The sequence below is a fragment of the Sphaerodactylus townsendi genome, linkage group LG10, assembly GCF_021028975.2.
Source record: "Sphaerodactylus townsendi isolate TG3544 linkage group LG10, MPM_Stown_v2.3, whole genome shotgun sequence".
Taxonomy (NCBI): domain Eukaryota; kingdom Metazoa; phylum Chordata; class Lepidosauria; order Squamata; family Sphaerodactylidae; genus Sphaerodactylus; species Sphaerodactylus townsendi.
In genome coordinates, this window is record NC_059434.1 from 35,535,401 (window position 1) to 35,596,348 (window position 60,948).

At 41.3% G+C, this 60,948-nt stretch overlaps 2 protein-coding genes across 4 annotated transcripts; one reads left to right on the forward strand and one right to left on the reverse strand.

Annotated features, from left to right (window-relative positions):
- Positions 1 to 8,769: 8,769 nt before the first annotated feature.
- On the reverse strand, positions 8,770 to 19,888 carry SPCS3 (signal peptidase complex subunit 3). Its single transcript, XM_048509883.1, has 5 exons — positions 19,525 to 19,888; positions 15,520 to 15,593; positions 14,420 to 14,496; positions 11,699 to 11,814; positions 8,770 to 9,190 (listed from the first exon to the last, which is right to left on the reverse strand). The coding sequence occupies exons 1-5, from the start codon at positions 19,665 to 19,667 to the stop codon at positions 9,058 to 9,060; spliced, it is 543 nt and encodes a 180-aa protein (XP_048365840.1). The 5' UTR covers positions 19,668 to 19,888; the 3' UTR covers positions 8,770 to 9,057.
- A 10,401-nt stretch (positions 19,889 to 30,289) lies between these two features.
- ASB5 (ankyrin repeat and SOCS box containing 5) lies at positions 30,290 to 60,640 on the forward strand. Of its 3 annotated transcripts, none has more exons than XM_048509633.1 (7): positions 30,290 to 30,495; positions 50,935 to 51,014; positions 54,145 to 54,252; positions 55,403 to 55,553; positions 55,651 to 55,785; positions 57,934 to 58,125; positions 59,980 to 60,640. In XM_048509633.1, exons 1-7 carry the CDS (start codon positions 30,300 to 30,302, stop codon positions 60,105 to 60,107), a joined length of 990 nt encoding a protein of 329 aa, XP_048365590.1. In that variant the 5' UTR covers positions 30,290 to 30,299; the 3' UTR covers positions 60,108 to 60,640. The 3 variants fall into 3 exon arrangements, with proteins under 3 accessions (XP_048365590.1, XP_048365591.1, XP_048365592.1); XM_048509634.1 differs by lacking the exon at positions 30,290 to 30,495 and adding an exon at positions 45,239 to 45,479; XM_048509635.1 differs by lacking the exon at positions 30,290 to 30,495 and adding an exon at positions 49,973 to 50,097.
- Positions 60,641 to 60,948: the final 308 nt, after the last annotated feature.

The following is a 60,948-nucleotide window of genomic DNA, read 5'->3' on the forward strand; positions in this document are numbered from 1 at the left end:
AGCTCACTTCCCAAAGGAAGCCATTCTGTCAGGGGATGTCAAAAGATGTTTACAGTACCTTGCCTCAGAATATAATGCAACAGTGTCATCTTGTGGTAAACATCAGCATGCACAGGGTTTTTTTTTAATTGACACTAAGAATGTGCAGGTTTTCCCCCCATTTTCAGTTGAAAACATTTATTACTCATCCCGCCCCCACAATTATTACACATACTTTTAAAAATTGGTTTGGGTTTTTCTTTCAACTTGTTCATGGCTGGAGCATTCTCTCTTGCCAGTTCAGTTAGGATGAAAAACTCTGAAACTTCATGCTTTGGACTCCCAAGGATTCTATGTAAAGTTTCTGATGGATAGAAAAAAGTGTCTCCATTTGACTGGCAAAAGTCGTTCTTGAGCTTAGCAGAGATAGCCATGCAACAATCCAAGAAATCAAGAAGAAAAAGAGTTTGTATATCTCTCCTTTCTCTCCTGTAAGGAAATTTAAGGCAGCTTACAAACTCCTTTCCCTTCCTCTCCCCACAACAGACACCTTGTGAGGTAGGTGAGATTGAAAGACTTTTGAGAAATCTGTGACTAGCCCAAGGTCACCCAGCAGGAATGTAGGAGCAGGGAAACAAATCTGGTTCACCAGATAAGACTCCACAGCTCATGTGGCAGAGTGGGGAATCAAACCTAATTCTCCAGATTAGAGTCCTCTTGCTCTTAACCACTACAGGATCCAGGAAGTGGACACAGTCTGGTAATACAAAACTTTTCTGTTTCGTCTTTATTTTAAGTGGGTTGTCTTACATCAAGGGCCATCTTCAATTGAGTAAATGAAATAGGTCCTTTCCACACAAACCTTTCAGAAAATTTTGAGGCAGGAAATAAAATGTTTCTTCCATGGAGTTCCACATTGTTCCCCCCACCCCCTGGCGTCCTGAAAATGGTTTATTTCCAGCCTCAAAACGTTTTAAATGAATCCCCCTTTAAAACAATTATTTGGTTTGAAACATTTTAAAAACATCTTCGCTTTCCATGCCTCTGTGCAGTCCCCAAACTTCCTCCTCAGTGCCATTTTATCCTGGCACTGAGCCCACTCCACCCCCAACCCCCACCCATTTATTTTCATTATTTCTGTTTATTATTTTTGGGAGTGTGTGAAATTTTCAAAGCATAAATTATACAAGGTAGAGGGAATCCGAGCAAGAAGGATTGAAGTATTGATTCAATAAGTCATTTTAAAGGGGGGGGGGGGGACACCTAATGGCAGCCATGATTGCGGACAAACATCATGGTAAAGGGGCAATTAAAAATGTTTTACCACCATTTTATGTGATTTGTGCTGAAAGGACCATAGACACCTCCTGAATTACTCAGTGATCTCCCCTCTCCTAGGTTCTTGAACTCTTTAGTCCAGGGGTCTTCAAACTATGGCCCTCCAGATGTTCAGGAACTACAATTCCCATCAGCCCTGCTACTTGGCCATGCTGGCAGAGGCTGATGGGAATTGTAGTTCCTGAACATCTGGAGGGCCATAGTTTGAAGACCTCTGCTTTAGTCAATCAGTCCAGCACCAGGGCTTTATATTCCTGACTTATATTCCTTGATTTATATTTGAATTCGTTATAACTGCATTCACAACTAAAGCATTTTAAAATTGGATTTTAGTTAATACCTAAATATATATCCTCTACATTACACTATAACATTCTGTCAATTTGAAGTAGCAGGAAAACAGATTTTAAAACTACTATACAGGTGGGCTAAATGCCTATTGCTTTAAATTCTAAGCCTTCTATCATTCACTTCTCAAAATCACATTTCCATGTTATGTGTGGCCATTCTGGATGAATTAACACAGATCTGTCCAGATCCTCAACAGGCTGACAATAACTCACAGAGTCATTAGCAAGGAAATGAAGTAGGAATATATTGTGCATCACACTTTTTCTTGTTGCTGAGGAATTGTTTCATGTAAATAGATATACTGTGAAGAAACAAAATGAGCTGATTTGAAGCTATTAATATCAGTCCTTATTTTCCAGGCTGCAAATCAACAGCCATCCTGAGTTTGTTGATACAGCATGCATTCTTAAGAATCGTCACGTTATCCAAGACAAATCACTCCTCTTTGTGAAGATTTGCTAAATGGAGTTAATCCAAGTTCAAGTTCAGGCTCATAGCTTGTCCAAACACAATTCTTCAGTTGCAGAATAACTGGATCTTAAAAGCCCCTTAAACTAGCCAGGAGTACCATCGAATACTTTATCCTGATAATCTGTACCCCATTTGAGCCCATCTTAGGCTGGGAAAAGCGGGGTATCAATATAATAAAGTAAGAAATAAAATGAAATAAATGTTGTTCTCACCTTGCTAAATTCTTCTCAGTGCCATGGTTGGTCATCATAGTGGACCAGCACTCGCAGACTTTCACTGCCACTAGCTTACTTGTTCAGATCTTGCAACAGAAGGACAATTTAAACATGTTGACCCATATGAAAAACTTTTACTTATCTTGGCGAGTCAAATCACGAGACTGATACTGGCTCATACATTTCCAAATTCTGCACGCCAGCATAGCTTTTACCTGAGCTGAACAAAGCTGACACGCTAAAACTCTGTTCATGAACCCCACAAAAGCTCATATTGAAATAAATGTTGTTAGTCTTTAATACATCCCTAGATTTTTGGTTTAAAGTGCTCTGGGCAAATAGCCCATTTACAGTCATAGCCATTTCATTTAATTAGCACTTACAAATAAAACCGTGAACAAACAGCTAACTTCAGCATAACCTCTTTGGTCTTTCTGCAGACATCTCATCCCTCAGTCCTTCTCCAACTCCAGCCTGACTTTTCAGATTTGAGGTGATACAAGTTTCTCTTTGCCACAGTATATGGAAGTCAAGTACAATGCAATTCTGACGGGAGCAGGGAACCCCTCAGGAGGCAGTGTGACCTTGGTGCTGCCATAAATGCCATTTGCACCTAGTAAGGGGCATTTACGCCAGTGCAGAGGCACTTATGTTGGTGCTAGGAAGCTAGGAACAGTGCTATGGCAAGGGCTCCAGCGCTACCACAGTGCCTCTGTTCTTCCGGTGCAGGAACTTGCACTGGTGTCAAAGGGGGAGTTCCTGGGGGCAGGGCTGGCTTTAGTCAGCTTCCTGAGCCCTGTCGGCTTAGGAACACCCCCATTTGCTGGCAAAAAAAATAGGTGCAACCCATGGAGCTGCATAGAGCAGTTCCACGGGGACTGTGGGAGCATCCCTATTGGCTTGCTGGCCACGGTACAGCAAGTTTTTTCTGGAGGCAGCCTGGCTGCACTGTCCCTGGTCACACCCTCTACTACCCCACACTCAGGATTGCACTGTAAATGATACTTCCAACCCTTGCAGCCCAAGTGACAACACTAAGAAAATTGAAGGGAGCCATGTTTGCCTATTGCAACAAAACAGAAATCCAGTGTTACCTTTAAGACTAGCAACATTTTTTTCATCATGAGACTTTGAGAGTCAGAGATCTCTTCAAATACGTTCATGGTATCTGAAGAAGTGAGCTCAAGCTGATGATGCTAGTCTTTAAGGCAGTGGTTCTCAACCTGGGGGTCGGGACCCCTTTGGGGGTCGAACAACCCTTTCACAGGGGTCGCCTAAGGCTCTCTGCATCAGTGTCCTCCATCTGTAAAATGGATAAATGTTAGGGTTGGGGGTCACCACAACATGAGGAGCTGTATTAAAGGTTTGCAGCATTAGGAAGGTTGAGAACCACTGCTTTAAGGGGCCACTGAACCTCTGTTTCTCAACAACAGAAGTCTTCATTAATGGAAGAAAGAAATACCTGTATTTCCTCATTTCTGGAATATATTATTTTCATTTATGCGTCCAGTGAGAAGCAGAAGTGGAGGATTTAAGGAGCATAACCAAACAGCAAAGAACCAAATCTGCATGATTTATGACAGCTATTATCAAAGGAGGCTTCAGCCTGCCAGAGGAGTGAGATAAACGGTACAATTATGAGGCTGAAATGAGTTTCTAGTCTCATTTAATCAGTGGGAGAGGCATGGGGGCTGCATCAGGAAAAGTGTTCATAGCTCCTTTCCTTGTAAATACAAGAATGTAACCAGGCTTCAGAGGTTGGTCTCGATTGTCAAAGAAGTAGAAAGGATCAAATTAAAATTGCAGTAGGAACTGGTCACCTATTTTCAAAGTTTATACTCAACAAGATACATCTTATTCTTATATATTCTTTTTTGAAAATCAGAACATGTAAGGGGCCAACAAAATTTTTAAAAATCAAAGGTCAAGTGCTATTTGCTGCCCAAATTAATTTTTCCTGTAAACTCCAATGTTTGTCTCAGGCTTGGACTATTCACTGTGAAAACCTGCCACTTTTTAACAGGACACTGCGACTCTGTCCCACCTGTTATCACTGTAGACCAATTAGGACTCCGGTACAGAACATCTAAAGGTGACAGGGATATTCCCTGCTCATAAACACCACCTATCTTCATACCTTTGATCGATGAAAGCAGGGAGCTTGGTGAATGAATAGCCCTGTGCAGAAATCACACATCTAAATACCTCATAAAGCATAGGTGTCAAACTCGCATCCCTCCAGATGTTAGAGACTACAGTTCCCATCATCCCCTGCCAGGATGCTGGCAGGTGATGATGGGAACTGTAGTCCATAATATCTGGAGGGATGCGAGTTTGACACCTGTGTCATAAAGCCAGTACCTAGCAAAGTCTTGTTCAGCAGTGTGACTAGACAGCTTTGATACCTTCAGCTGGATTTGTCTTCACATCTGACCAACTTTACTTGCCCGTAACCCAGCATTTAAATCTGTCATCAGTTGGTACAATTTGCATTTTCTGCTCTGCCAACATCTCTACTACTTCAGTGTAGCATTGTAGGTAACACAGCCTAACATAATGAAAGCACCCTCAGAAACAGTACATGACTACAGCCACATTAGCTGGTGCATACCCTTCAAAGCTGCTATGATCAACTTAAAACCCTGGCTGCCAACAGCCTAGAGGGGAAAAAAGCTTAATAGAAGCTTATTTGTAGAAACAGGCAGTTGGAGCTTTTCATGGCATAGGGAAAACATCATGTGATAAATAACATCCCTTTAAACTAAAAAAAGTGCAAGACAGTCTGTACAGACTATTGGCAACCTTACTTAAAACTTGTGACAGAACAGGGAGATTTTGCTATTTCCTGCTCCTGTTAGATACAAACAAGTTTCATTATTAAAATGACTTGAATCCCTGGACCTACTTCACTATCTGTTAAAGAATGAAAGCCTAGAAAATACAAAAAAAAAAGCAGGGTAGTTTTGCTAGTAATTGTGGGACTTTAAAATAGTTCTTGTGCTTGCAATTTTGCATGGCATGTGCTTCAGAATTGAGGCCCCTATTAAGATAATCCATGCTTAAAGATCTCGTCATAAACCATACCCTCTTAAAATGTATCAGCGATTCTCATTCTGCACTTGATGTACAAGTCATGCAGGAGAATACAAAACTTGGCCTATGCTGCTCAACCGATATTCATGTATGGTAATGTTAGCAAGTTATCATTAGGCTTGTTCATCACTCAGGGAGAAAGGATTGTAGAACTGGGGCATAGTCCAATAAATAAAAAGAAACCCCGACAATTCAACTTGAGCATTGGCAGTTTAACCTCCAATATTCTAATTTGCAATTTGGGCCTTTAAAAGATTTGAATGCATTCACTAGCTAGATAGTTCACACCTACAAGGGAAGTCCACATAAAAGTAATATACCATTTATTCAGAAACAAACTAGGTTATTTTCTGGATTTTTTTAACAAGTCAACATAGACTGTATGAACTATCAATTCTTCTCACATCGGGTTGGATCCAAAGGCCCCCTCCATCACCTTGATTGAAGTCGTTGAATGTAGGCCTTCTTTTCATCTTAGTTACCAAGTTCATTTTGGGCTATCACAGTCATCATCTCAACTTGTGATCTAGCCCTATCTGGAAGTTGTAACTAGGGTTGGGCACCATTTGCAAGGGGCGTCGGGTTTAAAAGTCCCAGAAATTTTAGAAAAATATGAAAAAGCAAAAACTCCATACCAGTACAGAGGTTTTCCCCAGCTTTAATTTTTCTGGTTTATTAAACCTGATTCCAAAAAATGTCAAGCCTCCAAAGTACATGTCAGACCTAGAGGCAGCAGGCAGCATAGGGCTTAAAGCTGGGCTCAAGCTTATCTGCCACCTCTGAAGCCCATGTGGACTTCAGAGGCATCAGGGAAGAACTGAATGCTGAGCTCAGCTCAGCCAGGCTCAGCATTCAATCCATGGGGACTGTGGCGGTGATCAGCAGGTGAGGGATTCTGACCCTTTTTAAAAAACACAATGGCAGTGGAAGTGCCACAGACCCAAACACTGAGCTTGGCCAACCTGAGCCCAGTATTTGGCTCTGCCTGAACACTACTGAATATACATGCACTTTGGAGGCAGCTGGGGGAAGAGAAACAGCGGGCCTGGGCAAGCCAAGCCTACTGTTTGGCTCTCTGCTACCTTAGTCCATGTTGACCATGGCAGTGGTCACCAGGAAAGTGAGAAAGAGGGAGGAGGGGGGATCCCCATCTTTTTTACATATATACACATACACACACACACCAGCAGGCCCAAAATGGCCTGAAAAATGTTGGAAAAATTTGACATTTCTCAGGATCCAATTTTTGGCTTCTTTACATTGCTGCTTTATAAGATGGACACCCCCCCAATACTATTTCCTGGGGGGGGGGGTTCCATTCATCCTAGTTGTGAGAGTACATTGTGTAATCTCCTTGTTAAAGGAGCTGAGCTGTGGAGGCTTATATGGGGAATTCAGATTGGCCTGTACACTCCAACACATGCCAGCTGGGTGACCTTGGGCTAGTCACAGTTCTTCTGAGCACTCTCAGCCCCACCTCCTTTACAGGGTGTTTCTTGTGAGGGGAGAAGGGTAAAGAGTTTGTGAGCCCCTTTGAGTCTCCTATAGGAGAGAAAGGGGGAATATAAATCCAACTCTTCTTCTTCTGGAGGATGACACTGCCAGTAAGTAATCCTGTGACACTGTGGGGTTTGTTCAGCAAACTATTTCTGAACCCTTCTTTAGGATTTATAAGTTTTTTTAAAAAGCCTTTTGAGGTCCAAACCACGAACACAACACTATCTCATCCACTTTTGGTGGGACACCAGCCCATTTTTTACATAGAAATACCATTTCTATGAACGGACATTTGGCCTCCTAATGGCTGTGGAAACTAAGCACACTTTGCACATCCCAACAAGCAACAATATTTCTAGGACCAACCAACTGTAAGGCTTTATTTTCACATCATAATCTGAGAACACTGAATGTGCCTAGACAATGGGGAGGATTATTTTAAACTCTGTAATAGCAAGCAAAATTGCTGCTGCCAGATTTGGAACATCTTCATACTGTAGCCAATGTCTGGTATTCAACCAGCTTTTCTCCTGTTGAGAAAAAAAGAATTTGGTCTCCTTTGACCACCAAGAAAGCTATGGAGGGATCATAGGGCCCACATGAAAAAAGTACCATGCGGGAGGAGGGCTGCAGTAAGAAGTGAATGAGATTCAGTGAAAAAATTGGCTTGGTCAATGGGCCAAGGACAGGAAGGAAAAAAGTACTGCAAGAAATTGGAAGTTTTATCAAGACGAGAAGTATCTGAATAAATTTAGGACTGCAGTTTCTTTTGCTGTAAAAGCTACTTGTGTAAGACTTACAACATCCGTTGCAGAATACGCTAGTCTTCATCCCTGACCAAAGCATAGGAATGTTTTGAGGAATAGTAAATAAGAATAGGAACGTCAATCGGGAGAACCAGGTGGAAGAAAATATTGTTAGAAAGGGGAATGGTGGGACAATTAATTATGGTCACTCTGTGAAAGAAAGAAGAAAAAGAATGAGCTACACATAAGATGTAATTTTGTTAAAAGTTTGGGCTAAGTTCTTTTTAAAAGGCACGAACCAAATAGCATTACAGTACTTTCACTGCGCTTTAGGAGCAGTAGAGATTGTAAAGCAAAATAAAATTATGTTTGGAATCAAAACACAATGAATAGCCCCATTCAAAGAGCTGAGGGAAATGGCATGCTGCCTCCAGAGGGTTTGCAAGAAGAGTTGGGAGGCAGTGAATGCCAAAAATTCCCTGGCCATCTCCAAGCCCACCATAGTCAAAAACACTTATGCCATCCAAAAGAGTGGTGTAAGTCCAAGAGTTACGCCGGGAAGCCGGCCAGTGGAAGTCGGCTAAAGTTGGCTCCATGCCCTGGGAACGTCCCCAGCCAACCAGTGTCTACCTGGACACAGCTCCACAGTGCTCACCCACCTGCCTGCCTTCCAGTTTGCCTTTCTGGCTGACCTAAGTGCCACAGCAGAAAGGGGAAATGCACCAGTGTGATCCCACACCTGATCCAATAGCCCATAATTCCTCCCCACAGGATTGGGCTACAACTCTCCATTGTTTAAATGTGCCTGTTAATTATATTTTTTTAACATTTCAATTGCAAATGCTCTTTTGAACATAAAAGATGCAGCACAGCTTTAGCAAGGTGTAGTTTGTGCTTAATTCTACCTTCATAATACCTTTTCATGCCAGATCTGAGTAGTACAAAATCATTGATGTTAAAAAGCTTATATTGGATTCCGCATTAGTTTTATAATCTGAAAACTGTGGTTTTCTACTCAACTCATTGGGAGAGGAAACTGAAAAAAATTAGGAACTTAACACACTTAAAATAAACAAAACTTTTCTGGTTTCAAAAAGTTTATTTATAAGAAAAGTATTTTCTAACCTGATATCCAACAAAAAAAAACCCCTCTTCCTTCCGAATCTGAACAATTGATAACCTTTCCTTGAGATTTCAGTTTTTGTTTCATTTAAAATTAAAAACGAGCCCAATTTTCTTTCTCTTTCGACTAAACCTAAAGAACTCGAGTACAGTACCTTTGAATTGCAATGGGCGGGAGACGGAACGTGATAAAATTTATAATGTACAAGTATAAAAATATGTTACTCAAGGTTCAGCATAATAATTTAATAGCTTTTTGCTGTTTTGTAAGCATCTGGGAATGGAATAGATACATGTCCTGCTCCTGTCACAAGAGGTAGGATGCCTGCATTTGGTACGACATTCCACGAGAGAGTCAAAGTGACGTTTCTGTTGCCCCTGAAATTTGAACAAAGCGTTAGCAGAAACACTCTCATATTCTCAGCGGTACACAAAACAAGAAGCAATACTTTATATGTTAGAAGGTTTATGCATATTAACATTATATTTCATTAATAGGATTCATGGTACACTCTATGTACAAGGTAAGTGCCGTCCCCTGTGCAAGCACGGGGTCATTACTGAACCACGGGATGATGCCACATTGTGACATTTACTAGGCAAACTATGTTTATAGGATCGTTGCTTTCCCCAGTCACCTACACTTTGCCCCCAGCAAGCTGGATACTCATTTTACTGTCCTTGGAAAGATGGAGGGCTGAGTCAACCTGGATCCAGCAACATGAAACTGACTTCCATCAGGATCAAATTCAGGTTGTAAACAGAGCTTTGACTGCAGTACTGCAGCTTACCACATCGTGCCACAGGACCCTATGCTCCATGAGACCCGTGTAAATGCCCCGTGTTATCAGTAAGCCATTACAATGTGCATGTTACTCTGCATCTTTTCTTAAAAAGAGATTTCAAAGTCTAGTGGGTAATCTGTAGAGAATGGTGTGCTCACTTTCTATTAAAAAGGGAGTAATTCTAGGCAATATCAAGTGATGTTGATTGGATTCCAGCACACTACTTTCTGTAGATTATACTGCTTCAGCTTCCAGATTTATGGTGCAAAAAGATGAAAATTCATCTCCCTTAAATACTTTGTTCCCTGTATTACAGTCTTAAGAAATGCATAATGCTCCCAAACTTTTATTGCTCAGAAACAAATTTAAATGTTGTTCTCCTATTCCTCTTCTGACAGCTTATGTCACATGAGGAACATATCTCCAGACCCCACCCCCACCCCCCCGCACCAGACAGCTGCTAGGGCTCTTTCTTGGGTAGAAAGCCACAACACTTCAGCAGTTTACATCTGTAGTCCAGAGATGGCCAAGAACTACTGAGCTGAAATGCCCCAGCAATTTTTGAAGCAGCATGATGTGAAAATTGCACCACTATTCAGAATACCATTTGCACAATATGAAGTAGTAAGTTTATCAAGCTTAGCAGTGATATCTGTCAGGTAATAAGACTTTACCTGTGAAGGAATGAAGCTAGTGCAAATTAGTTGCTATTTTAGGCAATAATTATTTGTTATATGAACTGGTCCTAAGTTGTGGATCTTCACCATATCTCATCTCTGTGCTGTGCACATGAAGGAGGATGGAGCATGAAACTGTATCCTTTCTACCTTTTAATATCAAGCACAAATTCACAGCAAGTATCCAAAACAACTGCTTAAAGCTATAATGCCTCCAATTTTACATTACAAACCAGTCTCAGTTGCTTGGGTACATGCATAATTAACTCTTTGTGAAAAAGTACGTTCTAAGACATGACACAGGACTTTCTGGCAGTGAGATGCAATGATAAACCAAGGCACACATGCACTGTGACTGGAACTTGTTGCCAGCCTTCTCCGGTACTGCAAACTGCTTGGCTTTGCCTCTGCCTCTTTCACATCAGATGCACCCTCTCTCTACAGAAGAACATGACGTGACTTCCTAAGGCAGCCACTCGGAAAGGCAATTTCTGCACTGGAACACAGCAAGAAGGCACACAGCTAACCAAAGGAAATGGGATAAGAAGTTATTCCTTACCCCTTTGCCACTGCCAATTTACTTACATTATTTGTTTTACGAAAATGTGGCAGTTGCAGTGCACTTGCTTAATATGTACGTTTCTTATGTACAGAACAATTTATGATCAGTAACCACTGAGGGAGGCAATTTTGCCAAGATGTTTTTAATGGTTATTGTTACAGCGGAATGTGCCTGTTTGTATATTTGTATACAGCTATTATCCATATTGCTGTATCAATTGCCTACTTAGTGGTATTATTATGATTTTTGAAATGTTTAGTGAGATTCAATATGTTTTTTCATTTCGCATTTACATTTTTAGAGTCATAATTTTTTTAAATTCTTTGTTTCAACCTCCCGATTTATCTCATCTGTTTTACGCGGGGGGGGGGGGGGCTTTGCCCTCTGATGCCATTAGAACAAAGGTAGAAGTTGAGCAGTGATCACACCAGCCACCAACAGCACTTGGTAAATCAAGGCTTCAGCAATTCTTTCCCATATCTAAGTGCCCCCCTACAGTTTCTCTCCCACATTAGAATCACATTGCTCTTCTCTTTCCACCGTTTTCTTTCTGTCTGCACACCTGATCACACTATAACCATTCCCAAGTGTGAAGGCCCCCCTCCATTACCCTTCTCTTGGGCTATTGGTAATCTTCTTTCATGGACATCCTGATGACTGCCAAGATAAAACCCCTCAATAACTCTACTTTTGTACATACTAAGTGTATACTTTTGCTGGATCTGTGTTAATGACAGCAGGTTTGTAATATTTGTTATCACCCTTTAACACGTTGTTCCAACACTCACTTTCCCTGGTTTGGAATTACTGCAGGGAATGTCAAAGGCACAACAGTAAAAAAATAAGAGGGCTATTTACTCACTTAAGACCGTTTCCATCATCAAAGAAAAAGTATTTTGATTTCATATCTTTCAACAGTAGCTTTGGATTATCGCCTCTCAAAATGATTTTGTCCCAAAGGACAACCTGGTTCAAAGCCTACAATTAAAATTAATCAGCAAGTTACTTCAAGAAGATAAACAAAAATACAGAAATTCCAACTCTTGATAAATTGAAAATGTGAACAGTCAATTATTGTAGACTTGCAAGAGTGAACTTTTGTTTGTGTGACAGAAGATTAGTTAATAAAACTCAAGAACTTTATCATAAAGACTGCCAGCGAAAATCTCCATACAAAAAATAATGAAGATCCTTCCTGGAGAAAAAACCCTGGAAAACCCAATTCTTTAAAAACTCTCAGCAGCACAACTATTTTATCTGAATACGGAGACAACATAAATGCTTGAAGCAACTATTAGAAAGTGTTTTGCTTTCCTGCAGCTGAGGATTCAATAGAGAATTTTAGAAAACGCTAAAAATCCAATTGCTTTCCTTTCTAGAAATGAAACATTCTGGAAAATATGTTAGAACAGCATTTTAAGACCATGACTGTTAGCGAAAACAAAACTTTCAGAACACAGATAAACTTTTCAAATAAAAATTACAGATAAAATTTAATTTGACGAATTCCTCTTAAAGGGGCAACATGACTGTGGGCCATTTTCCAAACAGTACCCTGTATGTATTGTCTAAGGCTTTCACGGCCAGATTCAACTGGTTCTGGTGGGTTTTCTGGGCTGTGTGGCCGTGATCTGGTGGATCTTGTTCCTAACGTTTCCCCTGCACCTGTGGCTGGCATTTTCAGAGGTGTATCAGAGGGAAGTCTGTTACACACTGGCAAAACGTTCAGAACAAGATCCACCAGACCACGGCCACACAGCCCGGAAAACCCACCAGAACCAGTACTCTGTATGCTGCACTTTCTACAGTACAACAAGCTACTTTTTAACACTCCCAAATGAGCAAAGCAGATTTTTGTTTAGTGATTATGAAGTTGAGCACAAAAGAGAAGTAATTTGTTTGGAAAATAAATTAAAAGTTTGATGTACCTATAAAGACTCTAAACAGGATTCCACATTGTACAAAAACAGCTTCTCAGTGAGTACCTTGTGAAATGGCAGCAAAGATAGCATGATTTCCAGTCACATTGACAATGCAATCCTGGGGGGTGAATGTGTTCAGGGAACTAACTGACCTCAAAAACACTGACAAAAGGGCCAGCTGTGCTGGCACAGGCCCCTGGCACTGTCCTGCCACACTCAGGTACTGGCACAGAGGTACAACTGAGGCGAAGGCTCTTACACCAGCACGGTTAGGGAGAATTCTAGGGCTGCGTGGACAAAAGAGTGAGAAGTGAAGCACTTTGGCGGCAGGAGAAGCACAGAAAGTGCATTGATCAATACTGGCAAGAAGGTTGGACCAACATCCAAAGGGAACAGCAAAGTCTGTACTCTGTGGCTGACCTCTCCCATTTCAGAACCCAAACAGGTACCCTACCTCTAGAGACAAATCCTAAAGAGGTGGTTGTGTACTAACAGGTAAGCAGGGTCCCAGTACCCAAACTGCTTCCCCATTTGCTTGGTTCATGGCTGGGAGCTGCTCCAGCAATGAAACCTCCCATACCTGAGTCCAGCAGCATTACAATACAGCAGCAGGATCCATGGCCGCACAGCACTATTGTCCCTCATGCACAAGGAGGAAGGGGAGCTGATGCACGGAGAGTGCTCCAGGAGAATTGCCAAATTTTTCAGCTCCATGTTGGGCTGTAAGCTCATTGCTTGGGTGGGCTTCCCCCCACCCCTGGACTAGGTTGCCACCCAAGTCATCAACTCATTCTCCTGAAGGAACAGAGCTCTGTGTAGCAGCGCCATGGTGGATGGATCATTAGCAGTAGCTGAACTCGTCAATGCAGGGGGGGGGGATTGTGGCAGTTTTACCCCATGGGCCACCGAGTGGAGGCTCTTGCATACCATGACTCACATGGTTGCAACCAGCAAGGGTCTCCTGGCTGCTTGTTATCACATGTGTCTCTGTTTTGCTTTCTGCAGGTGAGGGTTCAATATGAGACCTTGGGCATGGCTAATGCCATTAGACTCGCTCAGTCTGCTATCCCAGACCTCCTCCCAGAGTGAAGCAATGTACCCAGCCAAGTCTTCAAGTTCGACCTACAAATCCACCCTACTTAGAAGCATGTTGTGCTAGGGAATGTTCAGTCCCTCTCTCCATAGTCCCAGGGAGGTGGCAACTTGGGCTGACAGACCTCACCCTGACTGGCAGTTCAACAACTAGCGTGTGCCACTTTGTCTCAGTCTGTTTGGTTCTGACTGCCTGACAGGAGCTCCATGCCCTTCTCTGCCCCACTTCCTCCTCACCCTATCAGTGATTCCCCCTTAGGGGTGCCCAATGAAATATCCAAGAAGGAGGGCTCTTGGGTGCCCTTCATGCCCTCTCCTGTGAGGGGTTCCCAGACCTGTCAGGCCAATTGGTGCTGTCTGCCCTGTCCGTCACAGCCCTGCCATTGCTCCTTGTGAACTGTAGGGGACATGAGTGTGTGGTTTCTGGAGAGACTGACAGTTGTGACCTCTGTAACCTTGCTTCTTGTATTTTTCCTGCCTTGTGGTCTCTGATGGAACCCTTTAGGAAGCAGGCTAGCGGTACTACAGTTACACAATAGGACTGTACTTCCCATTTATTTAATACTCACATTGTTCTTTGTTGAATATTCTGCTGACAAATATAGAAATAACTGTTTCACATTCCAGTCAAATATACTTTGGAGATGTAAGAAAATTAAGGAACAGAATCTTTTAAAAACAAACATCCAGCATGATCAACAATTTAGTTTTTTTAAAAAATCTTTAAATGAAATGTACCAGCTTTAGCTGTTTATGTTACACATCTGATAGACACAACAGTACTTACACTATTGAAAACTTAAAAAAAGATAAATATCACAATGGTTAATTCTGTAGATGACAATTAGTATGTGGAGAAAACCAGTTTTTGCTGGAAATAGAACATGGAAGATTGGAGTACAATTTCCTTATCTCTTAACAAATCTCCCTTGCATCCTTCCATTAATCCCAAAATTCTTCCAATTCTTTGGGGGGGAGGGGGACCCCCAAACACAAGTTGAACAATTATGCAAAATTATTTCAAATGAGCAAACTAGGGGACCACAATGGAGACTCTTTTATTTTACCTACAAGATTTTGGCCCCTTCTGCACATGCAGAATAACGCACTTTCAATCCACTTTCACAATTGTTTGCAAGTGGATTTTGCTATTCCGCATTGTAAAATCCAGCTGCAAAGTGCATTGAAAGTAGACTGAAAGTGCATTATTCTGCATGTGCAGAAGGGGCCTTAGTTACCATGACTAGAGAATCTGGGATTGCTGAGAATTCATCTCCAAGGATTACTTCCAGTAATGCTGTTCCAGCAGAAAAGCATCTGCTGATGGGGAGGGCTCTGCTGATCCCCCCGTTGACAGCCATGTTTTCTCCACTGGTACCCTGGCCCTGAAAAGGAGTTTGTGATCCACCTTGAGATTCCTTATAGGAGAGAAAGGCGAGGCATAAAATCTGAACTCAGCTATTCCACAGATCCAATATTATCTAGCAGAACCTCACTATATTAAATACTGGAAGAGTACAAATTTTCCATGACATGATTCTGGAACCCAGTGAGGAGGGGGAGAAGAAGATGGGTCGGCTGAAAGAAAAAGCTTCTAGCTGGATCCAACCCACCATTAGAATTTATTTTTAAACTCTACCCAAAACTTTGCACTTGCTATAAAGGATATCTGCTGAAATGTCAAAAGTGATTATTCCAAGGTCACTTCTTTCTCCAGGTCCAGTGAAATCCTCTACATTTTTTCTAAGAAACAAAGACAAAACACACCATTTAATACTCTTTATAACTGGCAAAGGCAAATAAGATTCTTCAGAAGATTCTTCTTGTCAGAATGGAGAGCCATGAAAAGGATCCTAACTGCATGCAAAAGAACACTCAGTCCAGCAATAATATTTACATTTCGAAGATCAGTCTTTGCACTAAATATCAAAAGATACTAGACATGAATAATGTTTTCATGTCAGGCTGCCCAATCCACAGCCATGGACTGCCAATGACAGTGCCACTACTGCATTGCCGCCAAAGGGCTTTCCAGCAGTGCAAAGAAGTAGAAAACCCAAAAAAAATTCCTCCACCACTGGAAAGCCCTCCACAGAGCTTAATAGACTTAGGCCACTCAAAAGGAGAAGTCCAAACCCCAGGCTGCGTAACTGGCCGCAAACCTGGGGTGGAAGTCAACTAATGTCAGCTCTACCTGTGGGTGTGCATCTGACCCCCCACCGCAACTGCGTAGACAGGGCTGGCAGCAGTGTGGAAGTACTTACACAGTGCCCACCGCTACATATGGGCCTTCTGGAGGGCTGCAGCATCCACCTGCCACCCACTGAGTTAAGTGCCACGGGGAGGACCAATCTGCCAGCATGGGCCCATGCCACCTCCATGGTTTGATTTGCTGTGAAACTACAATACAGTAACATTTGGCAAATGGTTTAGTGCACTGTCTCACCTGAAAGACTTAGGGCACTTCTGCACATGCAGAATAACGCATTTTCAATCCACTTTCAATGCACTCTGCAACTGGATTTTACTGTGCAAAATAGCAAAATCCGCTTGCAAACAATTGTGAAAGTGGATTGGAAATGCATTATTCAGTGAGAAATTATTATATTAATCACATTCTCCATGCATTGCCATGAATGTATTTACACTGGAAAGGCAATTGATTTAGCACATTTTAATTGCACAAGGCATGTGATATCTGGAGCCCATAATTTAACACAGAGATGTTCCTTTTTTAATCAAAGTGTACTGGGAATGCAAGAGCCACAAATGATCTAAACCAATGGAACTGCTAAGAAGAGTGCTGCTAGAACCTGTTAGGATATATTGCATGTGTACATGTCATTTGTTAGCCATAGGCTATACAAACAGCATCAGCAATTACACGTATGAATTACATAAAAGATTAAAACCAGTAGTTATATAGCATAAGACAAAATCATAACAATGTTAGAACGGCATCTTATGATTATGCCTACACACTAATATAATTATTCTCCTTCTAAACTAAATCGATAAGAGGCCACTTCCTGATTTCTGTAAAAACATCAGCCATAAGAAAACACAATATTCCCCACTATCTTTCAATTTCTCTAATATGTATGAAAGATATTTATTTCAGATATGAATATATAGAGGGCAAGATATTACGTAATGTAGAGCATCCTCTATCTGGCCGGAACCACAAGCACAAATGTGTTGGTTGATTGGCTTATTTGAGTATCTTCCATTTAAATAGTTAAGAGGGAAAGGATTGCAATCTAAGGCTACTAAAAGCCTTTCTTAGATTTGCATTTGTGAAATTGTTAAGAGAGGGGGCCAGACATTTGTGTTTCTTTATCCTGAAAAATCAGGGAGCAAAATTTGAAGTTGCAGCAGTTTCTTCATCCATGAGGGCGTCTTGCCATTCCCACATATTACTTTGATTCCTATAATCTAAAGAGACTGGCTAGATGTTCCTGAGACAGGCCTGTTAATCTTTTATAGTCTAAGAGCAGCCTAAGATGAATTCCTGTTTTTATTGACGGAACACCAGTTTCTAAGCGGAGCAAACAGGCCGATGTGGAGCCTAGAAGGCCTAAGATCTTTCTAAGGAACGTACTCTGAATGCTTTCTTTCATGCTTTCAGAGATTTCAGCTCTGTAAAGAACTTGAACAATGATCTTGCCTTGAAATTTTTTTAGGGCTGGAGGGACTAATGACCCCACTTGTGAAGAAAAAAATTAATAATGAGTTAATAGAACGAGTTGCTATTGAAATGTTTTCTTTTATTTGTATACTTCAAGATAGGGAAGTGTGGAAAAATATGCCTAAGTATTTATAGATCCTAAATTGTTCAACTTGTTGTCTAGCAATCTGCCACTTAAGTGTCTTTGTTCTCCTTCCAAAGACTTTGTTAAGTTGTAATTTATATTTAGTTTGTTGTTTTTACAATATGTCACCAATTGGTTTAGCATCCTTTCAATCCCTATTTTGGTGAAAGACATGACAGATATATCATCAGTGTAAAGTAGAAGGGGGATCTTTCTCCCTTCAAGCGATGAAGGAAAAAATTCTGTAGATTTTAGGCCTGTTATACATTCGTTGATGGAGTCAATACGCAACCCTGTTTAACTCCTTTCTCTAAGGGGATTTTGTCTGTTAACAGTTACTTCCCATTCTTATTCTGGTAGTTATATTTGAGCGTAGTTCTTTCAAAATTATAATCATTCTCTTATCCATATTTGATTTTTCCAATTTATACCAAAATATATCTCTATCTATAGAGTCAAAGGTCGAGGAAAGGTCAATGAATGCTACAAATAATTTTCCCTTTTTAAAGTGTATTTATGAATTAGATCATGTAAAATTGTGCACTGATCTACTGTATTATTGATATTCCTAAAACCTGCCTGTTCAGTAATGAATATCTTGTTCTCTTGAGACCAGTCATTTAATTTATCAAGGAGAAAGTGTATGTAAAGTTTATAGGTGTTTAACAGACTTATAGTTTGTCGTGTTGGATTTCTCTTCTTTTTTGATTATACTCAGTTTTGGTTATACTCATTTCGAGTTTTCTGGGGTCTTACAACTGAGCATTTATATCTGGAAAAAGCTTTTGCAAGAATTGGAGCCCACAAGGTTATGTTGGACTTAAACAACTTGGGAGGAATCATATCCTCATCAGGTGCCTTACAATGGGCAGAGACTGTATTATTTGTCCACATTCCTCTGACGTTACATGCTTCCATTAAAGGGGAGAATCTATTTTGGGGATATTTAATGGTGGAAGGTCACTGGAAATATTTTGAAAGTTTTGAATAGTGACAATCCCATACTTCTATGGGAATTGCATCATTATTTACCCAGATGTTATTTTGCATTCCTAATGAGAGTAAGTCCCAAAATGTTTTTCCTAGCTTTCCTTCCAATGCTTTGTGAAGCTCTTCCCATTTTAATTTGTTGAAAGCTAGTTTTTTCCCCTTTAAAAGGGCTTCACATTCTGCTCTACTTTGAGATTAACTAACCCACTGTAGTTCTTAACCTCATGGCCACTGACAAAAGCTTGGCAATATCCCGCCAGAGTAACAGCCAACTTATGCCTGCTAACCCCAATAACCGAGCTGCCTTCTCGTGGCCACACAAGCAAGCCTGCCAGAGGGCAGACCACAGCACTGGAGAGTTCGTGTTGTTCGCTCATTGGCTCCACGAAGGGGGAAATGAGAAAACCGGAAGCTGAGATCTACAGTTCTGAAAACCTATCTTGGAAAAAAAAAAAGGGAGACAATGCTGCTTAAAATATGAAATAGCACTAATAACAGCGTGTTCTTTAAGGACTATATATGTGGCTACCAGATTTAAGCAAAAGGCTTCCTTGCATTAGAGAGGGCGAAGGCACAAGATACAGGGGATAAAAAAACAAGAGTGTCGTGCAGCGGCCATGATCACCTGGTAGTTGTTACTATTATTTAGAGACCCTCATGGCACCTAAACGGGAAAATGAAAGATTGCAACAAATGTCCCCCAGGTACCTATTTTTCTTTCTTTCTTAAACCAAGCACGTGAATGGCCAGGGCATCCCTTAGAGACCTTTTCTTCGACCACATGCCGGCTGGCACTCAGAGGGGCGACACCCCCGGCCCCTCCAGGCGTCAAACGGAGCCTCCCTACCCCCATCCCAGCCGGTTTCACTCACAGTATGACCCGGGAGACGGCGATGCTGACAGGCACGCTGCGCTCCTTGAAGGCGGTGGTGATGAAGCAGCCGAAGGTGAGCGCCGCCATCACGCTCAGCGAGAAGGCGAAGAGCGAGTTGGCGCGCGTCAGCACCGTGTTCATTGCCCCGCCGGCCCGCGGCCCTCACCACGCCACAGCCCGGCTTCCTCCTGCCCTCCGGTCCGTGCTCCTCCAGGCCGAAGGGGAGCAGAAGCAGACCGGGACGCGCTGCGACGGGGAAGGCAAGAAAGGCGGAAGAGTCGCCGCCGCGCGTGACAGAGAAGGAAGCCGAGGCCCGAACCCGCCGCTCGGAAGCGAACCCGCCCAGCCGCCCGGCGTGAGGAGGAGCCCTGCTGGCGTCCCAGCGCCGAGTCCGCCCAGAGGCGGGATCTCCCCTCACAGCTCCGCCTTGGAAAGCCAGGGGGAGGGGGAGGGGGAGGGGGGGCTGAAGATATCAGTTCGTTGCAATGGTTATAAATGAACCCGTTTTTGCAAAACGAATTCATTTATAGCGATTGCAACTCGTTATAAATCTGCTGTGCGGAATGCACCGTTGAGAGTTAGGGAAGGAAGCGCTGGGAGGCGGCGAGGTGGTTCAGTTTGGTGTAACAGTAGCCGATTAAGCCAAACTAGCCGTGTTTGGTGCAGGGTCCATGTGGCTGGGGAGGAGGACAGAAGCGCTACTGTGCCCCCTGCGCTTACATGATATTTTGAGCTTCACAATCTTCATCTTTCCGTGTGCGTGTGAGTCCAGAGAACAGTATGGAGCACTGCAGTCCCATTAAAGAGTAACAAGGAGTTCTCGCTAATTATAACATCCTGTCATATGGAATAATGCTCAAATTTAGTTTATGGCCCGCAACGTTACTATTTGAAGCTTAGCAACGTTGGGCATACTGTTTAAATAAGTAAACGTCATGCCTGTGGATTCCCCCCCCCCCCCCCAGTAAGTGTAATTTTCCTTGCCACGCTCTTTAAAACAATGAAGGCAAACCCTTTAAAAAGCTCTGATGAAAGCAAATACTTTTAAAAGATTCTAGCGTTCGGTGGCTGCTGTCCATGAAAGCTGCAGCTAGACTAGTGATGGCAAACGTTTTTGGCTCGGCATATCACATATTCAGAAAATGCCCAACTTGGCTGCTTCAAACCCCTCATGCCTACCCCACAACAAAAGAGAAACGATTCTTTACTTATTTATTCTAAAAATACAGTCCAATCATGTGTGGTGCTATGTATCATGTAAAGAAACGTCAAATAATAAAACGGCTCAGACTCAAATAGGGAGAATAGCTGTTATTAGTGAACGCTGGTGGTTGTGGTGTGTCACCTTTGGCACACGTGTCATAGGTTCATCATCACTGTTAGAATAAAACACATTAGAATTTAAGTTGCATGTTACTACTGTTTACTTTTTATTTATGCACTTCATTCATCTACTTCTGCTACTCTTCCTCTAGGATTGTTCTCGCTGTGAATCCGCATTGATTTCAAGTAATACCTGGTGCAAGCCTATGAAATCAATGGCTTAGACTGGAGTGACTTTTCATGGGATTAGGACGTGTGTTCCTTTGAGAGATTTGTACCTGTTTCATTTCCTGTCCTGCATCTTGATCATCTCTGTGTAGTGTGTAGAATTATACTGAACACCTTAATCTATGACACTCTCCAATAAAAATTAAATTATTATTAACGGTTATTAACATAGACAATAGAACCCTGACAATCAGTATGCAGCAACCCTGTGTCTGCAGGAAATGTGCTTTTAATCTCCCATCAAAATTCATACTATCAAGTTACATTAAAAGTTGTCATAAAACACTCTCTTAACCTTTACCTGCCTGAAATATGGAAATACCAACATGGCTATATTCCCCTGTAATATGCCTGAAATATGGAAATACCAACATGGCTATATTTCTTTGCTATATGTATGTTCTTTTGAGCATCAGGAACCAAATGAAGAAGTTTTCATGTCTTTGTCAATAATTAGTGTTATCTGTTCTGCTGCTTCTACTTTTAACTATGGGTCTAATCTACTGCTTTAATCTTTTAACTGCTGTTTTGCTCCTTTCACATTATAAAATTACTGATAGCTTTGATTGCAATTATGGTATAATCGTCTTTTAGCTGTCATGAATTGCTTCAAGAACTTTGGCTGTTATGTGACTCATAAATATTCAGAACTAATAAATTAAAGAGCTGTCAGGCCTCCAACCCTAATGAGCAAAATTGGGATAACAATATGGACATAGTATCTGTTAAAGCTGATTTCTCCTCTCAGTGTTGTGAGAAACGTTTTTGCAATGCAGTTCTTAAACCTCAAAAGTATAACATTTCCCCTTACGAAGGTGGGGGAGGTACATTGCTCCCTAATCACTGTGACAATAAATTCATTGGATTTTCTGTCTCTTTTCTGATAAGCAGCTGTCATTGTTACCATGCTAAAAGAGAGAGGGAGAGAGATAGAATCATGGCATCAAAAAACAACCAGGAAATCCAGTTTGTTAAAGATGCTGTCAGTTGAGTACTTTCTTAAATCTGTAACTTTTGCTGTTTTCCCCTTGTCACTGGGCACAGTAGCCAGCATGTGCCACCTTGTGATTGCCCACTGAAATGCAACCCTTACTATAAAATCCAACAATAGTTTTTATTTCAGCAAATAATTGAAATATGTTTTTAAAACGTTAGATTTTATGCTGAAGAAAAATATCATTAGCATAATGGTTCGCCTTTAATCCTTACTCTTTTAAGTAGTCATACATTTTATCTTCATTTTTATTGGCGTCATTTTCTGTACTGTTTCAGCTCTGTTATGTCTGTATGATTATATTATTTGACTATATTATCAGTTTATTACCAAGGTTGTTATTCAGCTGCCTGAGGTTTTACTTCTAATTCTATCTATTTTATGTGGTGTGGTGGAAACTTGCAGTGACGTAGATTTTTTATGGAGTGTGTTCGGTGACTGAGGGCTTTCCAGCTATTCCATTCCACACATTGTTTCAAGCAAGCCATGGGAGGGAAACACACACACACACACACACCTACTGGAAAGTGTCACCAAGTCACAGCTAAATTACAGTTTTCAAGGTAAGAGCCGTTTGGAGGTGGTTTGCCATTGCATGCCTCTGCATGGGGTGAGACAGATCTGAGAGAACTGTGACTGGCTCAGGGTCACCCATTGGGCTTCATGTGGAGGACTGAAGAATCAAATTCAGTTCTGCAGATTAGAGTCTGCTGCTCTCAACCACTAGGTCACACTGGCTGACTGACCAGCACACTCTCTCTTTGTCGTCAAGTCACAGCTGACGTATGGAGACCCCATAGGATTTTCAAGGCAAGACTGTTCAGGTGTAGTTTGCTATTGTCTGACGTATGGAGACCCCATAGGATTTTCAAGGCAAGACTGTTCAGGTGTAGTTTGCTATTGTCTGATTCCATGTCACAACCCTGGTATTCCTTGGAGGTTTCCCATCCAAATATTTGCCAGGGTCTAGGCTGTGAGGTTTGTGTGACTGGCCCAAGGTCACCCAGCAAGTTTCCATAACAGAGTGGGGAGTTGAACCTGGGATACATTTTCTAAATAGATAAGGATGTTAAGCTTTTGGAATTCCTGACAGTGCTTTACAAATAGTAATAGCTACCTGTGGAATTACTTTTGAATAATTTCAGTTTTTAGAGCCATATGATGTATTGGTTAGAATCAATGCAGTCCTAAGAACGCTTTCCTGGAAATAAGTCCAATTAAACAGACCTGAATGGGTTCTATGTAGACCTATTTAGGATTACTTTCAATGCCACCTAGCATGGAAAAGACCCAGATTAAAATCTCTATTCAGCTATGAATCTTGGTGGGTGATGATAAGCTAGTCACTGGGTGATTACTCACAAAGCATCTGATGTGTGATAACAGCAAATATGGTCGAAGGCTTTCACACCTGGAATCACTGAGTGATTTCCGGACTGTATGGCCGTGTTCTAGGCAGCCACAGATGCAGGCAAAATGTCAGGAGAGAATGCTGCTAGAACACGGCCATACAGCCCGGAAACCACACAGCACCTCAGAGCAAATATCTGTTGCAGCAAGATTTTTTTTACGGACATATTTCTTCAAGCCCCACTTTCACTTTCTATTCTCCTCGTGGCAAGCGAGACCACTTGTAGCACAAATTTAATTTTGCTTCGCCATCAGAGTGGGGGGATTTCCCAGTGAGCACAGCTTTGCCCTGGACCTATTCCCTCTGCCCATGGACAGTCTGCCTGGCTCCATCCTTCCCACCCTTTGCACTGCTGTCTGTGCCTTCCCCCTGGCCCTCATTCCATGTTGACAGCTCCTTCCTTCTTCTCTAAACAGTCGTATCGATATATCAGTGTATCAATATAGCCCAAGGTAAGTGTTCCATTAGTAATGGCCACTCGTTCAACCTAAGTTTTCTTATGATAAAGAGAAAGGGAGAATCTATATACGCCACTTTAAACTCCTGGAAGGGGGCTATGTAATAAACATTGCTGTGCCTGCATTTGTGTTTCACTCTGTTTCAAATACAGTGACTTTAAAAGTTAAGCACTCAGATTCAGTTCAGGTATATATATATATAGAAGACCAACCAAAGAAGTGGGCAGAACTTCCCAAAGCAATTATCTTGCTCAGAATGAGCATCCACTGAAGATTGGCCTTGTGTAGTAGTTTAGAGCACCAGACCCAGATCTGGGTGATGACAGGTTTGAATCCTTTTGTAGGGTAGAGGCTAATGAACAACTTAATAAAGTAGAGAGGGGCAGACTGTGGAAATGTTGCTATCAGACAAACAGTTTTCTATATAGCTATTTCCTACACTTTCAGATAACTGATATCAAGCTCCTCCAAATTTCTAGCTCCTTGTTCCAGGCAGGCACCCAAATGTCCTTGGGTATATATTTGGCTGAAAACACTTCAGCACACAAATCTATTTGCAGTGAGGAGAAGAAAAGTTTGAATTTATACCCTGCCTTTCTCTTCTGCAAAGGGTCCCAAGACAGCTTACAAAACTCTTTTCCCTTCCTCTTCCAACAACGAACACCTTGTGGGGTAGGTGTGGCTGAGAAATGTCCAAAGAACTAGCCCAGCAAGTTTTATATGTAGGAGTGAGGAAACAAATCCAGTTAATCAGCTAAGAGTTCACTGCTCATGTGGAAGAGTAGGAAATTAAGCCCAGTTCTCCAGATTAGAGTCCGCCTTCTTTTAACCACTACACCATGCTGGCTCTCAGACCATCCCTCTGATTTAGATGGCACATTCACATAGGGGTTTTTTTTTAACCTTCTGTGTCAAGAATATTTTCATCGATGTTGGAAAGGAGAAGGAACGGAAACAGTAATGCGGCTTATCTGAGCTCCAGGCTTATTCAGAGTTAGGAACTTCTTTGCAGTAGATCTGTCAAAATGCCTACATGAAAAACAAATATCTTTCCTGGCCCTTTAACTGAGGCTTAATGGATGTAATTTACCAGGTGATACTACTGACCACCATGCCATGAAAAGCTTCAGCATTTACACATACTGAGCCTCTATTAAAGGAACAGGACATTCCCCCCCCCCCCCCCCCGGCCTGTTAGCAGCCTTATAAAGAAACAGAACTTCAATAGAACTTTCCAAAATTTCAGTTGCTAAAGAGGTGATCAGTTGAATGCCACATGACAAGATAATACAGAAATACTTTGTGAAACATCTGAGGCTGTAAAATACCATTTCTTTTCATTGAGGATTTAAGCAAAACTGGCAACGCTGGCTTGGAAAATATTATACATATTCTTCAGGGTAAACATCCTGTGATCAGTGCAGTATCGGATAACAATAGACCAAATATAATCCGAGAGCTTATTATGTTTCAGATGTGTAACTAACGACAAGATGATTCCTATCTACTGTACAACAGGGCAAAATTACTACAACAAAAGGCAGAGATTAACTATCAAATGAGAGCACTGGTCTATGACAGTAAGTATGGGCTACAGCTGCGTAATATCTGGTTTTTCCTTTCTTTTGGCCTCCATTTCCTGCAGCGTGTGGTTGAACTTGCAGTCATGACAAACCCTCATATCTGTGAGATCACCTCCCTCTACACGTGTCCACAAGACAGCTCTGGCCACCAGACCAAGTACTGCTAGTAGTCCCCACTCCACTGAGGTCAGTCGTTGCTGCTTGGGGTCATCCTGTACTGTGTAATGGACTTCCAGAGGATGTGGGATTCTGCTCTTAAACAGATTTCAGAGGCTCTGTAAAGTCAGGTCATTTATTCTGTTGACATTTATTGTTAACATTTGTTTTTTATGATGTTGTCCAGGCTAGACAGATCTTATCAGATCTCAGAAGCTAAATAGGGTAAATCCTGGTAAGTTCTGGTCGCCACATCTCAAAAAGGATATTGAAGAAATAGAAAAAGTGCAGAGAAGGCCAACAAGGATGATTGAGGGACTGGAGCACCTTCCTTATGAGGAGAGGCTGCAGCGTTTGGGACTCTTTAGTTTGGAGAGGAGATGGCTGATGGGGGATACGATTGAAGTCTATAAAATTATGGATGGGGTAGAAAATGTTGACAGAGAGAAATTTTTCTCTCTTTCTCACAATACTAGAACCAGGGGGCATACATTTAAAATGCTGGGGAAGAATTAGGACTAATAAAAGGAAACATTTTTTCACGCAGTGTGTGATTGGTGTTTGGAATATGCTGCCACAGGAGGTGGTGATGGCCACTAAACTGGATAGCTTTAAAAAGGGCTTAGACAGATTTATGGAGGAGAAGTCAATCTATGGCTACCAATCTTGATCCTCCTTGATCTGAGATTGCAAATGCCTTAGCAGACCAGATGCTCAGGAGCAGCAGCAGAAGAAGGCCATTGCTTTCACATCCTGCATGTGAGCTCCCAGGCACCTGGTGGGCCACTGCGAGTAGCAGAGTGCTGGACTAGATGGACTCTGTTCTGATCCAGCAGGCTTGTTCTTATGTCTTCCTGGACGGAAGACCTCCAAAGAATACCAGGGTCATGACACCAAGGCAGGCAATGAGAAACCACTTCTGTCTCTTGCCTTGAAACCCCACCAGGGGTTTCCATAAGTCAGATGTGACTTGATGGCAAAAGAAATCCCTTTTAGTTCTGTTGACAGGAAGAAAAGCACAATATAAACATTTAAAATCAGCTAAAGGCAAATGCCTGGGCAAACTGGAACCAGCTTTCCCTTCACAAGCCTTGCAAGGGATGTATGTGTAAGAATGAGGGAACGAGTATAGCAAACAAACCAGAATGGTTCTTGCCATTTGCCAACAGAGGTTTCTCATGATGTCAGAATGCAGCATTCTTCTCTTTGGATCAGTTTAGATATTCAGTAGAACAAAATAGAAAGGTTTCCCCTGCACCCCACCCCCCACCCCCCAGATCAGATCCCTTCAGGCTACAGGCCTTTGTTACTTAGTGTTGAAAATATAGTCCTCATTTATAGAAAACTAACATGACAGAATTCAGCTTAGGTATGTGTTTATTCCTTGTCATATTTATATCCCATGTTTATTTACAAGTGAAAAACTGAAATCTACTAAGATTCACAGTTTGAGAGCAAGTCAGTGTAGTGGTTAAAGTGTCAGACTAGGCTCTGGGACACCCAGGTTCAAATCCTCACTCTGCCATAGAAGCTTGCTGGGTGACCTTGGCCCAGCCTCACACTCTCAGCTTAATTTACCTCAAAGAGTTATTGTGAGAGAAAAAAATGGAGAAGATAATAATGTAAACCACTTTGAGTGCCTGCAGGGGAGAAAAGCCAATGAAACCAAGTGAAATGTTTAAAGTAAATAAATAAATAAAAGCAGGCCATTGCAATTTTCCTCCCTTCCTTATGTAAAGAATAAGCAAGGCAGGCTGATGGGAGAAGTTCTCTCTTTCTCTCCTATTCCTGATCTTATCCTTAATATTTAATATATATTGCAATATGGTCCCCAACAGGACTAAAGAAAAAAATGTCTTGTCTTTATAACAGAGACTTACTGTGTATAAATGGGCAGCTGAAGCTTTTCATGGCACAGTGGTAAAGAACATCACTCTCTTAAAAAGACAGGTCTTTTTTTCCCTCCAGGAAGTTGGCAGCCGTATATGGCAATCATAGCATTCTCCCTAGATCACTCCCCCACCCCCCACCCCCCCCGCAGGCAGGTCTGTTTCCCCCAGTTCTGTAGCTCTCTTTTTATGGCTTCCAGAACAAAAAGACAGATCAGTGAGATGCCAGTGTCAAGCTCAGAAGACAGATTTATAGCTATAGTTGATTCTCTCCCCCTCAAGCCCCATGACCTTGTACCTTACAGAACTCTCCTCAAATTACCATGTAGGTAAGTTCTGTTGGTTGCTAAGCCTTTTGATCTGGCAGCAAAGGAATGCTTGTCAACTAGAGCTTTCGCATGGAATCATGCAAACAGCTGTGAGGACAGATTGGCCTATTGACTGATTATAACACAAAAACACTACCCCCATTGCAGCCACCCTTGAACTGGCTTCCTCCTGTACAGGGGCCGGGAGGAGGAGGGGTCTGTCTGTGCTGGGTAAAAGTATTCAGATTATTGAAAATACAATGTATAATTTCTTCTACTCTTCAACAGTTCTTCCTGCCTATACTAGCAAAATGGACAGTCTCGCACACTTGCAGCTATGTAGAATGCTATTTTAGAAAGATTTTAGGAACAGATTTTCATTGTTTATTGCTGTGCCATTGCTGCTTGAAGTAAGTAGCTAAAATCCTCCTAGCTTTACTAAATAAAAGAGTACAAAATACTTTTATTGTGTGGAAAAATGCTGTGCCATTAGTACTACCTATACGGAATAGGTTTAAACAACTCAAATTCCCTTTAAACTCATCTTTTCAACTTGAGAATGTACATTAAATTCTATTTCTTGTTGTTGTCACTTAAAATAAAAAAATACAGTGAAATTGTTGTTCTGGGATTTTCCTGAGGCAGACCACTAGGGTCTTCATTACAATTAGGTAGTAGAATATCAGAGCCAATGACTTACACAGTCTTATCCTCCTGCTCTTGGTTTGTGTCTGACCATATACATTCACGTAGTTTGAATAAAACCTAAATATCGGGAGAGATAATGCTGCTAAAATCAGTTCTTTGTATCCAAAGAGTCGCCAGTGGAGTTCTGCTTACACAACTGGACTCATACCCTTCTCACTGACGTCCCTTCCACCTGCTGCAAAGCTGTTCCTAAGAATCAGAGCACCCTTCAGAACAGAGTGTGATGCAGCAGAATGAGCTACAAGTGGGTATGGGGGTGAATTAAAGAAAATTACAGACTGGCATTTGCATTGGGGCTTAGCAGAAGTGGCACAGTTTGGATCAAGTCCAATAGAAATTAAATACACAGCTAAGCATTTCAGTACAGTTGATCTTAATGGGACAGCTACACCTAATTTCCCCTGAACTCCTGCAAAACACTTCATCTTGTGATTATTTCTAGGTACAGCAATTCCAGCTCATATACAGAGATTCTCTACTTAGCCTGGTTCCGTCATCACCTCAGTTAGTGAGGCTGATCTGTTATATTCTCTTTCCTAATAAAATGGATTCTTGTGTGTGAAGGTGATCTGGCCCCAGGTTATAACAATACAACTGTAAAACTAATAACGATCTTGAAAAGCTGCTGGTATCTCTGAAGCTGAAGCAGCCAGCCTGGTGAGTGATTAAAAGCAGATGAACTCATATTGGGAGAACCCAGTTTGATCCCCCACGGTGGACTCCTATTTGGTGAACTGGACTTCTTTTCCTCCTCCTACACATTGAAGCCTACTGGGTGACCTTGGGCTAGTCACAGTTCTCTCTGAACTCTCTCAGCCTCCCCTACCTCACAAGGTGTCTATTGTGGGGAGAGGAAGGGAAGGTGTTTGTAAGCTGCTTTGAAACTTCTTACAGGAGAGAAAGGTGGGGTATAAATCCAAACGCTTAATTTTCTTCTTCTTTCTAACAAGATGCTGTAAATATTTTTTGTCTTACTGGTTTAAGTGTCTTTAACCAATCAACAAAGTCACATACATTAGATGATATTCCAATTATTATATGATAACTATGCAGTAGATGGATTGCTGAAATCTTTCCATAGCATCACTTTGGCCCATTAATTTCTAAAATAAATGACTCTCAGAGTCTACATCTTTCCTGCCCCCCCCCCCCGCGTTTCCTGCTTTTTATTATTCTCTCTCTGCATATGAGAATGTGTATTGGAATACTCTATTTCAGCAGTTTCAATATGAGTTCCAGCAGAATTAAACAAAAATCTCTCAAGAGAAATGAGAACATAAGGATAAACCAATAACCTTCAGATCTACAAAAGTTTCTTAGGAATATTAGGGAGTGATGGAAGACGTTTTAATAATACATTTGATTATCATTCTCTAACTAAGAGCAAAACTGCATTAATTACACACAATAGATATATGAGCTGTGAAATGAAACAGACCTTTTAATATGGAGTGTTGTAATCGAAAGTGCTTGAAACTGTGATTGTAGATCTTCTGCTCTCGTTGAATACCATCAGGCTAGCAGGAACTCAAGTGAACTCAGTGCTATGTACAGTATAAATAATCCCCATATTTTGAGCTGCAAGCATCATGATCAGCTGATATTTTCTTTCACCAGGACCAGCTGTTCCCTAGGAGTGTCTGGCTAGAGCCATATGATCTTATCAACATAGCTCAGTGCTGTATCTAAATACTGACAAAGCCTCTTGTGCAGCAATGACTGTCGTAGAGGAAAATCGCCCTTTTGCCCAGCAATTATCCAATGTCTACTTTACGATACTTTCACTTTTCTGTTTTAAGCTGTTTGTGAAAATCAGCCTTGCAATACTCAGTCACTTCTACATTGTAAAAGGGAACAAAAAGGAGGCTGCAAGGATAGCTGCAGAGTTTTATGGAATTCCTCAAGGACAAGGTACGTTGTCTGTTTGCTTTATTGCCATCGCTAGTCTTTCCTGTTATTGATCCTTTTTTTAAAAAAAAAAGTGTTTTTTTCAAAACAAATCAAGCTGTGATTTTTCTTGTTCTTCATGCAATTTAATTTTTCTTGCATCTTGCAAAATACACCATTTTGTGGGGTAGTAGTTAGTATGTGAGATTAGAAATGAGCAGACTTGGATATCCAATCCCCATTTGGCTTTGAATCTCCTAAAGTGGCTTAAGTGGAAGTCCAGTGGCACCTTGAACGCCAACAACATTTATTTCCATATGACCTTTCATGAATTTTAAATGGCTTAGATGAGCCTTCAGTGGGCCAGTCAAATTCTCTCATTCTCAGCGCTGCCAAGAGTGGAGGACCAGGGACCTCATGAAACAGGGCAACTCATGTGACTTGTTCTCAAATGAAGTTTGCATTGTGTCTGGATGATATTAAGGGCAATTGGAAAGAAACTTTGTCTGGTAACCCATAATGGCTCTTAATAAAAGGGAAGAGGGGAGAACCATAATACTCTGAGCTCCATGGAGAAAAGGTAGGATAAAAATATGACTAATTTTTCTTCTTTATGAGTAGTTTCAATGATTACTTGCCATGGAGACTCTTAAACCTGAATAATACTGATAGAACATGCTGAATTAAATGTTCACAATTTAATTTTTGTTTGCTGTTGATTTTTTTTAAAGTACACACAGGAAGTCCACAAAAATATATTTACACAATTATCTCCACACAGTAATACTAGTTGATATTCACATGACTTCTACGGTGGGTTCTATTACACGTGGATTTCTAGCAAAGCTGTCACATATATGCTCTTGCTTGCAAGGATTGTAACAGTGTTACAGCAACATTTGTCCATATAGTCCAGGGATCTTCAAACTATGGCCCTCCAGATGTTCATAGACTACAATTCCCATAAGCCACTTGGCCATGCTGGCGGGGCTGATGGGAATTGTAGTCCATGAACATCTGGAGGGCCATAGTTTGAAGACCCCTGATATAGTCAATTAAACCTGTAAGATGGAATAGAATCTGAATATTAATGATTTCTTAAAGTGGTAAAAGAAATAATTTTGTTTCTGGTATTCAGACATTCATATTTTTAAAAGGGTATGTGTGTGTGTGGTGGGGGTATTGTGTAGCAGTCCAAGTATATCAGTATATGTTAAAAACCAAAATGCTTCAAGCAATTGGCAGAAATGCCAGAATCACTAAGTTCATATCTAGCTCTTGATATTCATGAGTCTCAGCAGGCAAGCAATCAGACATCTAAGTAATATCCAACAGAAGTCTATGGCATTGTGAAGCCAGCAATAACTGTCAATGCAGCAACCTTTAGGTGCTGCTGGTAAATTATGACAGGAAAATAAATTGAGGGAAAGATCAGGAGCTATTTATGACAAAGGAGGCCATGGAATCAAAACAAATGGGAACATTGTTTTCCATTAAAACATTTATAACCACTGGAATGCTTGGCCCAGCATGTAAATTCAGGTGTAGAGACCTGATCCCTGCTTTGGCATTGCAAGCAGCCAATATTATTGTTGGTGCCAAGGGATGCTGTCCATAGGACTTAGGCAGGATTATTGTGCAGTGGCGATAGCAGCAGGTCCAGGAAAGTCAATTGATTCCCTTTTGTACCATAAACATTATCACAACCCTGATGCATTCCTCATCCCCACAAAACGTTGAGGGAGACATTTTACTAGCTGCAGCTATTTTGTTGCAAAACAAAATACACACAAGTAAACTCAATTCATTTGAGTATGATATTTCCTAATAAATATATTTGTAGGACTATAGCCTTAAACCATTTCCATACATGCTATTAAATTTGCCTATGAGCAACTCTCAAAAATATGAATAAAGCCAGCATTATTGGGCATCTATCAAGTTCTCAGTGCCTCTTTGGGAAATAGACTATTTCAGATTTCACATTTCTGCTATTTCATCCCCCAAATTCCCATGTTGGTGGTGTGTCCGTTTGCTTACATCATTTTTTTCTTGTAAAAATATACACTCTATAGAGTTATTATTTCTGCATCAACATAACATTTATGCCATGAAGATGATATGGAGATAGGGATATGCTTGATCTCCTCCCAGTCTTCATTCCATCCCAAAATGCAAGGGTGTTGGGGTTAGGATATCGAACCCTTCCCCGACACTGATGTTGTGTAATGTCAGGTTCACCAATAATAAAACCACCACACTGGAAAGCTGTTTTGCAGATCAAAAAATGGACCTGGGATGTGTGATCAAGACCCGGTTGAGGGAGGGCAAAACAGTAGCCCCCCAAAAGTCAGCTCCCCCAGATTTTTTCAGTTTGTCATCAGTCACTGAGAAAGTCTCATGGGAGAAGGGTGGCAGTGCTCATCTGAAGATCTTTCTCCTTCAAGGAAATTCCTGTTCCAAAGATCTTCAGCACTGATTTTGTAGGTCTAGTGTGGGATGTGGAGGAAAGTGTGGATATCTTGCCGGTGTTGCTGCCAAGCTTGATAGAGGTGGTGTCTGGCTGGGCCTTGAAACATCCCAGACTGATGGTTTTGGATGGCTTTAATGTCCATGCTGATGCTACTTTTTCTTCTTTGGCTTTGGACCTAGTGTCAGCCAGGACAACACTGGAACTCAACCAAATTGTATTAGATCCCACACATTAAACTAGCTGCATACAAGGTCTGATCTTTGTGGCAAGGATAGATGTTGGTCTGATCTTGATTGACAAAGTGCCTTGGTCTGACCGCTTTTCCATGAAGGCCTGTCTGACCCTCCCATCCCACCTCTGCCGAGGCAGAGATCCAGATCAAAAACACTGCCAGGAGGGCGTTTTTCTACCTTCTCCAGGCCTGGCAGTTGTCCCCTTATCTGGCACACACAGACCTAGCTGCAGTGATCCATGCAGCAGTCACTTCTATGCAGGGCCTCCTTTCAGGCTGTTCTGGAAATTGCAAATAGTTTAAAATGCAATGGTGCATGGAGACCATACATAACACCTGTGCTCTGCCAGCGGTACTGTCTCAAGTCTGAATACCGGTTCAGGTTCAGTGTTTCAGTATTTATCTTTAAAGATCTAAATGGGTGGGGATCCACATATCTATAGGATCCCCTCTCCTGGTATACCCACTGCAAAGCATTATATTCTCAAGGAAGCAATCACCCAGTGGTCTGTGGCCCAAGAACTATCCTGCTGTCTTCCACCAGGGCCAGGGCTTTTTCTGCTCTGGCCCAGGCCTGGTGAAACTCTCAGACTAGTGAGACCTGAACTCTGCAGGACTTGGCTCAGTTCCGCAGGGTCTGCAAGATAGAGATGTTCCACAGGACCAAGTTTGAGGATTGTGATGGTCTATACATCTAGCTGTCTTCTCTTCTTGTCTTCCCAATTCTTCATCTCCCTCAGATGCCCCAATTTTATCGTTTCTTTGACCATACCTGAATACAACTGTTGGGGGCTACAGAAGGTAACAGAATGGATCTTTAGGTTTTAATGGGAATCTCTTTTATTCACTTCTAATGATTTTATTGGGAATGTACAACATTTGATATATAATTATGGGATGTGTCCATGATTGGAAGCCTCCCTGAGCATGACTTCTGTCAGCAGAAAGTGAAGAATAAGTTGAATAAAATAAATAAAAAGAAATATGTATAAATGATGTACATTGTATGTACAAATGCTATATTAATTATATATAAAAACTGAACATGCATACACCTTACAAAACCATCTATAAACCTAACAGCAAAAAATGGAAAAGAGAAACTACTGACAAAAATATAAATAAATAAAAGACACAAACATAGGGATATTTACTTATTCCTACCTCTAAGCTGCATCTCCAACTTCTAGGAATGTTTGACAGTTTATAATACAACTTGTTTGGTATATATGATTACTTTAGCAACCTCCACCACCAATATTTTTATCACATTACAATATCAGTCACTGAACTGAACAGTGCAGTCGCAGGGCAGGGGGCATCCTTCTCTGAAGGTGGCACAGGCTTATGCTGGCAGATTTCCCCTCTCCAGGGCACTTACACAGGTGAGGGGCAAACCCTCTAGTGCTTGGCCACAGCAGGGCCCTGGGATGCCCAGCCATGGCACCCAGCTCTCCACCAGCATGCATGGGCTGCCCAGAGCTAAACCAGTGTTTCTGGAGGTGCGACTGGCCTTAGCCTTCAGAGCCCTCTCAGCCCTGACCATGTTGCTGATAGAGATATGGAAATATGCTAGCAGAGATATGCTGCAATTTTTGTGGCAGATCTCTATTCTCTCCCATGGGGAGGTTCAGGTAGGATTTTTTAAAACCTTTTTGGACTTCCTGCTCCACAGGAAAGTCCTTTGGAGTGGGTAGAGCAGCGCTCAAGTGGAACTGTCTCTGCCCACCAACTCTGGATTGAGCTGTTAAACTGGAATACTTTTCAGGAAGGGTTTTAATGTGCAAGTATCTGTGATCCAGTGAGGCAATATATTTCTTTATAGTGGTTTGCATCTCTGTAAGTTATGGCAGTCTTTTACCACTTGCTAGTAAAATTAGATTTATTCGATATGGCTTGAGAGTGGGAATTTTGGGTCTCTTCTGTCATTAATATTGTCAGAGCATGGGTTTGTCGAAGAAAGGTTTCCTAAAAGAAAGAGCAATTGGATCAGCATTGTGGCTTTTAACATAACAAAGGTTCAGTTTTCAAATTTGGCCAAGTTGTGATTGCTGAGTATTATACTGAAATAAGGCAGTATAGGGGCAACATTTACCCCCCCCCCACCCTCCCCGGGACTGCTATGGGGACCTCATGGGAACTGCTATGAAGCAGTTATTTGTCTTTCCAGTCTTACAGAAACTATAAATGCTTGATGATCTGGGAGGGAATTGTGAGAAGTTTCTTTGGCATAACCCAAAATAGGCATTAATTCAAAGTTTGTTTCACATAGTCATTATCCAGTCATCTTCAGTCTACTATATAACTTCAATCAAGGCAACACCCAGTTAGGGGAACATAATCAGTAGTAATCAAGAAATTGGCTACTTCGAGTATATTGGTGTATATAGCTACCATGATAGTAGGTCCAAAATCAACTTGTATTGGGTCAGCCAACATCCAATGCCCAACACTTCATTCTGCGCACACTCACATCTCCCTGACAAAGTATGCAGCACCCCTCTTTTACACTTCTTCAAGCCTGCCTGGTGCTGGCCAGGCTAAGCAGAACATGAAAGTGTTGTACTTTGCTCCCTCCAGGCACCTGTCCTGGCATGAAATGGGAGATTGACATGGATTTCTCTGCAACACTGAGCATTTGAATAGTGCTTTCAGTGATCACATATTAGCAGGTCTCCTGGTAATCAGTGGGGGGGGGATATATTGGGTGGTGGAAATGACATCATTTCCAGATGCATAGACAGTGCTCTCAGTGTGTTGGGGTGTTGACTCCCCCTCCTCCATTTTAGGGCCATTTCTATCCTTGCCATCCATCTGGGCAGCTGTGAGAAGCACCTACTGGGTTTGGGGGATCTACCCGCAGCAGAGACCTGGAAGATACAAAGTGCCATCCTAAGGAGAATTACACCCTTCTTAGCAGATTGATTGCAGACTTAAAATGATCTAACTTTGCTTATGAGTACATTGTGAAGTTGAGAGAGGGTAGCTTGCCTAAGGTGATTTGGCAGAGACGAGATCGGAACTAAGAATTTCCCCCAGATTTCAGTTCTGTTATTTTCTTCACTACTGTGCTGTTTCCTTTTGCTTACAGATCATGAAAAGGGTACATGGTTGGGTCTCTTCTCTTAGATTCACGCATCAGAAACTGATGCATTCAAAAAACATTGGGGTGTTGGTGGCAGTGCTTTCAGTGCCAGTACTTGCTAGGGACTTCTAGTCTTGTGTAAACAAGGTGAAAGCGGTAGGTAGCTCTGTTGACTAGCCTGTCCAGCCTGGTGTTTCATAGCCTGGTGCCTGCTGTTTGGTCCCCATCCCTACCAGTGCTCTGACAGGGAAAGGAAAGCAGCAGTTGAAGAAGAGGGGCCCTTGTAGCAGTCAGAGGGACTATAAATGGCTCTGTCAATGGGCTCTGTCCACCACTAGTATTTTGGAGTGGGAGAGGGCCAGCTGTCCGCTCTCCATCCCTGACAGTGGTTTGACTGGGGAGAGCTGCAGCTAAAGAACCGGCACCATTGTTGTGGAGGAATGGCTAATCCAGGGGTAGGGAACCTGCGGCTCTCCAGATGTTCAGGAACTACAATTCCCATCAGCCTCTGTCAGCATGGCCAATTGGCCATGCTGGTGAAACTGATAGAGGTATCATTGGGAAAGCAGTTCCTGGCTAATCTGTCCTCTTGAGGTGGCTCATCTCTGATTGTTGCCTTAGGGGCCTGTTCCATCCAGGATGGCTTCATACGCTTTCTCTACACCAGTACTGCTTGTAAGTGAGGCAGAGACTGATGATTTTTAAAGGAATTTTTGTCTCCATTTTTAGGGAAACTATGGAAGCTCATCTGTCCAGGAAGTGGGCAGGGCATGGACTGGGGAGGTTGAGTACCTCTTTAGGATAGTGAAAGCCTTTGCAAGAAATTTGCACATGCCCTGCCCACAAAGCAAGAAGGAAGCACAAGCCATGCAAGAATACCTTCCTCTGCTGATAGAGAACAAACTGTTCTCTCATAATGAATACAACTACACCATGCAGGAGGTGGTGACATTTGGTTTGATGCATTCCAAGTGGTAATTCAGAAAGTGCAGATACAGGAAAATGTAGTCCTGTGTTCACCCAATCATTGTCATAAATTAGCAGTTGTGAACAGAGATGTATCTAGGAAAAATGTAGCCTGGTGCAAAATGAGTTTTCCGCTGTGCCCCCCCCCCCCCCAGTATGTGCGGCCACCCACCGCCACCACAAAGTCAGTGTATGGACCCGGGCAATTTTCTGCCCCCCACATGACTAAATGGGTGTTGTCCGAGGACATTTGACTCCATATGTCCCCCTGGGCAGTACGCCCCTGGTTGTAAATGGGATGTAAAAGGGAGCCAGTTTGGTAAATCGATTGTGTTCTTCCATTGCTTAAATGTCTTACAGTGCAACCCTAAACAGTTACACTCTTCTAAATCTCTTTACTTCAGTCCTAAATTCTCTGTTTAGGACTGCAGTGTAAACTGCAATAACCTGTTCATGAACTATCTGCCATACTCATCCTCAAATTTGGCAGAATTTGGAAGTAAATTTTCTTCTAATATTTGCTGGTGAAACTGGGCGAACAATACATTCTTGATGGATTCCTGGTACTTCCTTATCACAATTGATTTTAAATATGCGTGAAACATTTTTCAGGCACCTGAATCCACTCTACATTTTATGATAATTTTTACATCATGCTACCCTTCATTAAATAAATCTGGCAATGTTTTTTTTTGTTTCAGAGGTCCTAATAGCTTATGAACACACATATACTTTTCATAAAACTGTATTTTCAATTCAGGAAAATTTTCACTGAGTTAAATTTCTGCCTACTGGATATTCTTTAGAGGCACCAGATGTGCTCTGTGCAAAATAATAATAATAATCCTTTGTTATATAACAACAGATGGAGCTGTGAGTTGAAGCAATAAGTTTTATAAGCTTCAAACTTTCAAGTACAGGGCAGAGTGGACTACAATTTTGATTAAAGTTCTCTTGTTTGAAGACATGGGGTTTTCCTTTGGAAGAAGTACTCCTAATATAAATAAAAGAAGTCTTCCTTATAGGAAAATTCGTTACTCTAGTAGAAAGGAACTATTGGATCCAACCTGTTAAGAGGATGAAAAATAGTTTATGTTTTATCTGATGTAAATCTGTTATCAGCATAATGAAATATGAACATCACTTTAAAAAAAATCATATGACAAAAGTTGGCTTCCATCTGAATTAGTTTTTATAAAAGAAATAAAGTCACAACCAACACCTGTAGCAACTTATTAGCATTTTGTTGAATGTCAATAGACACAAAGCTTCCAGATTTTTTTAAACAAAATTCTTATCATTAGCATTAAGTGTAAATGTGCTGTTTCTGTTCTGGTAATGTTTGTCAAATTAAGTTTGCCCTGTTCAACTTGCCGATAATACAAAGTCAATATACAAAGTCATTTTTTACATAAGGAATACATTACAAGGTAATTAAATAACTTTTTTAAAACAACAACTCCTTTATTTGCACATTGACAGGGTATAAACACAGGGTTTGATAATAACACAGGTTCAGAATTTTAGATCCTTGCAGTCTTATAAACAATTGTAAAAAGTTTGCTACCTAGTCCATTATGACAGGATTTTGACTAGAAAGGAAAAACTGTACCTTATTCTCATCAAAAATCCTTTGCATTTGATGAAAAGTGTAGGGAGAAATTTGTTTCTGATATCATTATAGAAGGGGCAATTTAAAATAACATGTACAGCACAGTACAGTTTCTATACAGCACTGTCTGCAGGGGCAGAATCTATTTATATAGGGGATTTTCTGGAATCTTTTAAACAGTATGGCCAAAGGTAATATATTTATCCTGGCAATCATAAAGGCTCTACATTGCTGTACATAGGTTAAATGATAGAAGTATGATGCCAGGTGGTCAGGAGATGGCAAGATCCCCCAGTATAATGGGGAACAAGCTTTCCTACCTGCCATATTAAGTTCTTAAAGCTCTATATCTAAAAATGTATGTTTCATGTGATTATAAACAGCTGTTGCAGATGCCAAGGACAGTGAGTCCACAGAGAACCTTATTTCTAAAAATCTTTTGCTTGATATAATTTGCCTAATCAAAGGACTGATCCTCTGACATCATTAATGATATGAGGTTGGGGGAATCAGGATTGTTAAATAGGTGCAGCCAAAACTTAGAAGTTAACAAGCAGGCTCTTGTTTCCAATAGACTCTGGTTAGTTAACTGGAGAACTTGTTTGAAGATTTGCAGGCACTGATCCCAACCAAATATGTTGCCATTATACTTCCAGGTGATAAAGCTGTTTTTATGTGGTGGTTGATGAGTCTCCTCAACTATGACATTCCCTAAGCTTTTAGTATTAACATAAATGTGGGATATGACTGGCATGTGTTTTGTACTTAGGTGTTCTACAACTAGCCTAAATTAGACCTCTCATGAAGCATCTTTTAGCACAAGCTAATGACTACCCAGCTGTTCCCAGAAACAGGAGTAATTGCTCAGTCACCTTTTCCCCTTCATCAGTCATAACCAGTGATCCATCTGTCAAAAAGTATGTGGTAGCTCGTATTTCTCAATCTATTATCCAAAGAGGTTGACTGCACGAGTGCAGCTATGAATGATAAGTAATGTTTTCCTATTGCCCTGTTTAACAATCACAACTGATAATGTCACTCAACAACAGTTGCTGGGAGAAGGAAAAAAGTACAAGATGTTTCCTTAGTGCACATTCCAGATGGATCACAGTTCTATTAATATAAATGATAGACCTAATCTCACTTTCTAAGTACAATAGAGATGTAGTTGGTTATGAAAGGAATGTGGTGGGCAGTAATTACTCAACACAGAACCTGAAGCACTACCGTTTGGTATTTTGCTTTTCTCAAAGCTAGAGGAGTATTTATCTTAAATAGCTGGACCAAAGGCATTTTTGCTTCTGTGGAAATGAGTGTATTGTGCTCACAGAGAAACACAAAGCCAAACCCAGTGTAAAGCCAATGAATGCACTATCCTATCTAAAAGACTGGTTTACCATGCCTAGGGTAGGTTTTTGTTTTTTCTTCAGCGGGGACATGGTTTTTTATGTGTGACCTAAAACTACCATTTAAAGCACAAGAGCTTGTTTTAGAACAGGAGAAACTGATTTTTAAAAGTTGTGTTGGATGCTTCTTCTTGAAAAGTGGTGATGTTCCAACTCCATTTCTCTGATCTATTCATCCCTGGCCATTGAAAGATTCTCCTGAGTGTGGGTCTTTCAGGATTTCTATTACCCATACCAGTGCTTATATGGTCCTGAAATGAAAATCTCCTTTATGTAGTATGGCAATGAGCATAGCTTGGTCATTAAAAAGTGGGAAATGGAGTGGATAAAGTACAGCCTATGGAAGTTTCTATGTTTGTAAAAAAATTGTATACATTATAAGTGGTTAAAGGCTTCAGAACTCCCCCTCCCTCCAACATCCTATACATTCCTGCTAGCATAGTGTAGTGGTTAAGAGCAGCAGACTAAACTGGTGAGCTGGTTTTGTTTCCCCACTCCTGTACTGGGTAACCTTGAGCTAGTCATAGTTCTGTATGAACACTCTCAGTCCCACCTACTTTATACAGTGTTGTGGGGAGAAGAGAAGGCAATTGTAAGCTAATTTGAAACTCCTTAAAGGTTCAGAAAAGTAGGGTACAAAAACCAACTTTTCTTCTTTTTCAAGTTACATTTCTTAGACACTGAACAACACACATAGTAATATGGACTTGACACCACTTTTTCTATTAATTATGATAAAATCCCTGATTTCTTTGAAGCCCCACCTTGGAACATGGCAGTCTGCCTGGTGAGGATAACTAGCTATGCCTTGGAATATAGTTTGAATTAACAAATTTGCCTTTGGGCTGGATTCTTGTAGTTTTCATTAAAATCTCCAACCTATAGATAAAGCAATCACACCTCTGTATTACTTTGAATACTTGACCATTTATTCAAAATATTTTAGACTGTTTCAAAGCACATTACTTTCAAGATTTAACGAGTGTTTCCAATACTGTAGATTCAAAAGGGAGCCGACTAACAACTTAAGTTAATCTTTAAGATGCCATAGGTTTTTTTTGTTTCTGCTACAATTTATTTATTTGTTCATTTGTGGATTTGTACGCTGCCCTTCCCTTTACAAGCTTAGGGCGGCTTACAGCAATATGTAACATTAAAATACAATCAGTTTCTGGTGTGTCAACCTATGACACTAAAATCAATCTAGCTAATGGGAAAAGGAAGAAGGACCAAGGGAATAGGGTAAGGCAGGGGACAGGGAACAGGGAAGCCCAGCTCTGTTGGAAATACCTTTGCTGCCCTTAACCATAAGCCTGGGGTATAGCTCTACCTTACAGGTCCTACCAAACTGTGACAAGTTCACAGGGTCTTGGTCTCATTTGATAGAGCATGCCACCAAGCCAGGGCCAGAGCTGGAAATGCTCTGGCCCTGATTGAGGACAGCCAAACACTTTTGGGGCCAAGGACCACTAACAAGGTGCTACCCGGAGAACAAAGCACTCTTTTTGGAGTGTATTTGGAGAGATGGCCCCATAGATACAAAGTCCCCAGACTGGTTAGGACCTTAAAGGTTAAGATCCAAACCTTGTATTTTACTGGTAGCCAATGCAGCTGGTGGAGCACTGGGCGAATATGTTCCCACAACAGAGTCCCCATAAGAATCCATGCAGCTGCACTTTGCACCAGTTGGAGTTTCTGGGTCAGTCTCAAGGGCAGCCCTGCATAGAGTAAGTTACAACAGTGTAACCTGGAGGTGATTGTTGCATGGAACACTGCAGCTAGATCATGGAATGAAAAGTAGGGGGCTAGTAACCTGTCCAGGCAGAGATGGTAAAATGTCAGTTTGGCCACCTGTGTGACTTGAGCCTCCTGGACAAGGAGTCATCAGGTGTCATACCCAAACTCCTGGAAGTTGGCAGAGGTGTTAACTGCACTCCATAAAAAGCTGGGAGGTGGCCATTTCCCTCCCCCACAAGTGTCCCTGACCAATCACAGGACCTCCGTTTTCACTGGATTGAACTTTAGCCAGATCTGTTTCAACCATTTCACCACAGCCTCCAAACAATTGCCAGAATATCTTGGATGGCTTCTAGCAATCTATCCATTGACAGATATAACCAGTGGTGGGATCCAAAAATGTTAATAACAGGTTCCGATGGTGGTGGGATTCAAACAGTGGGGCTGCCGCACACACACACCTCCAGTCCCTATTGGGCAGGGAGGTTGTTTTAGCAACCCCTTCTCAGCACTCAGAAAAAATTAGTAACCACTTCTAGAGAAGTGGTGAGAACTGGTTGGATCCCACCTCTGGATATAACTGGGTGTCATCAGCATACTGATGACAACTCAGTCTGAACCTTTGGACCAACAGGGCAAGAGGGTGCATATAGATGTTAAACAACATCAGGGAGAAAACTGCCCCTTATGGAACACTACACAGTAATGAATACCTGGAATCAATAAGGGACTCTGGATTTTAATCAGAAGTCTTTATTGGAAACAACAGCATGTGCAAACAACAGCTTTGCGAAAGCCAGTTCTGATCACAGTCAGAATTGCTCCTGTCTTTATTTGCACGCAGTAACCATGAATCCCCCTTCCTTTTCTCATGGAATGTGAGAAAGACACAGCAGAAAGAGAGAGCCATTGAGGAGGTGAGCATCCCCAGGGCCAAAGAAGCAAAGCACTAGTCATCTGCCACCTCCACCCCCCCTTGGAGTTGGTGGCAGAGTCATTCCCACTTATCTACAGTTGCCAGCATCAAAGGAAAGGAAAGGAGGAGAAAGATCCATTAACATAGGAGAGGGAGGGGCACTCTCTGGAGTAGGTATGAATTGAGAGCATCCCACTTGAGGGCATCCCTTTGATGGAAGGAGAAAACACATCCTGACAATACCATGGTGATGTCCTCTCCGCTGGTGCCACCTGTGTCCTTGCTCCTGGAGAAATGAGCATACTTGCTGTTCCATGGATCCCAGCGCTGACCAGGCAGTGAGTCAGAAAATTGTAATTGACTGGATCAAGTGCTGCTGTCAGATCTAGCAGTATCAACAGTGCCAATCAGCATTGATCCAGTTGTCTTTTGAGGGCAACTGTGAGGACAACCCATCGCCATCCCATGGCCAGGCCACAAGCCAGATTGCAATGGGTCCAGTACCAATGCATCTTCCAGCCACTCTGTCAACTATCTGACCCAGGAATGCAAGATGGCACACTGGCCAATAGTTGGATGGATCCTGTCAACATCAGACTGGGAGAGGCAGTTGAATTAGTCCAAAATTAGACTTTTACATGGCGTAGAAGCCTCCAGTACACTATTTGTATTGAAGTTGGTGATGACGTCTTGGTGGAGGGACATGCTTTGTCCCTAGAATGTGTTGCCTTGGTAGAATATAATCTCATGTTTACTTTCTTATTTTGCTTTGGTTCTTTGGTGGTTTGGCTTGACTTCTACTTGTTTTCCACATACAGAATCTGATGGGGTGGTGATAACTTAAAGGAGGCAGAAGCAACACAGAAGGGATTCAGCAGATTGGATTTATTCATAACTCAGTCATGCACACAAGACCCTATGAAACTAAGGCTTCAGAGAGTTCAATGGTGGGGCAGGTGGCAGGTTCCTTCCCTTTGATGCTGGCACAAAAAACATTCAATGAGCAAGTTATAGATGAGTGCAACCCTGTTTTCATCATTGTGGCTTCTGTGCAGTCCCACAGATTAACAAATTCACTGAGTTAAGGAGGTGGTGTGAAGCTCACAAAGGAAGAGACTATTCCAACAATTGTCTGGCATGCCACATTGACATTCACCCGGAACTGTCTTATAAAGGAACAGGAAGTTATCAGAGGTCCCTTTTGCACAGGCAAAGTACAGCGGTTTGCAGCCGGGGTAAAGCAATCTGCATTGTCATCAGGGCATTCACATGCCTCCGTGCAGGCTGTGAACAGAGCCCGCGGAGGCAATGCATCTTGCCATTGTGCCTTTGCACGGAGACGCGTCTTGTTTTTTTTTAATCTACCTCCCACCGATGCATAGCTATGTCCTCCGTCCACCGAGAGGTGCTTTTATAAGCACTGAGGCCAGGGGCGGGACTCGGGGTGGGGCCACACGCAGGGGTGGGGTCAGTGGTGGGATCCAAAAATTTTAATAACAGGTTCTGATGGTGGTGGGATTCAAACAGTGGCACCGCCGCACACACGCACCTCCAGTCCCTATTGGGCAGGGAGGTTGCTTTAGTAACCCCTTCTCGACACTCAGAAAAAATTAGTAACCACTTCTAGAGAAGTGGTGAGAACTGGTTGGATCCCACCTCTGGGTGGGATGGGGGTGTAGATCAATCTTGTCTGCTTATTTGTGCAGATTTGCATCTAGCATCTAGATGCATCTTGCATTTAGATAAGGCATTACAACTGCCTTATCTAGTTCCTTGTTTGGTATGCTAACATCAAATGTGCTGTTTTATGAGTCAATATAGAAATAAATTAATTTATGGGTCTTCAAAGGCAATAGTAGTTACCTATACTTGACCTCTACGGCCATACTTTAGCAATTGCTATTATTTTCTAATTCATATTGCACAATATGTTTTTACTTGTACAACAGGAGTGTGTCAGTTTTGCCATGATATTATCTAAAAATGTTTTAATTGCTATATGCATCGGAAGAGCTAAGTCTCAAGCAACTGAGCACTTAACATTGCAGTTAAGTCCCGTAACATTGTTACGTAACGTTGTTATCACGTGTGCTTTAATAATTATCCTGGGAAATATTATTTCCATATTGCAAATGAGGAACAACTGTTAAAAATACCTTTTCCTTGCTATGATAAAGAAAAATCAAATAGCCTCTTCCCTTATAATCATGTAAACAAACCCCGGCTATAGCTAAGCTGATTCTTTCTGGTTTTATAAATAGAAAGTGCCAATGAAATCCTTCCTTTCCCTCACTCTGCCCGGCTGCCTAGCTAGTAAATATTGCTTGAATGGGTAGCAGCCAACAGCAAGTAACCGTTTTGTGAGAAGATGTTAAGGGAGGGAAGAAAGTAGTCAGCAGATAGTGGATGTTTCTGCAAGGAAAAGCGTCTGCTTTCTGCTTGGCAGAGGGAGGAAAAATGACCACAAATGCTGCTGCTCAGGGAAGCTGCGCTAAACAGAATCTCTCAAAAAGAAGCCTAGAATACGTCAGGGAGAGTCCAGCAAAACGAAAAGCCAGCTGGGGTATTCTCACCAGCCAAGGTTGGTAAAGCAATCATTTCCATAAGCTGGAAGGGCAGTGGAATATGCTAATATGACACTTGTTTTGCAACGAGCTGTTTCCTAAATTGAAATGTTCAGTATAAGTACTCAATTGGGGCACTCTGATATAAGTTCATATACCAGTATGTGATAGTGTAGCTTTTCTGTGCCTGTATAATTCTGTAAAATAAGCTCAAGTATGTTTTGTTGGATCCTGCTTTGCTTTGGCAAAGACTGCAGATGTATATTTAAGGGAAAGTATGTTGCTAAGCACGGGAAGCTGTTTACAGAGTGGAAGAGGTGGAGTAAGCTTACATGTAAATATACACACCAAGGCAGAAAACCTTGGAAGAGCTATAGATGACAGGGAAATACTGTAGAAATGAGTTAGCAGACATTTCGTCCAGTATTAGCCTTCAGAAGCAATGTTATGACTGCAAAATATATTGATTTACATTAATAAAAGAGCTGTGAAGTTTCTCATTATACTGTTCCTCCCTCTTTCCACCCTCCCAGTAAAGGATGGATGAGGGGGCAAGGTTTGCTGGCAAACTGTGGTGCAAAGCATTGGCACACTTTTGTATAAAAGATGGCACCAGGCCGGGGGGAGGGGAGAAAGACCAGTGCATATCATATTTCTGATTATGTAATGGCTCCCATCTTATTTGGTGGAAGGATAAACAATTACCTCTGTCATTTGGCTTATAATTCTGTTCCTGTATGTTACATTCATAAACCTGGCTTCCATCACCAGTATGACCGTATATGTGCAAAACCTCCCCCCTCCCCCAAAAAATACCTTGGGGAAAATGGAGTGTGTGTGTGTAAATTGCCCCAAACAGAGGAGTGTTGTCTCTGCATTGCAGTGGCACAGTGAGGAGGAGATTGTAGGCAGGAAGTGATAGCATGTCAGTGAGTGGGCTGGATGGGGGTGGTAGGAGAAGACACAACTGCCACACCTACCAGTGCCCAACATCACCACTGCCCCCCTGGCAGATGAAGGAGGAAAGAAGCTAGGTGAGTCAGGAGGAACAGCAAAAGCCATCCTCATAGTTAAGAGATTGGTGCCACAAGTGCTTGTGGAGGAGCTAGGAGCCGCTGCCCATCCTCCTTTAGCCAGCCAGCCAGAGGGATTGATGAGGGAAACCAAAAGCTGTTGCTGTCCCTCCACTGCCAGAAAACAGGGAGTAGGATGGGCAGGCGGTGGCAGTCCCCATTGCTGCTCCCTCATAGCCCATTTAAGCTCCAGCTGGAAAGGAAGGAGCTAACACTATCCTCTCACTGCTGGGGATTAGGGAGGTGAGCAAGTCTGCTTCTTACCTACAGATCTTTGCCTTGGTTGCAGTTTCCAAGCTTTCATTTCAGTTCCTGACTACAGAGAATGAGGTGACTGAGCTGAAGTTAGGAGGGTGGGCAAAGGGACTCCTCACACACTTACCTATGTCTAGCACCATTGCCTAAAATTTACCCCGAAAATTCTTTGACTGACCTTGAGCCAGTTACACATTCTCAGTCTTTACCTCACAGGCAAAGGCAAGATTGATCATTAAGAACTCCTGGATTGCCTTCCGCTTCCTTTCACCTGACCCTCCAGTCCTCTGACAGAAGGGCTGACCCTGTTCCACCCAAACCCCATGCAAGATTAGAGAGGTGGCACCCAGTCATCAGGGGAGATGGTGCCTTGTCTGCCAGAGGCAGACGCTGGCACCCAGTTTGACCGAGCTCTTCATGAGGTGAAGTAGATGGCAGAACCTGGCCCCTCATGAAGCAGGACACATGATGTTGCCCAGCCCCTTGCAAGGCTAAACACATGGCAGTGCCCAATCCCTCATAGGGCCTAGTGCCTGGCTTGGTCCAGCTGAGCCCCATGCAAGGTGAAGGAGGTACCTAGCTGGTTTGGCTTATATGAGTGAGGCAATCATGGCCCTCATGAGGTGAGAGAAACAACACCTGGCCAGCCAATTGGTTGGGCAGTCTGCTTCTTCCTCCCTCCTTCCTTTTCCCTTCAGAAGTGAGGGTAAGATCAGACTGTCTCTTCTCCTCTCCCTTCTTTGGGTTTTTTTTCCAGAGTTTCTCACTCTGAGAGTAAAATGGAGGAGAGGAGAATGAAGGTGCTTTGAGTCTCCATTGTGGAGAAAGATGAGTTATAATTAAGTAATCAGATAAATATAACTGAAGATGGAGAAGCAGATAAACAGTTTGTGGTAGGAAGGAAGGAGAATTGAGGCTGTGGGAATAGCCCATGTGGAAGCCAGCGTAGTGTATCAGTTACAGTTTCAGATTATGATCAGAAAGACCCAAGTTCAAACCAGTCTGCCACAGTAGCTCACTAGGGGACCTTGAGCCAGTTACATTATTTCAGTGTAGTAACCTATCATACAGGACTGCTGCGAGGATAAAAAGGAGTAAAGGAGAATGATGTAAGCTACTTTGGTCCTGCTGTGTAGAAAGACAGGGTATAAATGAAGTTAGCCTGGGTTTATTATGGCCTTGGGCCATTCAATTGCATAGCAAAACAGATAAAAATTAATTATCTACATAGAGTCTCACCATGCATCATTCATCCTAATATATCTAACAGTTTAAAGGTTATAATTTTAGTAAATTATATACTGGAAATTAACTTAGCTCACACAGGTATTAAACCAATAAGAACAGATTGACATATTGAAGAATGTTTGCTCAGCCAAAAGGTCAAGAGGCAATATATAAATAAATAATGTAGCTGAAGATTGGAGGCAGCTAAAATGTAGGTTGTTAAATGGCTGACAAGCAAATGAGGCAGGGGAAGGGGAGGAGATATGGAAGTTGATGAGGAAGAGATGATATGGGGAGGGAGATAGAGGTAAAAGTAGGAAGCCCCTAGCATGTTCTTGATGGGCTCCCTACCAAGTAAATAGTCTGGCTCAGTGGCTGGCACCACACATGGTGACAGTTTTCCCAGGTAGGGCCTGCCTGCCCAAAGGCAGGGAAGCTGAAGATGGGGAGGGCAGATAAAGGTAACTGATATTGGGTAGGAAGGAGATAAGAAAGGAGGAAAGGGGTTGTAGAGCAAGAGGAACTACTTGCCACTGCGCCGATTCTGATTTGGCTAACACAAAGCACTTAGAGCCAAGATGTAAAAAAATATTTAATTTTATTGAGAAGTAAAACATTTCTTGATGATCAAAACATTTCTTGATTATCTAATAGAACTTATAGTCATCTGATAAAAAACAAATATTGTCCAAATCACGGTTAACCATAAAATAATAGCCTAATATGGTTAACAATAGCAGTATTGCCTGTAGTTCTAAAGGAGTATGCAAAAGCAAATAAAGTTATCTGAAGCCCAAGTTTGTTACATTGCAAATACCACAAAGTAACCCTTAGGCAGGTAGTTTATCAATTTCTAGTTCCAAGTTCTAGCAAAATATTAAACTGTCTCCACTGACATAACTATATGCATACATTGAAAAAGCTTCTAGCCAACCTCCTCTCTATGAGACCTTACTTAAACTGCCTAACTGCCGCAGATAGAATGTTCACTGTCTCAAAATTTCTCCCAGCATGCAATCTCTTCACAGGGGTAGAGGCAGTGGTGGGATTCAGCAGGTTCGCACCACTTCGGCAGAACTGGTTGTTAAAATGGTGCTTGTATGCAACCAGTTGTTAAATTATTTGAATCTCACCATTGGAACCGGTTGTTAAATTATTTGAATCCCACTGGGTAGAGGTTATATAAGGTTACATAAATTATTTGAACTACCACTGTGTAGAGGTTATATAAGACCTTTCAGGGAACAGTATAGGAGAGAAAAATGACATACCTACCACAACTCCTGGCAGGTCTCCTACTTGCATAATATATATAAAGAAAAGCCAAAGAAAATAAACTTGATTTTGTGTGTATACATTTTTATTTTACTTTCTGCACCAGTTTTTAGATGAAATAATCTGAAATTTCTTGGCAGAAGACAACTAAATCCAAAACATCACTGAATTGTGAAATACTAACTGGAACTGCTCACCCTGAAGAAAACATTGAAAACAATTAGCCAGATGTTGTTAGTGTGTGTGTGTGTGTGTGTGTGTGTGCGCAAAATTAGATAAATGTTACTCAAGCATTATTTTGTTGTTAGGATCAGACCCACAAGAAACTATTCAGATTCCCAATATAACTGTCATAGATGATCAATGTAAAATATTTGATTTACAAAACAATCTACAATCATTTTATATTCACTATTAAAGCAATTCAGTGAAATAGGTTCTTCCTTTTCTAGAGCTTGGGATGAAAATCGGCAGAGAGTTTTTTGCCCAGGATCTAATGACAAAGTAACAGGATCACACGAATTCTCTGCTATCAGATTACATAATCGCCACATGAACTATTCATTGTTCTGTTTTTATGGAACATTACACACCAGCTTACAAATAAATCCAGGTCTGTAGAGGTTTTCCTGCCACAGACGCTTTATGGGTAAAAGTTCATATTATAATGAGCTGCAGAGCTTCTAAAATGGCTGAAGTGTCTTAAGCACTGGCTGCAGCTAACAGGCACAGTTTTATTATAAAAAAATGAGCAGGATCTATAATTTCGATTGGCTGGAAACGCCATGGGGAGATGGAGATTTAGGTACTGTATAACATTTTCAACCATTCTTTGTTACTGCCTGTTTATATTAATTGTTTTATACTTTCTCTCTCTGCAGTATTTATAAAACTGTGGGCTGCTAGTAAATTAGATACCAGATGGCTTGGAACGCAGAGTCTATATTTAGACAGAGGTACTTTGCATTTTAGCGAGGGAAGAAAGAATCGTAAGAACATGTTGAATTGGGTATATTTTCCAAAATGGCTCTTTATCTTGTATATTTTTATTTTAAAAGGCAGAATACTTTGCCATGTCCAGAATCATAACTAGCAAAGCTCCCATGTACCTCAGAAAAAAATGAAGCATTTTCTGAAATTAATACACAGAGTACATCAGATGCAATATTACATATAACTCTTCCTGCAACAACAGCATTTACATAACTGAGCACATTAGGATTGCCACAGGGTAACTAAGTGGAGTCTCGGGGAGGTAGGGGAGTGCTGTTTTGTCATTTCCAGGATGTTTCCATAGAGCTTCTGGCAATATTCCTTGGAAGTGATGTGGCACCGTTACCCAGCAGCAGTTGTTTTCTATTCAGCTGAATCCTAACACAATGCTATCCTGAATGGGATTTAAAATGAATGGGGTTTAAAATAGCAGCCTCTTCAAATCTGAAAACTCAGACTTCAATGTGCCCCTTCCAACTTTTGCAATAAAATATAATTAACAAACACAGAGGGAGAAAACTAATATTGAATAAGGATGATACAGAATCAATGGCTTTTAAATGTACTTTAAATGTATTATCATAAATAATTATTTGTCCTGATAATGAAAAAAAAGCAATCCAATGTTGTAATTAAAATTATTTTATAGGTTCTTGGGCAGATCGCTCACCACTGCATGAAGCAGCAAGTCAGGGACGTCTCCTTTCTCTAAAAACTTTAATTGCACAGGTGAGTATGCTTACTAATTACTTGACTTCTGCAATGCATTTTGTGAATACAGTCACTCACATTTTTACAGCTGGTTCAGCTCAGTCACAAGCTGCCAGAGGTGTATTTAGGCAAACTGGAGCCTGGGGACAAAACCTGAGTTTGGCGTCCCCCACCCCCGTATGGGTGGCCACTCTCTTCCACCATGACCAAACAATGATTTTTTGCACCAGCTCACAAAACACTTCCCATCCCCAGAAAAACATACATGGCTCTCTCCCCACCAATTCTCTTTCCTAATTTTGTCCTCACACCAACCCTATGAGGTAGATTATTAGCCTGAGAAATAGGTTCAAGGCAGTGCAAGTGGGTATTAAACATGTAAATCTCTCACAAATCACCCCCAGCAAAACATTTACAAATGTCAGCATCATCTCTCACAAAACACCTCCAGTGGAATCCACCCCCAAACAACATCACTTTCAGTGTTTAAACTGGGGATCTCACATTCTCCTTGTAAGTCCATACCAAAGGGGATGGATTTAAAAGGAGAATCTGGGGAAATTTGGAGGGTGCCTGCTGTCAGGGGTGCAATTGTTAAGCTAACAGCACCAAAATTTCAAGGTATATTTAGGAGACTCTCCTGATGATACCACCCACCTTTGGTGAAGTTTGGCTCAGGCGGTCCAAAGTTATGGACCCTCAAAAGTGTAGCCCCCATCTCCTATTAGCTCCCATTGGAAACAATGGGGAATGAGGGCACCCCTTTTGGGAGTCCATAACTTTGGACCCCCTGAACCAAACCTCACCTAACTTGGTTGGTACCATCAGGAGGATCTCCTGAAAAAACCCTGAAATTTTGGTGCTGCTAGCCTAAAAACCGCGTCCCCTCAGGCAACAAACTGAAAAAACAATAAAAATATCAAAAAACCACAAAGGAACCTGAAATTTTTGCACCCCCCACTGGGGGGCGCCCGGGGACATAGGGTGCTCCATGTTCCCCAGGTAAATATGCCACTGCTGCTAACAGAGTGCCGTCGGTTCCTATTTGTATAGATAACTTTCAGAGATTCAACCCTTGTTCCTTATGGATGTTTAGAAATGTGCCCACTATATCTAGAGTCAACCCTATCAGGTCAATTGAACACACTGGACTAAAGAGGTAATAAACACCTCTTAAGAGGGGCTACAACATGGTGAAATGTGGAAGACCACTGCAAGAATAGCCCAAAAGCTGAATGTGTTCCAGCAGCAGTGCCTTCACAAGATTCTTGGTGTCACTTACCGTGACCACATTACAGACGAGGAAACAGACAAGGAAATTCTATTCAGAAGTGGTATATGGAGGCTGCAGGACATTGTGACAGAATGATGATTGTGTCTTGCTGGGCACATCCTATGCCTACCAGGTCACCATCACCCAAAGACCGCAATGCAATGGGTACCATTTGGAGGAAAGCGAAAGTGAGGTAGACCACAGAAGACATGGCGCCAGACCTTCAAAGAAGACCTAAACGAGGCTTCCACCTCATGGGACAAAGTTGAACTCGTCGCAGCTGACGAAAATCATTGGAGAACACTTGTTGCCCAATGTGCCCAGTTGCACAGGTGAAATTAAGTAAGAGAGGGTGCAGTCCCAATCCTTGAGAAAGAAACAATCAGGGAATTGCTGCTGAAGCAGACAGGATTGGACATTAGTGACTTAAATAATCTCTGGTGACTAACATTCCATTCTTGGGCAAGGTATTCAAGTGGGTGATGTCTACACACCTTCAGGCAGACTTGGAGAAGATGGATTATCTAGGCCCGTTTTAATGCAGATTTAGGCCTAGGTTTGGAACAGAGTTAGCTTATAGTCACAATTAGAACTGCCTGCTGTGGTTTTTCCGGGCTGTGTGGTTGTGGTGTGGTAGTTTTTCCTCATAACATTTCACTCACATCTATGGCTAGCATCTTCAGGGGCATGCCATGGAGAGATGTGCCAGGGAGAAAAATGCATCTAAATATGACATGCCTTTCAAGGTGCCAGCCATGGATACTGGCAAAATGTTAGAAGGAAAACTATCAAACCGCAGCCACACCACCTGGAAAATCCATAACAGTCAGTTGATTCCAGCTGTGAAAGCCTTCAACAATACATCCAGTTAGGACCACCAATAAAAAAATATAAATCAGTAAAATGCAGTCCTAAATAAAACTGTCTAATGTTGGAGGCTCAGGTCTCTGTGCCACATAGCATCTTGTGTCTGCTTTGACAGCTATGACTACTCCACAGATCCATAGTCATTTCACATCCAAGTTACATTACTGTTATGTGTTTTATGTGGGGCTGCCTCTGAAAACTTTCATCTGGTTCAAAATGTAGCAGCCAGGCTATTGTTGGAGACTGGATACAGAGACCTATGCTGAAAAAGAGCACTGGCTGACCATTTGCTTCTGGGCACAATTCAGACTTTTGATTTTTATCTTTAAAGCTCATAATACTATCCTAAATAGAGTTATGCCTTTGTAAGCCTGCTGATTTCAACAGACTCAGAACAGCACAAGTCTGTTTAGATTGCACTATTAATTAGTTGAGGCAAATGCCCCTGAAAAACTGTCTTCCAGTTAAGATCCTACTTCCAAGCCCTGCTTTTTGTGCCCTGTCTCCAGAGGGGAATTGATGGCAACAAGAGAAAGGGCTTTTTTGGTGGTGGCATATATGTGCCCTTTCCCCACATGTTTAATGAAAGCAAGAGGTGTCCAGATACATAAAACGAGAAGAACTATTATCTAAGATCAAAACACAACTCAGCTAATCATTGTATTTGTCTCAGGAAGATGTCAATATTGTAAAACGGGGGAAAATACCAAACAAAATAGTATTTTAAAAGGCAGTTTTTGATAAATGTGTTTGTTGCTGATCATGTTTATCCAAGTCAGAAATGCAACAATATCCTAAACATATGTTTGCATCCCCTCATGATCAGACTAGTATTATGCTTGCACATGCATGTTAGTAACCACAGGTAACCCAGTTGTCCTGAAACCACATTTTTTTTAGTAAAAATGAACTGCCTTTTGACTTTAGACTTCCTATCTTTTGATGCTATGAAATTCAGTTGTTATGAATAACTGGTTTAATGGTGAGGGGTTTTCTTTTCTCGTTCAGGGTTACAATGTAGATGCTCTAACAATCGATCAAGTGACACCACTGCATGAGGCTTGCCTAGGAGATCATGTAGGGTGTGCTAGAATCCTTCTTGAAGCAGGAGCAAATGTGAGTATTGCTTCTTCATGTAAAGTCAGCCCAAACAGTATTTTAAATGGTGACTACAAGAAGTCACTGCAACTGTTGAAGGACTAGTGTAATGTACTATCAGTGTTCAACTGTGTCCCAAATGATGATTTCCAACAAATACTGGGGTAATCAATTTGTTATATGTGAAACTCCTGTTGCCTGAATTCTCCAAATGCTTCATATATAAAAAGAAAATTCTATCGTATCTGAAGTGGGATGCTGATTATGGATTTTTAAAAATCCACACAATGGGGACAGATTGGCGGGGGTGGAGGATTCTACAAGCCTGGGGAAAGCTCAGACTTGCAGAAAACTATGAAATGCAAAAACAAATTGGGGTATTAAAAACATCTAAAAATTATGAAAGCAAAGTCTACTTCTTTAAGAACAGTACACCACTGAGTTCCTGTAAGACTGTGGTATGAGAAATCAGTGGTCATTTGGGGGGGGGGGGAGCCTCTAATCAACACTGCTGAGAATTCCAATCTTCAGTTAGTGTCAGTATGCAGGAGGGGGAAAGAGAACAAACTGAAAAAAACGTAACAGGTAGGAAGGAGGGAAGTTGAAGCTGGAAGAGAAAAAGTAAAAAGGTACTCAAAAAAGCTGAAGTTAGGAGAATGGAACAGAAAATGTGAGGAAGGTAGGGAAAGGGATACAGGCTGTCAGAGAGAGAAAAGTGTAGGTAGCTCAATTGGCAAAGAGTAAAACAACAGGGAATGTTGAAATGTGATTCCCCATACAAATGTGATTCCCCACATCCAGTCTTGATACAGTGTGTTCCCATTCATCTTAAACAGCAGTAGACTAGTTACTGAGTTTTTTTATTCTATCTCTTTTCCTCTATTGTATCTTATGCATTTTATTAGTTTAAGAATGTTTTTCCTTCAGATTTCGCTTACTCCTATGGCAACTACGTGGATATTTATCAATGTGATAGATATTTGTACTCCTGCAATAAGCATGGCCGCAATAAGCATGACAGCAGAGCTCACACTTAAAAGGAATCAAGTTCCCTTTTAGTACTACACTTTCCCTGCAACATCAAAGATTTTCAAAATAAGGATAACAAATATTCCTGAGGCAGAAAATTTACATGTAAACAAATCTTCTGACACATTTAATATTTCAGGTAAATGCTACAACAATTGATGGAATGACCCCCCTGTTCAATGCATGTTCAAGAGGGAGTGCGCCTTGTGTGGAGCTTCTCTTGGAATATGGTGCCAAAGCTCAGTGGGAGACATGCCTTCCCTCTCCAACTCATGAAGCAGCCAGCAGAGGTGAAAAATTAGAATAACTGAAATGGATCAAGAAATGCATCTGGCACTGCAAATGTAATTTCTTGTTTCAGACAATAATTACATTCTTTTTGGCCAGGTCACAGTAACTGCCTAGAGCTGCTAATCTCTCGGGGTATAGATGTTGACCAAGACATTCCTCACCTGGGAACACCTCTATATGTAGCTTGTGTTTCTCAGCAGAAACAGTGTGTTCGCAAGCTTCTGCATGCAGGTACATAGACTTAATACTTTTTTATTATTTTAAACTGATCTCAAGCGAAACCGTCATTCACTGATACATAAGCAATTAAGCAAACTTTATTGCAAAAGTTAGATTTATTGTAAACCAGTGCTAAGCCAACTATTGCGTTGCATTTGAGTTCTTTAACGTTATTGTTCATATGAGATCCCATTTTCATTTAGGCTGAAACTACACAATAAAGTTTTTTAACAAATCACATTAGGGTTCCACCAGCCCAACCCAATTTCCATACAGCCACATAACAACTACAGGAACTTACCACCCCATGTGCCATGACTAGGGTTGTCAGCTTTGGGTTAGGAAATACCTGGAGATTTTGGGGGGTGGGCTATGAGGATGGTGAGGTTTTGGGAGACATGAATGTAGTGATAATGCCATAGAATTCACCTTCCAAAGCAGCTATTTTCTCCAGCTGAAGATCAGTTGTAATAGCAGGAGATCTCCAGCTACCAACTGGAGTTTGGCAACCTTAGCCACAGGGCCTAATTTGGATTGGGACTGCAGCACTGGGGGAGAAAGGGCTCTAGCCTTCCTCTTGTGCCATTTTCTCAAGTCAAAACAGCCAGTACAGATAATGACTCTCCTGTACAGATAATGTACAGTACAGATAATGACTCTCCTGTTAAAAACTATTTTTCCTCTAAACATCTGATCCCCCTTCCATTTACTTATATCTTTCTTGTAACTAATCTACTTAATAGAAAAATTATTAATTTGGGATTAGTTTAATTGGAAACAACAGAAATAAAATGTATTGTTCACAGGAAACTTAATTAAGCTAATTTGCCTTCCTTCAACTGCAATGTATACTTAAAATAATTTTTCAGCTTTGTCTACATACCAATGGAACCCAATCAATACACAAAAATATATTGCATGCAGGACAGCACCTCTATTTGATAAAAACCACTATGGAGTCCCCTTTTCTCACAAGACAGTTTATTATCCTTTTTGTTTTCCTTTAGTTTACTTTGGGCTCTAGCCAGCAATAGCATTGTTCTTCAACATTGTTAACAAAAACGAAAAAAGTTATCTAGATAGCGCTATTCCTTCTTGAATCTCAAAAACAACCTTCCTTTGAACAAAGGAGCAATTGAAGAAATGCTTCATTTAAATTATATCTTCTTGCTAAAAGGTCTTTCCTATCAGACCCAATTGACCTAGCTATGTGATGCCATTACTCTCATCTCAGAGCTAGACTACTGCAATAAGCTGTCTGTGAGAATGCTCTTAATAACTCAGAAAATTCAATTAGTGCAGCCTAACCATGGCAATTTGATATAAACAAGACACCTTTTCAAGAACACCATTTGTTGTCTATTTTTTTCAAGCCTGTTCGTGTTGCTTCTTAACGTTATAATTCTTCAAGAACTGGGACCCACATAACTGAAGGACCGCCTCTCCCTTTATGAACCCATTTACCAATTATGTTCCTTCCAACACCACTTACCTTCTGTGTCCTCTCTTAGGGATGCTTGATCTTATTTCATCTAGTCACAGGCTATTTTAAATGCTGCCTAATGACCTGCTATTAGGATTGTCCCTGGAAGCTGTTGTACTTTGGACACATAATGAGAAGATAAGAGTCACTGGAAAAGGCAATAATGTTAGGAAAGGTTGAAGGCAGCAGGAAAAGAGGAAGACCCAACATAAAATGGATTGACTCTATAAAGGAAGCCACAGTCCACAGTTTGCAAGACCTGAGCAAGGCTGTTAATGATGGGATGTTCTGGAAGGCATTGATTCATAAGGTCACCATTGGTCAGAAGTGACTTGACAGCACTGTAACACACACACAATTATCTGCCAGAGTTGGTTAGAAGAGCTCCTTCTGTGATGGTCTTTGGAAAGTTTCTAAGTGGTCTTGTTAGGGAAGGCTTTTGTTGAATTTTATGCAGATTGAGTAATCCTTTTTTAAAATTGCTCAGGGCCAGGGTGTTGAGTTTTTATACCTGTATACTGCCATTTTTATTATTTTTGCTGTAGGTACTGATGGCATGTTTGTTATAAGCTATCATGGGGAAAAGGTGGGCAAAAACATTTAAAATAAACCTAAAATTTAAGAACTATTGAATACAACTGTTTCAATTAAATCTCCTTTCTGTTTCAAATCTGTAGGCGCAAATGTGCAAAGAGGAAAATTTTTGGAAACTCCACTGCATGCAGCTGCCAGGCAATCTAGTACAGAAATAGTAAATATTCTTCTTGAATTTGGAGCAGATATCAATACCAAAAATGCAGAATTGGAACGACCTGTAGATGTAGCTCCTCCACGCAGCATGGTGGAAACAGTATTGCTTCTACAGGAAGGTAAAGTGGTTGCTGGGTGAAGGCAATTTCATATTAGACTACTGTAGTTTGCGTAAATATGCAAAATAATTTCAGTGGAAGACTTTAACATTTGGGTAGTTTGGGAGAAAATTATATTTTATAAATATTTGAACAAACTGAATGGATTTCTGCAAAATGACCTATAGTCCTGTACCCTAGTTCCAGTGCTACAGAAACTGAAAGCAGCTTTCCCTAAGAATATTTCTCTCAAAGAATATTGGTTATGCTCCAATATTGGTTTTGGTCATGCTCAAATATTGGTCAAATACTGTCTGCTTTTTGGTTGGCTTGTTTTGACTATTTTGCTTCTGTTTTGATTGTGGTTCATTTTATGATTAAGCTTTCCTTTTTAAATTTGACTGTTTTATCCGTTTAATAGTTTAATTATTTTAAATTAAATAATAATTATTTTATTAATATAAAAAAACCGTTTAAATGTTGTAGGATATCTTGACCACAAAATATGAAAGAAACAATGTGGTGAGGCTAAGTATGATGTCCACAGATGTGTTCTAAGATTGCTATAGACAAGACTTATTGTTTTTATTGTAATTACCAAAGTGTTCCAAGAGCCTGCATCCCAGGGAAGCAAGAAAAGAGGAATTTTCATAAGTGTGCTTAAACACATATGCCCAGTTGAATGGATCACTGGGGAAGATCTTTTTTGAAGCAGGGAGGATATAACCGGACCTCTATCTGTGCATGCATCTTAATAAGATCTGTGTACTAAGACAAGTAGTGTCGTGTGTGGACTTTATTTGTACATATATCTTCAGTTGTATGGGGACTTATGGTGTACTATTTCTTTAAGACACTTGGTGGGTTCTTTTGTGACCATATTTAAAAGCCAAAAGCTATGTTATTTGCAATCACACTATGTCAACTTCTATGTTAATACAGCGTTTATATTGTTACTTTGGGATAGTTGCATAGCAGCAATGTCTTTTTTTGTTTCATAAGTCAGTTGAAGAATTTATGTAGTGCTGGCAACATTGGAAGAAGAAAAAGAGTTTGGATTTATATCCCCCCTTTCTCTCCCCTCAAAGGGGCTTACAATCTCCTCAAAGGGGCTTACAAGTCTCCTCAAAGGGGCTTACAATCTCTTTGCCCTTCCCCCATTACAACAAACACCCTGTGAGGTGGGTGGGGCTGAGAGAGCTCCGAGAAGTTGTGACTAGCCCAAGGTCACCCAGCTGGCGTGTGTGGGAGTGTACAGGCTAATCTGAATTCCCCAGATAAGCCTCCACAGCTCAAGCGGCAGAGCTGGGAATCAAACCCGGTTCCTCCAGATCAGAGTGCACCTGCTCTTAGCCACTACGCCACTGCTGCTCCTGGACACTGTTACTTTAAGGTAACTGCATAGCAGCACTGCTTATAAGTCAGTTGAAGATTTTTTTTGTACTGACAAACAACATTATGCTTAGATAACTGTAATAAAAACAGCAAGCCTTGATTGTAGCATTCATAGCACATGTCTGTAGACACACCTAGCCTCAGCACATAGCTTTCTCATATTTTGTGGTCTTCATTACATTCTGCCTATTTTTGTATGATTGTTGCTAGTGTGTAAGATACCTGGGGAATATATTCCCAGTTCTAGAAAATTAAAGAATTAAAATATATGAAAGTATCACAAGGCAAAACAAACCATGTTAGTAACAACAGAGGTCACAGTAACTATAATAAGTAATCGTTGAGTTGAAATATTAGGGTTTTTAAACTGTGGTGGTATAGGTTTCTGTTAGGTATCTAATACGAAGTTATAATTTTGTAATAAATATGTTGCAAATCCAAACGATGCTGAATTGTTACATTTTTAAAAATTTGTTACAGCTACCCCATGTTCTCTGTGCCAACTGTGCAGACTACGCATCCGAAGCTATATAGGAAGAGCCAGATTAGACCTCGTGCCACAACTCCAGTTGCCAACCATATTGAAAGAGTTCTTGCAATACAGATGAAGTAGCAAGTAGTTTTGAAAGACTTGATAAAACAAGATTTGTATTGTACGTTGCACAAAAAAAATCTGTGGGATGTCAGAAGCAGACTTTTACATACTAACATGTGTCTTTATTAGCAACATGAAATGATCATGATGTAACAAATATCTGAACGTTTTCTTGAGCAGCCCAGTGACAAGGTGCTTATATAAATTAATTTTTTTAAAAAATATTAATTTTCTGAAAATATTAGCTGAGGCAAAATAATAAGGTTCATGGCTGAATTATGGAGACCCCTGTCTGACAGCTGTCTTGGTATTTTGTGGCAAACCAGATACACCACTGAGGATCTCTTTTTCCCTTATGCCATTTCATTTAGTGCCGATGCCCCCCACCCTGACTGTTTTTAGTGAGAATTACCTTCCCAATCACAAAAAATGACATTGGAGAAAGAATTCAGCAGCCCCCTGCCCCTGATTCGGACTAGGCCACACCATAACTCAGGGGCGTACCTAGGCAAACTGGAGCCCTGGGCAAAACCTGAGTTTGATGCCCCCCCCACGGGCGGCCAACCTCTCCCACGGTAACCAAACAATGATTTTTTCCACCAGGTTTTTTCAAAGTCACCATCACATTATAGAACATGCCCCAACTCACAAATCTGAACACAGCAGAAATATTTTTTGAAAACATTTTCAAAATGCTTTCGAAATGTTTTATTACTGCTATGAAAACATTTTATGGTGTTGTATCCCTTTAAATCTATGCCGAAGGGAATGGATTTAATAATAATAATAATAATAACAACAACAACAACAACAACAACAACAACAACCTTTCTTAGGCATTGAGAGAATAAAAG

Coding starts and splice junctions, on each gene's coding strand:
- SPCS3 (XM_048509883.1), bottom strand. CDS start 19,667: ATGAACACGGTGCTGACGCGCGCCAACTCGCTCTTCGCCTTCTCGCTG. Junction 14,497..15,519: donor CACTTTTGACATTTCAGCAG/ATATCCTTTATA, acceptor TAATTTTCTTAC/ATCTCCAAAGTATATTTGAC. Junction 9,191..11,698: donor GATGATGGAAACGGTCTTAA/GTGAGTAAATAG, acceptor TTCAAATTTCAG/GGGCAACAGAAACGTCACTT.
- ASB5 (XM_048509633.1), top strand. CDS start 30,300: ATGACTGTCGTAGAGGAAAATCGCCCTTTTGCCCAGCAATTATCCAAT. Junction 30,496..50,934: donor TGGAATTCCTCAAGGACAAG/GTACGTTGTCTG, acceptor ATTATTTTATAG/GTTCTTGGGCAGATCGCTCA. Junction 55,554..55,650: donor TCATGAAGCAGCCAGCAGAG/GTGAAAAATTAG, acceptor CTTTTTGGCCAG/GTCACAGTAACTGCCTAGAG.